This window comes from Vipera ursinii, assembly GCF_947247035.1.
Source record: "Vipera ursinii genome assembly, chromosome: 4".
In the NCBI taxonomy this organism is placed as follows: Eukaryota; Metazoa; Chordata; class Lepidosauria; order Squamata; family Viperidae; genus Vipera; species Vipera ursinii.
The window spans coordinates 93181303-93253391 of record NC_139514.1 but is presented as its reverse complement, the minus strand read 5'-3'; the positions used below and the strand labels follow the sequence as shown (position 1 = coordinate 93253391).

The window sequence follows — 72089 nt, the reverse complement described above, 5'->3', positions numbered from 1 at the left end:
TATTATTATTAAACAAGTTTCAGAGAAATCTTCATGTATTATTGTATTCAATAAGAAAAATGCCCAACCATTGTTGAAACTGAAATTACATTTCTTCTCTTGAAATGGGGACAGATTTTTGGTAGAAGAAGCATATTTAGTGTTACTGCATTTAACATAGCAAGATTTCTAAGTAGTCAGGCCTAGGTTTATGGCATTAGAGAAAATTTCATCCTTTCTTTTCAGACAGGTAATGTGGAATCTTCTTTAGAGGTGACAAACAGTAACTAGATATGTTGTTCTACCTTATTGGATTTTAGAAAAAAGGGCGACATGTTTCTTTAGAATTTTGTTTTATTTTTACTTTATTTAAGAAAATTTATATGGCCGCCCTACTCACTCTCAGTGATTCCTGCCAGCTTACAAAGATAAAAGCCAATATATAAATAATAAAAAGCAACCCCCACCCCTCTGGACACAACAGTTGCCTGGAGGCGGTCCGGGTTTGGATGGGGAGAAACAGGCTTTGTCTCAATCCTGCCAAGACTGAGTGGCTGTGCATACCGGCATCTCAGACTAACCAATCTTTTCCATCGTTAACTATGGGGGGGTAAGGTGTTACCCCCTGTTGATAGGGCCCGCAACTTGGGTGTCCTCCTGGATTCACGGCTCAGTTTGGAAGATCATATAGGAGCCGTGGCCAGGGGGGCTTTTGCCCAGGTTCGCTTGGTGCGCCAGTTACGGCCCTATCTGGACTGAGATGCCCTACGCGCAGTCACCCATGCACTCGTGACCTCCTGGCTAGACTACTGCAATGCTCTCTACATGGGGCTGCCCCTGAGGACCACTCGGAGGCTTCAGCTGGTGCAGAATGCAGCCGCGTGAGTTGTGATGGGAGTCTCCTGATACTCCCATGTAACACCTCTTCTCCGCGAGCTGCATTGGCTTCCAATTGCCCTCCGGGTGAGATTCAAGGTGCTGGTGATGACCTATAAAGCCCTAAATGGCATGGGCCCAGATTATCTGAGGGAGCACCTGCTGCCAGCATCAATTTCCCATCGTCCTGTGCTCTCCCACAGGGAGGGCCTCCTCAGGGTACCGCCGGTCAAGGATTGCCGATGGGTGATCCCCAGGGGGAGGGCGTTCTCTGTGGGCGCGCCTGCCCTATGGAATCAACTGCCAACGGAACTACGGACTGCCCCCGACCTTCGTTCATTTCACCGGGACCTAAAAACCTGGCTCTTTGAGCTATCTGGTCTGGACTGAGGGGTTTAATGTTTTTAAATTGTGATGTTATTTTTTGCAGCTAGACTTAATTTAATTTTTAATTTTATATTGTATTGTTTTTAAATTTTGCCTTGTAAACTGCCCTGAGTCCTTTGGGAGTAGGGCGGTATATAAACCGAATTAATAAATAATAATAAAATAAATCAAATAAGACACTTGATGGGCTCCATCTCGTTGTGGGATCCTGAAGCCCTTTTGCAAAACCAGGTCTTCAAGGCTTTGCGAAAGAATATCAAAGTGGTAGCCAATCTTACCTCTGTGGAGATGATGTTGCATAGGTAGGGAATCACCATGGAGAAGCCCTTGTTCTTGGTTCCACTAGATAGAACTCTGAGGACCTGCAGCATTCCCTGCCTCCCTGTTCTGTTGGGTCAGATACATGTGACCAGAAAAAGAGGGTCCTTCAAATAACCTGGTCCCAGTTGGGAGAATATATTCATTGTATTTTTGGAATATAACTATATTAGTTTGTTACAATAACCCTCCCCATAGCTTTTTGACTCTTTGAAGATTCATGATTAACCATAAGTTAACCATGAGTTAATTTTTTATGAACTACATCTGGCTTTTTACATAAAATAAGTTAACACTTTAGAAAAACTCTTTTATTTTGAAGCCACATAACTCATCGAATCTACAAGACTCACTGAGTATGGTGAAAGGAAATGATAAAAAATGGTAAATGAATAAAGAACGGATATAGTTTTAATTTAATTTAATTCAATTTAATTTAATTAATGGATAGTGTCGTCATACTCAGCTATCCATTCTAGCTGTCCTGATTTGAAATAAGTGAAATTCTAGGGTTCTTTTTAAATGATGTATCTTATGCATTCAGCAATGGAACACTAAAAGGCGACAAAGCTAGTCCTTGACTTACAACCATTTGTTTAATGACCATTCGAAGTTGCGATGACACTGAAAAAAGTGACTTAAGACCATTTTTCACACTTATATCCATTGCAGCATCCCTATGGTCGTGTGATTAAAATTCAAGCACTTGGCAACTATTTATGACTGTTGCAGTGTCCTTGGATCATGTGATCATATTTTGCAACCTTCTGAAAACAAAGCAAATGGGGAAGCCAGATTCACTTTACAACAGGGTTACTGACTTAACAACTGTAGTGATTCATTTAATGATTGTGGCAAGAAAGGTCATAAAATGGGGCTACATTTCCTTAGCAACTGTCTTGCTTAGCAATGGAAGTTTTGGGCTCAATTGTGGTCATAAGTCAAGGACTTGCCCAAGTGATTGATATATCAGCCAGAACCTTTAGACTTGTAAAGCATATTAAGCTTTTGCCCTGTCCTGCTTTCTCATTCTGGTTCTGTTATTTGAATTATACCTTTACATGCCACTCAAAAGTTGTGTAGCCCTCTGCCTGCAAAAAACAAAGATCATGCAATCTAGCCTTTTCACTATCAAGCAAAATTCCAATGTGTTTGGCTTAGATTTCAGTCTATTACCCTTCCAACCATTATTATGTTGAAGTAGTGATTAGGAATACTAAGTGGCTCACCAATATTACATGAGGAGAGGTAGAAGTAAAGCTGGTTGTCATTCACATATTGGTCAAATTTCAACCCATATTCCTAAAAATCCTCTTCTAAAGAAAACAAAGTATAAAGAAATCCTGAGAACAATCCCATAAAACACTAAAAAATCATTAGAAGTCTCTTCTGAAGTTAGCTATCTCACTGGAGGGAATATTTGAATTCAGGAATCCCATGATTCATAGTTGATATCCATGTTTAAATGGATTGGTATACCATATATATAAGGGACGCGGGGGCTCAGTGGGTTAGGACGCTGTTGTGACTCAGGGCCAGCCTGTGGGTCCGACAGCCGGGTCCGATGTATCGGATGACTCAGATGAGGGGGAGGAGGGAAACGAACCGGCTGATGATGGTTTGGAGACTTTGCAGAGCCCTCAGCCGGGGACCTCTTCTCAGCTGCGTGAGCCCGAGAGTGCGGAGGAAGATGACCCACAGCTGGCCCTGTTCAAGGACGCCCGACGCAGGAGGCAGTCGAGCAGGAACAAACAAAGAAAGGCTGTGGGACTCCTCGGGAGGAGGCACAGGGAGACCACGCCCTGAGCTCTCTATAAAAGGAGTGTTTGGGGAGGGGCTGGTTGCTGAAAGCAACTTTTCCGCTTGAGAAGACAAGCTCTAGTGTTTTTGTTAACTGCGTAATTAAATCTTGGCAGATGCCTTTTAGCCTTGGACGCTCTCCAGTCTCTTCTTTCTGAATAGGGGTTTGCCTTACTACAAGGCCAGAAGAGGGCTGGTTCAGAACAGTTTGCTTTCAGCCTCCCACCCCTTATTACTACGATGGAGCAGCTTCTTGCCGAGAATGCCCAGCTCACCCAGCAACTCACTTTGCTGGCAGCTCAGGTGGCTCAACTGCAAGCTCAGGTACATGCTGCACCCCCACCCAGGAGGAAATGTCAGATAGCTATGCCGGATAAATTTGCTGGTAATCCAGAACTGTTTCCTGCCTTCCTGGGACAATGCCAGCTTTTTATCAGCGTGAGAGCAGCTGATTTCCCCACTGACCGAGATAAGGTGGGGTTCGTGTTGAGCCTTCTGTCGGGGGATGCAGCTCGTTGGGGCACGCCTTTGCTGGCACAGCCTAGCCCTTTGTTGGATAACTTTGGGGGGTTTTGTGACCATATGCGCCTCATGTACGAGGACCCAATTAAGGCGCAGACCGCCACCCGACGCCTGAAAGCTTTGAGACAGGGTCAGCGCCCCCTACAGGCCTATATCAGTGATTTCCGGCTGCTTAGCCAGGATTCCGCCTGGAATGAGGCTGCGCTCGTGGATGCCTTCCAGGATGGCTTGTCGGAGGAGGTGTTGGATGAGCTGGCCCGCGTGGACATTCCCTCAGACCTGACTGGGCTGATCCATCTTTGTCTGCGGATCGATGCCCGGCTGCAGCAGCGAAAGAGTCGCTGTGCTACCCCACAGACCCCTGCCGCTCCTGTTGTGCGTGAGCCCCCAGTCCAGAGGGAGGAGCCAATGGAGCTGGGTGCCGCCAGGTCCCGTCTCTCGGTGACGGAAATGGACAGACGACGATCGGGGGGGTTGTGTTTTTACTGTGGGGACCCTGGACATTTGGCTGCTTCTTGCCCGAGGAAGCGTCAGCGGGCATCAGTGACCAGCCGGGGACCTCTTCTCAGCTGCGTGAGCCCGAGAGTGCGGAGGAAGATGACCCACAGCTGGCCCTGTTCAAGGACGCCCGACGCAGGAGGCAGTCGAGCAGGAACAAACAAAGAAAGGCTGTGGGACTCCTCGGGAGGAGGCACAGGGAGACCACGCCCTGAGCTCTCTATAAAAGGAGTGTTTGGGGAGGGGCTGGTTGCTGAAAGCAACTTTTCCGCTTGAGAAGACAAGCTCTAGTGTTTTTGTTAACTGCGTAATTAAATCTTGGCAGATGCCTTTTAGCCTTGGACGCTCTCCAGTCTCTTCTTTCTGAATAGGGGTTTGCCTTACTACAAGGCCAGAAGAGGGCTGGTTCAGAACAGACGCTGAGCTTGTCGATCAGATGGTCGGCAGTTTGGCGGGTCGAATCCCGAGTGCCGCATAACAGAGTGAGCGCCTGTTACTCGTCCCACCTTTTGCCAACCTAGCAGTTCGAAAGCACATAAAAATGCAAGTAGAAAATAGGGACCACTACGGTGGGAAGGTAACAGCGTTCCGTGCGCCTTTGGCGTCTAGTCATGCCGGCCACATGACCAAGGAGACGTCCTCGGACAAACGCTGGCTCTTTGGCTTTGAAACGGATATGAGCACCAGCCCCTAGAGTCAGAAACGACTAGCACGCATGTGCGGGGGAACTTTTACCTTTACCTTTATACCATATATGGATGTTAATACTTCATATTTTGGATAAGTGGACTGTAGTTTATTAAAAAAAATAAGTGATAATAAATTACTTAAATTTTAAGATGCAAATGCACTCTACCTGTCTCCAGTCTCTCTCTCTCTCTCTCTCTCTCTCTCTCTCCCTCTCTCTCTCTCTCTCTCTCTCTCTCTCTCTCTCTCTCTTTGTGTGTGTGTGTGTGTGTGTGTGTGTGTGTCAAAAGAATGGTGAACTTCAGAAATAAGATTTGAAATCTGGGACGTTTTACAATGAAGAAAAGTACATTCCAACTGAGTATTGAATACATTCCTGACAGTCTATTTCTGTGGAGGGAAAGTCTTGATACATAAGAGAGTGTCTGTTTTTCCATGAATTATTTTGTTTCACAGAAACTCAGCAATTATCAACAATTGCCTCTTTGGCATCTTTGAGTCAGAAAGTGGGGGAGATTCCTCTAAGAAAATGCTACCTTTTGGCATTATACTAAACTTTTCTGTCTGCTTTCTGGGTTAATTTTCTGTTTCAAACCATGAACTTGAATAAAGAAGGAGAAAAACTGAAGAGATGTCCACAACAGATCAGCTAAACTGTATATGTTTCACATCCCTATACCTATACCTGTTTCTGATTAGGAAGGAAGCCAAAATAAGGCTATAGATCTCTCCTGTTCCTTTGCTATTCTTGTTTCTATCCTTTGTTCTGGAGCAAACCTTCAATGATTATGGATTCTCTATAACCAGACACATTGAATTTTAAATAATTGGCTTCAAAATAATTGGTTCAACATATAGGAGCATAGGTGCAAATATTTATTTATTTGATTTCTGTCCCACCTTTATTACATTATAAGTAACTCAAAGTGGTGAACATACATAATATTCCTTCCTTTTCCTGTTTTTCCCCAAAACAACAACAACCCTGTGAGATACTTTGAGCTGAGAGAGAATGACTGGCCCAGTCACCCAGCCAACTTTCATGCGTTAAATGGGACTAGAACTCACAGTCTCCTGGTTTTTAGGCCAGCATCCAATCTTCACCAAACTGGCTCTCTACATTATTTCATACTTTACAGTATGTAACATTCTAATCTGAAGGAACCTGAAGAAGCATAAAATATTGGAGAAGAAGGATTTTATTATTCCTAAGAACTATGCCTATATGAAACACCATTTCTATCTGAAGCTGATTTTCTCTTTACAATTAGGTCAACTCTTCTCTGCATGAGGTGACCAGTATTCAGATCAAAAAGTGGTAGGTAAGCAAAAGAATGGCTGAAAAACCGTTCAATTGAGTTTTGATGTATATAAAATTAAATAGCCATACTTTCACTATTAGATTTTAGCTCATTGGTCATCTACTTTGTTCATTTATAGAAAATAATAGAAATAACAGGATTTTCCAAAACCCAGGACTTATCTTTATTTGGAATAAAACTTTAGACTCTTTAGGATTTAATTCCATAGAGCTGAGATTTCTAGATCCATCCCATTTGGAAGCCGCCAGGTGGAACAAATCTGTGTAACTACAAGAGTAACATTTTCCTTCTGGAAGATGCTATAGCATGGGTCCCCAACCCCTGGTCCATGGACTGGCACCTGTTCACGGCATCCCAGAAACCAGGCTGTGCAAACAAGGGAAGCCCCATCTGCTTGATGCAGGCAGCACCTGAAACGATGCCTCCTCCAGTCTGTGTAAAAACCTCTCTCCACGGAACTGGTTCCTGGTGCCCAAAAGATTGGGGGCCACTGTGCTATACAGCAGGTTTTTTACTAGATGCAAGTGAATGATGATCAGATATTCTTGAGTAATGTGGAAGAGCCTTTCTGGAAGAAAACCTTGAAAGCCTATAGGCCTTACCTGCATTATTTATTCAGAGCACAGGAGGTTGTACAGACTGCAGAATCTGTACTGACTACAATAAGTGTTTTCCAATATTTAAATATGCCACATTTCCAGTCTTGCCATTAAAATATTAAACCACATGGCTGTTTTGTTCAAATAATAAGTTCTTCCAAAGGGGCAACATAGAAAGTTAGCTTTGCACTATTTCTCTTTTACTCTCTGCAATAAAGAAGCAGTATGCAAACATGTTCCTACCAGCTGCAATAGAGATACTGGATGGAAATGTTTGTGTAAGTATGTTTTTGCTATTCAGAGCTCTGGCTGCTTTAAAATTGTACATTGGAGGGGAAATGATAAAATAAAAGTAAAGCAGTAAACCAGGATGAAATGTAGAGGGAAAAGAAATAGGTATTTAAATTGGAAGAGTAGCCTGTTGTATAAAAGGACTGTGTGTAATCACACATTGTCCTGATTGGTTTACTGTTCATCCAGGTTTTGATTTTATTACTGAAGAAACAGCGCTACATAAATAAACCCAGTGTTCTTGTCTAGCTGGCAAGTAACAATGTAAGAGAATGTTCTAGTACAGACATTTAATAAAGGTCATGGCATCTATCAAAAAAGTCAAAGTGAAAATAAATATTGTAAGAAGTATAAGTGAAATCTGTAGGATCTTCAGTTCATGCCATTCACATCAATATGTGGGGAGAAGGGAAAGTTGATTTGGGAAGAGGCTGGATCAAATCCTGGAGGGCCCATAAACTTTTTTAAAAAATTCCAATTTGGTGCCTCCAAAAGTATTAGAATACAACTCCCAAGAATTCTCACCAGTAGCTGTGTAGATAATCATTTGGCATGTTTTCTATATTTTTCAGAAAACTGATATCAAGTTATTATTTCTCTCTTGGATTTTTAGTAGCCAGTTTGTGGTCAGAGGAGACAATTATACATAGAATGTCCCACGTCGTTCCCTTTAGTGTTTTCAAGCTGTGGTTTGCAATCTGGAAGCAACTCATTAAAAAGTAAAGCCTTTTTCAACTTGAGCTTGACTTATCTTGGCACCAATACAGACATAGCTCATCAGTGAATCCTTCCAGAATACTTTTTTCAACTTTTCAGTCTATCTCACAGCCCTGGCATCCCCTGAATGTCACTATGAGGCCTAGTCCCACTTGACTGAACTGTATCAAGTCATCACTGAAGTGATACAAAAGCTGTCTGTATTATTATTATTTTGACACAAGAATGGTTGGATAACTCTAGTAGATGCTATAAATCACCAGCATAAAAATGGATCTACCAGATTCTTCCTGCTTACAAAACTTACATCTGCTCTCCTACACCTCCATGGTTGTATTCTCATCTTTACTTTGGTATCGAAGATTAAATTTCCTCCTTTCTCATCTGCACCTTACTTCCAGCATGCACAAACTACCTCTAAGCTAAAATTATCTGTCTTCTTCAGTACATTTTATGTCTACTCTTCAAATCAGCAGCCATTCCACTGAAAATGACCCATAGAAATAAATCTTCAAGAACTATAATGATAACCATACAAATAGTACAATAAAAATATGGGAGAAGTATCATGCGATTCATAAATGCACTGAACTTCATACAAGAATGTTTTTTGAAGAAGATAAAAATGATGATCAAGAAACAAGGGTTTAGTCAATAGTGGTTTCCTAATCCTTACATATTTCAAGATTTGATAGTACATAAAATTACAATAAAATCTTATGAAGGTTACTGAAGAATGAACCAAAACTCCTAACTGGTTTAAATATGTACAGATTAGCACTATAATGTGCAAACAAATGCAGAAGCTTGGAGGTCATAGGAGAGATTAAATTTGAAAATTTTACAATAGTGTTGCTAATAATTAGGTGTTTTTTTTCACAAATTTATAAAATACTGTAAAAATGATTTTAGGAATCAAAGTCACCAGATGTTCAGACTTTTCAATGAAAAAGGATTTATTGATGCAATGCATTTTTTGTTTTTAAAGTTTAAGGTAGCAGATTTTAGATGCTATAGCATTTACTGCAGCTGAATTTCAGGCTTTCCTGAGAGCAAATTTCATCAGGCATGCAATGTTGGCCCCATTTCATCCATCCAGTAATGGTCAAGCTGAATGCATGGTAAGGACCACAAAGGAGTCACTGAAGCACATAGTGACTGGGGACTGGCATCACAGATTAGCAGATTTTTTACTTTGCCAGCATTCCATGCCCTGCACTGCTACTGGGAAAAGCCCGGCAGAACTACATTGGGGAAGGCGGCTGATCACAAAACTGGACAGGTTGCATCCAGATAGAGTGGCAGCAGAAGCCTCTCGACCAAAACCCCTGAGGGGGCTGCAAGTGGGCGATGGGGTGTGGGCCAGAAACTATGGGCATGGGAATCTGTGGGTTCCTGGAAAAATTACTAAATCATCTGGCCCCCTCTCCTACGAAGTGGGGCTGGAGGGAGGGCAAGTTGTCAGACACCACATTGATCAACTCATAAATCGGTTTCCAGAACGGCCACTAAGCGAGGACTGCAACATAAGTTCCTCCCAAGGTCCCCAAACTGGCAGCCAAACTGGTCCATGCATAGACTCTGAAGACTCTCACAGCACAAGCAATATGGAGTTGGCCATAGAGGAGGGGAGTCCGGAAGTGCAACATGGGTCCCCTGATGGAGCAAGCCAATCTGACTTTCACAGCAGCTGTGCTAACCCTGCTGTGCTAACTCTGCTGAACAAACTGACTCTGGGGTGGGCCAACCTGGAGAGGCCAGCCAGAGAGCACCGAATCATTCTGACTCAGTTGCATTAAAGGACACTGGTCTACCCGGCCCGGCAGGTAAGCTGGTAGACAAGAAAGTGAATGGATCCCTCAGGCGTTCCACAAGGACACGCAAACCTTCTGCTTATTTAGCAGATTATGTGACAAAACAAGGGCTATAATGTTGTATGTACTTTGTGTTAATTATTGACTATGAGACTGTACCAAAAAATAATGGAGCTATAATGTTGTTAGGTGTGTTATTGTACTGTTAAGTGGATCCTATCACACTATTGTTAAATTTTGCAAACTGTATTGCTGTAATCACTTTTGTTGTTGCTATGATGTTGTTCATTCTAAGAGGGGAGGGGTGTAATGTATTGGACTTGATTGTAATACCATGTGGTAAGCTGGAGCTAGCTAATGGCTCCCAGCACCTCAGACACCCAATCTCCAGTGCTGCTATTGGCTGCCCCTAGGTGGCAATAGGTTGCTTTAAACCTATTGGCTGCTGCCTAGGGGCCAGGCTATAAATTGCTGCAGCTGCAGCCCAGTTCTCCAGTTCAGATCCTGCAAGCAAATAAACATGATCATTGCTGAACTCACTCGCCTCGTCTCCATTCCTGCACAATGAACCCAGTATACAATAGTTGCCATGTCGAACTTTTATAAAACGTTTTATAGATGGCATTTAGATCCTAAAAAGCTTGCAAGTATGTATCCGAATTATCAACCTAAATGTTGGAGGTGTGGTGGCGAAGATGCAACGTATTTTCATATATGGTGGACCTGCAAAAAGGTTAAGGCTTTTTGGATAAAAATTTGGTGGAATATGCAGAAGATCTTTAAGCAAAGGATAAAGTTTTGTCCGCAATTGTTTTTATTGGGCATAATTACAGATGCTACTGTTGTGGATATTAAGTTGATGTTGAACTTAATCACAGCAGCAAGAATGGACACTAAAAGTTTCTGACCTGGCGGAAATGGCAAAGATTTCGGCTTTCTTGAAAGATCATTCGCAAGAACGTTATATTATGGAGTGGAAAAAGTGGGTTGATTATATCCAGAACAAATATGGGACTAAAAAGTTTCATTTAGCATTTGAATAAGTCTTCTTTTCCTTTTTTTATTTTTTTCCTTTTTATATGTAATATTAGTATTGCTTGTAGTCATTTCATATGAGCTAGAGTGCGATAGAATTAATAGTTTATTGTTGTTAGCATATGGATGTTTATGATTGTTCTTTGTTTTTATACCTTGTACTTAGCTCTGGGAAGTCGGGGGGGAGGGGGGAATGGGGGGGAGGGATAGGGAGGGTTAGGTAGGGGTGGGTGGAGGGAGGGGGGGATTGTTAAAGATAAAATGTACTGTAAAACTTTTCAATAAAAAAAATAGTTGCCATGTCATAAAGTTCATAAATTTAATCTCATGACCGGTATGGGACAATTATTTTTAAATGATTCTATTTCATGCTGCAAAAAAATCAGTGCTTTATTGGAGGGAAATATTTCATGACTTTGAAAGCACATAGAAAGCACCTGGAAATTTAAGAGGTTTGAACTGTTAGTCTAATACAGCGGTCTCCAATCTTTTGGGCTTTGCAGACTGGCATTGGGGGGGGAGAGGGGATGGTTCCACATGCAGCTCCATTTATGCCTGCCACTCACACAAATGGAGCTGTATGCATGCACTTGCCCGCGCACTGCATGCACAAGTAGAACTGTACACACATGCATGCTCACCTGCTGCTTCTGATGCCTGGTTCTGAATAACTTGAGGCCTGGGAATTGGGGACCCTGGTCTAATAAATATGATTGCAAAGGCATGAATTTAAATTTCAGAACCAAATGCAGTTTTATGTACGGTTACGTGAAGCCACTGCATTCCAAAGGACTTATTTCTTTTTTATTATTATTAATTTATTTCTTTTATCAACAGGAATAAAATACAAAACAACAGGGGAAAAACACCCAACACTAATGAAAACAAAAAATGTTGTCTACAAAAAAAACACCAAATATCAAATAGATCTAACATTGAACATTCCGTCTGGATGCTGAACATTCCGTCTGGATGCTGAAAAGTAAATTAAAAAAGGTTCCCTTTACATAACAGATCTACAAATAGTTATAAGCTTTCCCATCCTTATTTAACAAAAATACTATATTAAAAAAAGAAATATTCCAGATGAGGAAGTCTCTATCTTATAATCAAATCGAGCCACAGAGGGGCTTATTTCTGAGTAGGCAATATAGAAGACTAATTTTAATAGTCTTCAAAGAGTCAGGTACACTAACAAAAGCTAAAAATAAATTCTTAACTGAAAGACAATGTCATGGAAAGAAAGAAGCCCTTAAACGTCTGGGAAAAATGCTTCAGAGGCAAACAATGCAGAAGATATTTATAGTGGCACACTCAGAATCTACTTTTATGTGCAATCGCTACAATAGCTATGATTATCGCAAGATCAGTGTACCTGATGCATCATTACATAAGGCTGATTGAATTAAAATGCTCATATATATGAAAGTGATCATTCATATGATCATTTATATGAGTATTGCCATCCTTTTGTGATAGAAAAAAGAATTCAAATATCACTCACACAGGAGTAGCTCCTTTGTTTAAAGATCCTTATATCTGAAACCTAATGGAGTAACATAGAATTACTGTGCCTATATTTTTGACAGTGAACTGAAATTAGAGCTATTTTTATCTTAGAGGGAGAGGTTCTCTGTCATTTCCAGTGAAACAAATTTCTGCTCCTTCTAGATAACATGATAGAGTGTCACAGACACATTTTCCATGCTAGTGGTCACCATATTACCATATTATGCAACAGTCATAAGATTTCTGAACATCACTGAAAATTCAGCAAGTTCTCATCAGTACATGTGAGGTTAACTCATCTCAGATAAAACAAACCTCTAGGAAACTCATAAGCCAAGCAGTCGGAGAAGCAATATCATTTCCTTATTTGACACCCATTTGTTGGTCATGATGTGTGCCTGTTTCAGAATTCATATTTGGGAAGGATTGCATTGGGTTTGCATACTGGCTCAGAGCAGATAACAAGAAATAATATCAATGTGTCACAGGAAAAATCCCTAAATATAAATATTTCTCTATCTACATACTGATTTTAAGATTGAATAATGGAAGTAAGGGCCTTTTGTTCATCCATTCATTGTCCACATAAAGTATTACACCTACTCCCATGTAATTAAATGTGCACTTACCTGTAAAATAACAGTGGTATGGACGGAATACAGACTGAGCTAGTCACTAACTTCTTCATGTAATTCTGCCTAGAATTAGACTGCCAACCATTGTACAGATATTCAAAAGATATTCTTTAAGAGGACATTTCAATTGGTGAGAAGAGAATAATTCCAGAATCTCCATAAAACTCTTGATTCAAGATTATTCCTCAACTCTTGACTCAAGAAATACTAATAATCGGACTCCAAAATAGCATTTCCACAAGATAATTTTAACATCAGACCTAAAACCAGAGAAAAATAATGGCTACAAAAACCTTCGTTTGGTGAAAAAGAAGCAATTTTTAAATAATTTAGAGGCAAATGTTTAATAACTACTTACCCTATGTCATGATGACAGAACACTAAAATTCAGTTTGTCCCTTTATTTCTGATATCATCAAGTATTATTGTAAAATATTAATGAAGTACCAATCCATTTCGATGAAATAGTTTGCTTGGAAATGAACAAAACTTAAAATGCATACTGGCATGTAATGGTTATCAAGGGAAGGGCAGTAACTGACAAAACAAATATGGTAAAAAGTATTATTTACCAACGTTTGTGAATTTATTTTGCTGTTGTTCAGTTTATATGGCTGTTCACGTCAGAGCAAGTATCAACAGCAGTATTTAGCATGATAATTTAGCATGCTTTAATACCATAATAAATAATTGCAATGCATTATTTATTTATTAAATTTATATTCAGGCCATCTCACTATGCAGTGATTTGTTGATTTGATGTTTATTATAAGTTAATAAACGCAGATAAAACAGTATTTGCATACCAGATTTAAATATTTGGGTCCAGACTGCTAGGCTAAACTCCAACATTGTGGATCTATTTTTTTTTGCTCCTACAAATATTTTAATGAACATATCATTTGGTTTTGTTATTGTTAGTTGTGTAAAGGCAGAGCTTTTGTTAATATTTGTTTTAATTGGTTTAATATTATGGCTTTATAAGATAGCCTTTTATTGCCACTTTTTACTTTGGGCACACCGGCACACATTAAAAATGAAATTCTGTTGCCTGCTCTCAAAAGTGTACACATACATAATACCCATATAAACATGCAATATACAACACATTTATATACCTTATACTTTACATATTGTTGTTGTTAGCTGCGAAGTTGTGTCCGACCTATCGCGACCCTATGGACAATGTTCCTCCAGGCCTTCCTGTCCTCTACCATCTTTTGGAGTCCATTTAAACTCACGCCTACTGCTTCAGTGACTCCATCCAGCCACCACATTCTCTGTCGTCCCCTTCTTCTATTGCCCTCAATCTTTCCCAGCATTAGGCTCTTCTCCAGTGAGTCCTTCCTTCTCATTAGGTGGCCAAAGTATTTGAGTTTTAGCTTCAGGATCTGGCCTTCTAAAGAGCAGTCAGGGTTGATCTCCTCTAGGACTGACCGGTTTGATCGCCTTGCAGTCCAAGGGACTCGCAGGAGTCTTCTCCAGCACCATAGTTCAAAGGCTTCAATTCTTTGGCGCTCAGCCTTTCTTATGGTCCAACTTTCACTGCCATACATTGCAAGTGGGAAGACCATAGCCTTGACTATACACAATTTTGTTGACAGGGTGATGTCTCTGCTTCTTAGTGTGCTGTCTAGATTTGCCATGGCTTTTCTCCTGAGGAGCAAGCGTCTTTTAATTTCTTGGCTACAGTCCCCATCTGCAGTGAACTTGGAGCCCAGGAAAATAAAATCTGTCACTACCTCCATTTCTTCCCCATCTATTTCCCAGGAATTGAGAGGGCCGGATGCCATGATCTTGGTTTTCTTAATGTTAAGTTTCAACCCAACTTTTGCACTCTCCTTCTTCACCCACAGCAAGAGGCTCTTTAGTTCTTCTTCACTTTCTGCCACTAGAGTGGTATCATCTGCAACTTGGGGGTCCTTCTAGATTCACAGCTCTCCTTAGTAGATCATATAGGAGCTGTGACTAGGGGGGCCTTCGCCCAGGTTCACCTGATGCACCAGTTGCGGCTCTATCTATACCGGGATGCCTTGCGTACAGTCACTCATGCACTCGTGACCTCTCGTTTGGACTACTGCAACGCTCTCTACATGGGGCTGCCCTTGAGGACCACTCGGAGGCTTCAACTGGTGCAGAATGCAGCCGCACGAGTTGTGCTGGGGGTCTCCCGATACTCCCATGTTACACCTCTGCTCCGTGAGCTGCATTGGCTGCCAGTTGCCCTCCGGGTGAGATTCAAGGTGCTGGTAATGACCTAAAAAGCCCTACATGGCATGGGTCCGGATTACTTACGGCAGCACCGATCAGAGAATGTCAATTGGTGGCCCCCAGGGGGAGGGCATTCTTTGTGGGCGCGCCAGACCTATGGAACCGCTTGCCGGTTAAGCTCCGGATGGCCCCCGATCTCTTGTTTGGCCATGTCCAGCTTTCCTTGATTCATGGATCTTACATTCCAGGTTCCTATGGAGAAAGAATCTTTACAGCATCAGACTTTCCTTTCACCACCGGACACATCCACAGCTGAGCATCCTTTCGGCTTTGGCCCAGTCACTTCATTCTTTCTGGAGCTACTAGTACTAGCCCTCTGCTCTTCCACAGTAGCATATTGGATGCCTTCTGACCTGAGGGTTCATCTTCCAGCGTCATATCGTTTTGCCTTTTGGTACTGTCCATAGGGTTTTCATGGCAAAGATACTGGAGTGGTTTGCCATTTCCTTCTCCAGTGGATCACATTTTGTTAGAACTCTCTGCTATGACCTTTCCGTCTTGCATGACCCTGCATGGCATAGCTCATAGCTTCATTGAATTATGCAAGCCCCTTCGCCACGACAAGGCAGTAATCCATGGACCTTATATATAAATAGATATAAATATTAATAACTGTCCATCTTGAATACATAGCTGAAAGAGGAAGCTTGAAAGTTCACAAGGTTAATACTATATGGAACAAAACTGTGTCTGAATCTGGATGTTCTGCTTCGGATACTATGAAGCCTCGTCCCAGAAGGTAACAAGGAAAGCAGGTTGTGAAGAGGATATATAGTGTCCCAGACAATCTTGCAGACCCTGCTCAAGCAACACTTATATGCTATGTCCTGGATGGAAGGGAGGTAACTGCCAATAATCTTTTCTGCCATCGTCACTACACTCTGCACCACCTTCCTGTCTGAAGCAGTGTCTCAGACCTCGTCCGGAGAGCAGGAAACTCAAGCAACCGAGACGAGTGCCGAGCACTCAGGAACAGTTTATTGTCAAGAAGCAAACAAACTCCAAAGGAAACAAAGCCAGCGTTGGCTGCTACCCACAGCCAACACTGTTAAATACACATTGCAGGTACACGCCCACGGCCCACCCGACCGCACCCATGTCTGCCCATCCCCTATTTAACAAACGTCCCTCCCAGAAACCTCCTTTCATGTCCTGCCCCGGCACCCGGCACCCTCCACCCCCCAGGTAAGTTTCCCTGCACCCCCCTACTCCCCCACCATCAGGATCCACCCACGCACCCCTCCCCAGACCCGGCACCTCCTGGCCCAGCTCCTCGGGCGTCGCCCCAACCCGCCACAGGTTCCTGCTCTGCGCCGCCGCCGATACTCCAGCCGTGCTGGCCCGGGCACAGGCCGCAACCCCTTGCCTCGCACACAACAGCTGATGGGGTCCAGTCCAAAGATCCGGGTCCGCCGGTGCCCCAGCAGCCAGTCCCACGGCTGGCACGGGCCCAGGGCTCCACGAGTCCACCGCTACCACCAGGAGGAAACGTCCAGGCTGTTGGGCGTGTGCGTGTGCCGCCGAGGCCCTCGCCGACCCGGCGTGCGCACGCGCGCAGCTCCCAGCTGCATCCCGTTGCCGCCGCTGCTGCCGTTCCGATGCAGCAGCGGCCCGTCTCCGGCTGAGAACGTCGGAGCGAGGTGTGGCACGGGTAGAGGCGTGGGCGCGAAGACGTGGTGCCGGTGAGTGTCGAGCCTGCGGGGCACGACACAGTGATGCTTTCAAACCAGACTGTGATGCAATATGACAGGATGCTCTCAATTGTCCCTCTATAGAAAGTGGTAATGATAGGGGAAGGAAGATGTGCTTTTCTCATGCGATGCAGAAAAATTCAGGCACTGCTGTGCCCGCTTCACCAGTGTCTCCCTGTTGAGCAACCAAGCCAGCCTATTCATTAGTGGCATACCCAGAAATTTGATGCTACTAACCATCTCCACAGGTGAATCATTAAGGAGTGTGGCTGTGCCTGTCTTTTCTGAAATTGACAATGATCTCTTTAGTTTACCCAACATTTAAAACTAGGCTATTTTTCTTACACCGGTTCACCAAATCCTCTACCTCCTTGCGGTAAGCACCCTCATTGTCATCTTGAATAAGGCCCACTAGAGATATACTGCACAAACTAAAAAATGAAGTGTCAATCCTTGGCCAATTCCTAGTTTGATTTGCTGCTTGTTTGCCATATAGCAACAACATAAGCACAAAATCAAAATAAAATTGCTATAATCACGAAGAGTATGATATCTATAAAATGTGCAAAATATTTCTATTTACTTCCTAAGGCTCTTGGTGATCAAGGCTGGATATGGCCTCAGAAAGTAGAGCTTCTTGCAATCATACTGCAAGAATATCAGTTTTTCCATCTTCCATCCACCAAGAAATAAGGTGTAAATGAGGTGTTTCCCACATTACAATACCTGCCCAATGAATTAGTAGATTGACAAATACTAGAAATAAATTATTCCAAGGTTAAAGAAGAAAAGATCACTATTTGTGGTCATCTATTCCCAAGTAAAGACAATCAAACATCAATTGTCTAGAATAGGGCTGCCAATTCTGGGCTGAAAAAAAAGCCTGGACAATCTCTAGGTGGCAACAAAGAATCATCTATTGTTCATCCTGCAAAAAGTAGGCTTTTTTGTAAACCAGCTTGCAAATAACCAATTTGCCCAAGGCAACATGAACACCAGAACTACTAAATCTGTGACTAAAATGCCAATTTTGTTTCCATATTCATCAATATTACATAGCCTAATAGTTGTACCTACAACAACTGGGGAACTTAAACCATGTTATGGTCCCATTATGGTATATGCTACCATTATTCAACAATATCCTACCAGTTAACATTGGGCAATTTAGGCAATAATAAAAAATAAATAGGCAAAATCTATAAACATAAATAGCCATAACTGAAAACTAGTGAAAATACATTTGACTCTTTCAAGACATTCTATGTTGACCCCAAGAATAATTGAGAAGATGTATACTAAGTCTGGTTTCAAGATGAAATAGTGGTATCAGATATTATTAAAAGATTTCATGGATTCATCAAAGATCAACATTTCCTATCTCATAATATCCATTCCTATACTGAACGTTTGTGGTTCTCTCATCATTCTCTCTCCTCTCTTACTTTTCTTCAAATAAAAATTATGCATTGCAATCATAAATGTATTTAAGGGGCTACAAGACTTGTTTTGCATTAATTTTACTGCTCATTTTATCAGAGACAGGACCGGACAATAGCAAGTTTATTGCTCATCAACAATTGCAACATCAGTATGTAGGTAGTCCTCAACCTATAACAATTGGAACCAGAATTTTCACTGCTAAGCAGTAGTTGTTAAGTGAGTCGTGCTCAATATTACAACTTTTTTTGCCATGGATGTGAAGCAAATCACTGCAGTTGTTAAGCGAATCCAGTTTCCCCCATTGAATTTGCTTGTCAGAAGCCAACTAAGGTTGCAAACAGCAATTAGATGACCCTGGCTGTGGGGTTGCTGCGATGGTCATAAGTGTGAGGATCAGTTGTCTTTTTTTTCAGTGCTGTTGCAACTTCCAACAGTCAGTAAACAAATAGTTGTAGATATTGAAGAGTACCTGTACTAAAATGAAAATATGAACTATGTTGTTTTTTTCTTGCAGATATTTCATTATCCAAACTAGCTAACAACACTGATAATGTTACCTAGTTTGGGCAAGGAAATGTCTGCAAGGAAACAACCAAGCTCAGAGAACAGCAAGGACCACTCCCACACTATATTTCTTATCCCAGTATCCTTATAGTGATTGTCTTCAAGAGGTACCCTAGCTTTCTAAATCATAGTATTTTGTAATGGCTCCTGCATTACAAATGTGAGATTTAATGTAGATGCCAGTCTTCAAATAATTTCAATGTAGAGCAGACAAAAAAATTCAGGAATAAGATCTGCAGCATCATACTTTGGGATGGGACAAACACATTTTCCCCTTTTCCTGTTCCACAATTGAAGTAAAACCAAAAACCTAGTATTTGAGATAGACACCTTTTTGAAAGTTGGGAAAGTTTATTGGTGTTTTTTTTTCCAGCTCTGAAAGTTTGGTCCTGCCCAGGTAAATTTTATTTGCACAGTTCCTGTATATAGCCCATAAAGAGATATCATGAATCAATACTTTGCTCACAAACAATGTTAGTTTAGGTCCCTAGATTTATATATAATGCATATGCAAGTAGGAATTTGCTCTTTCAAGTTCTTAACAAGCCACACTTAACATTCTTGGGAGAATGAAAGCAAAAGTTTTCTCAGGAAGAAAAGGATCTTGGAGAGTTCTTCACACCCCGCAATATTACATTAAAATTTTAACTTGGAAAAGAAAGGGAAAGCTTGGAAGAACATTTCCCACCCTCCACAAAAAGCCATTGAATCCATTATTTCCATAGGAAAAAAATATTTTATTTTTTTTAGAGAACAAATTCAGTTTGAAACAGATGTGGAATGTGAATTTTCAGATTTCAATTTCTCAAAGGGGCTAACTGCAACATAGGACAAAGCAGACTTCAAAACTAAGACAGTCTATGTGTGTTTTTTTAAAAAAAGAAAAAATATTTATAACTCAAGCATAATACTGTGTTACTTACAAACTGGACAAAGGAATTTTTAAATAAATATTCATGGTACACAGTTACAGCACAAATATGCAGCAATTTGGCAACCTTTTCAAATCTTATCTCTTTATCCTGGATACTGTGCAAAGGGGAATGACACGGCCTTTAAACAAGCTGTAGCTAAATACATAGCAAAAGTCAGATTTTATACAAAACATCTTGCTTAGACTTTATAAAAAAACAGTGTTGCTCTATATACACAGTCTGGTTAAGAAAAGATGTTTATTCTTGATTCCATGTGTATTTTTAATTGAATCTTTATTTAAAAATGTGAATAAGGCTACTGTAACACCCCAAATCCATATACAGTCAGTCTCAACTTATTTACAGCATCTTCACTCTTAAACAGGATGATGTAAATTTTCAAAAAGTTAGGGCTAACACAAGCAAGGCATTTACAGTAACTTTTCAAAGCTGAACCAAACACCAACCTCAAGGAATAGTTGGTAAGATTGTCATTATTCTGCACAAGACACAACACAGGTAGATGGGGCTCCCTTCTCCCAACCCGCTCCTGGGTTGCAGGGTGCTCTTCTTTATAGATTTATCCAATATCTCCCCTTCCCATGTTTAGTACATTGTGAGAAGGGAACTGGCTAAACAACCTCTTTCAGGTATTGTTTTTTTAAAAACTACCCCATCTATTTTTTCACTTCCCCTTCAAATCCTAAGAACTTACAAGAAAAACCTTGCATGGATGGGTTCTTAGAGGGAAAAGCTTTAGGAAAGACTGCTTCTGTGCTGTAGCTAGTTACCATAGTAACCTCCCACAGAACCATGCTACTTCTCGCTTTCCTCTCCCTCCCCTCCATCTCTCTCTTCGTGAACCAATGTCATTTTCAGGTTCAGGAAATACCAAAAGTAATCATTTCTATGACACGACTCTGTAGTGTAGTGTGGTGTGGTGGTTTTTCTTTTTCTTTTCTTTTTTTGCATGTGCTCTGTGAAAGTTGAGAACCTTAAAATGCTGTAGCTACAACTTCTTTTGAGTCCAGAAAGTGAAGTGTTGCTATGGTAACAGGACTATGTGATAAGACATCTATTTTGCATAGCACATAAAAAAAAGTAGATTTATGTCCCGCAGGGTGCAGAGGTTGGAGGAGAACAACAACTATGCTTCAAAGCAGGAACTTTATAGTAAACTTTCCTATTGGTATCCAGCTCAAAAAATACTCCATCTCATAAGGCAAGGCGGGAAAACACAGCACAAAAAAAGAAAAAGCCATATCAGAATATCTTGTTAAAATACACTGTTATACACTTATCTCATGATTTAGGGGCTTTGTTTCCTAGTCTACTGGTTATGTAAGACAGCTAAGAGGGCTTGATTATTTTTACATTTCTTCTCAATATTGTTCTTTTTGGAGTTAAAAAGATATATTTTCCCCCAGAAGTAGCCAGATTGATTTCATGGTCACAGAGGAATTTCACATCTTCTGTAAGGATTCTGTGCAATTTCAATATATAGATATATTAGTAATCTGAACAAAATCTGCTACCATACATCCCTTGGGTTCTATACACTTATTATAAATAAGTCACATTATACCTCCCCTTCTTGTAGCTGAATATGTTGCATCTTTGTGGATCACAAGTGGTTTACCATATGTGCTTTATTTCAGAAAGAGAAAAATCCCATGAATGGCAGTACAAGACTAACTCAAAATGCACTGCCAGAAATCAGAATATCAAAAGGCTTGATTGAAGGAAAAACAAGATCCTGACCAATTTTTATATAGATGTGAATGCTTTGTTTTAAGTGATGGAATTATAGCCCTCTCGACCATTAAGCTTGTGATTTGTCTATGTCAGATGTTGCTGTTTTCTTTTTCCCTATGATTAGATAAAATATGATAAGTAATAGCAGCTGTGTCTGCTTAAAAAAAATCATTTGAAGCAGACCAAGATTTTGCTACAGCTAATTCAAAGTTGTACATCTTATTGCTGGTAAAGTACCACAGCAGTCGTGCCCTAATATATCACCAGCAACTTTCCGTTGTCTTGTCCTCCAGGCACATTAATTTACTTGCACTACTTTGTGGGAGAACTATTTTCTCCTGCAAGTTACAATTTGAGAAAACCTTGGCATCCTTCAAGTACAGACCCTAATCAACTGCTTCTATTGCTGTGTGTTAACACTCTTCATTGAACTCCGGATATCAAAGTGCTGTGCTATTTAAATTGTCTAGCTTTGTCTAGTTGATATTCCAGAGACAGTAGCATTCTTTCAGCCCTTCCCTCTCTCTTCTGCCACATGTCACTTCTATTGTGGATTCGGCCGACAAGCTAGCTTTTGGCTGGAAGATCTCCCTTCAGCAAGCCCAAAGTCTCTCCCAAAGCATTATCCATTCAAGTAAGGCTGCTTTCACAAATAAGTGGAATATGGAATGGTAAAAATAATTTTTAGAAAAATCACTTCTCCAAAAGCAATGCATGATATGGAGTGCATAAATTTTCACATGAAGGATGACAGAATGCTGTTTGGTTGAAGTAAAATGTCACAGGGACTGACTAAAACAAACAAAAAAGTTTAAAATCTTACTTAAAAGCAGAGGTCTGTAAGACAAATCCATGAGCACCAAGAGAAGCACACACAAAGTCACAGGGCTGCATTTCAAGCTTGATGACTTAAGACTCTCTTCCTAGAATGCCTAAAACCATTAGTATCTGCGAGTTGCTCCATCGACCCTGGGGGTTTTTGTACGTGCCTGAATGCCTATAGCACATGGCTTAGAAGGTGATGAACAAACAGCAATTGCTATGGGAATCTTCTATGTGACTTCTTCCAGCTTCCAAGTAAATGCTTGTTCACCAAGACAGGAATTCTACAGACTTGAAAGCTGCCCCCTCAAAGCAGCTCTCTGTAATAGGGTGGAGCTTGCTGTTCCCTCCTCTGCATCTGGTCCACGAAACCACAAAGTGGCTCATCACAATCCCCAACCTCTGTGTCATGGATAGCATTTGACCAGACAGACAGAGAGTTTCAAAACAGGAACCACACTGAGTGTTCATCAGACCTTGTAATAAATGTTTGCTGGGCTTTGAGGGGGCATCTCTTGAACTATATACACAGGATGTCCATAGTCACCACTGACTTTCTCATAGTGAGGGCAAAAGACACTATCTGCAGTCCTCAGAGGGATGATAATGTCACTGGGTTCAGACCCGTTGTTGTTCCCACTGCGTTTTGGGGTTGCTAATGTACTAAGCGACAAAGTTGTCGTGTGCTGAGGCGAATGCTTCCTGTGTCTCCTTCGATACTTCAACAAAAGAACCACCAGTGTGATGATGATGAGGAGGAATATGATGGACCCTGAAGCTATCCCTGCAAATAAGGCCACCTCTGAACCAAGGATACTGGAATGTCCAGCTTTGCTCCCATCTGAGTTGGGACCTAGGAATAAGGTTGGAGGGAGAAAGGGAGAGAAAGAGAGAAAGAGAAGGGAGAAATCTAAGTTCAGAACAATCACTGTCCATCACCACTTTGTAGCCATATTTAATTGTCTTCTGAAAACCTGAATAGCTAGATGCAACCAGTCATTCGCATTACAAAGACATTCTGACCGTTGCTCCTATCATGTTGCTCCCAAATTACACTTTGTATCTATTTTCACCCATCAGAATTGAAGGACAGCAGTGATAAAACAGCCGTTGATGCATGTCATGTCTCCCCAGAAGTTGCCCACCTTCAGGCAGCTAGTAGAATAAAAGACTCATCTGTCACTATCTTTTACAAACACCAATTTGCATGAAACTATACTACTGTCTGTTTCTTCCTGTCTACATATGCATCCTTATTATGTAGCCCAGAATTTAAAACAATATGTAAATACTGATGAGTGGAATAGCTATCTGTAGGCTTCAGTGTTCTAATACTGACTGAAAGTACTGCTAGCTTCGTATCACTATTGGGATTTTATTCAAATCCAAGTCTTAGAACTGTCTTTAATAGCTTTTCAAACCCAATGTTACTCAACTGTTACACAGAGTATCATATTTTGCAGCGGGGCTTCTAGACCAGCCATGTCAAACTCACGACATTACGTGATGTCGCACAATGTATCAGGACAGTTTTGCTATTGCCGGCAATGGGGTGGGCATGGCTTCCATGTGATGCATCCAGCCCACGGGCCGGCAGTTTGACACCCTTGTTCTAGAGTAGTAATTTTCAAACTTGGCAACTTTAAGATGTGTGGACTTCAGCTCCCAGAATTCCCCAGGCCATGCTGGCTGGGTAATTATGGGACCTGAAGTCCACATACCTCCAAGTTGTCAAATTTAAAAGAACACTACTCCAGAAGGTTCCAGTATGTTTGTCATAGTTAGTAGGACTTGTTGCTTATAGAATTCAAATAGTAAAAGTTGTAAATCAAAAGCAAGCATAATATGTGCAGCAATCCTTATTGCAAGGATATTTAAGTTTTATTAATTAAATCAAATGCTCTCTCACTGGAAAAATCAGTGCTAATTTAGCTGCAACTGGATGCTTGATTTAAATGGGAATATTGCTGTGATGTTAAATTTAGGTGAAAAGCCATTGCACATTATATTTCTAATATAAAAGTATTGATGTTTTCTAGCTGCCAACTAAAAGCTCTATAAGCATGAGGGCAAATAAATTTGAAAAGAAGCTATGAAACAATGAGAATTTTAAAATAAACTAATATCTATGATTGAACAGTAATATCAGTTTGCTGTTCTTTCTGCTAACCTTCTCCAGTGTATTCTTTCTTGTTCAAATGAAGCAAAGAGAAGAAGCTGATGTTAAAGAGGTGGCTGGTAACACAATTAATGAAGCAAAAATGCCAACCACCATGGCATGCCAATACAAAGAGAGAGGCCTTTTGAACTTCATTTATCAGTTTCAGGAGATGGGATATCGCAACACAGAGTCACCATCATGCAAACTTTATGAATGTAGTAGTGGTTGGTTACTCTAGCAGAAGAGCAAGCTGCTGATGTCAACAGGGAGAACCTTTGTACAGCAACTATATGTTTACATGGGAAGCTGAAATCAGGACAATATCTCTATTGCTAGCCTCTCCAAGTAAAAGCAGGCTGGTAGTTTCAGGAAATGAAACTTTCATAAATGCTGCCAGGAGATGATGATGGTAATCCATAAGTGATTAAATATAAAAATATAAATATAAAAAGCATACCAAATAAGAGGGTTTAAGGGTGTTTAACTATGTCCTGGATTGCAACCAATGTTTTCCTTTAAAAAAAATTAAAATCCATTTCTTATAATTGCAAAATGTTTTAGAGCAAGATCTGTTTCTAAAGATCAATAGCAAATATGTACGAAACCAAATTCATATGAAATCAAACAGGAGAGAGAGAGAGAGATTACTTTTTTTTTTGCAGAAGTTTTATCTTTTTTGGATTGGTATATTCTTTTTTAAAATTGGCTGTTATATATTGAAATTGTTTAGTCTGATTAATGCTTTTGAGGTGCAAATGTGATGCATAGATTGTCCCTTGATCAGCAGCCAAAGCTCCATGGCCATGCAGGTGATAAGGACAAAGGAACATACCAGAATGATATAAAGGAAGCTCTGAAGCTAAGCATTTTCATTCCTCAACATACTCTGAATTTGTATGTGTGAGAGAGGGTTATATGCCAGTCTTGGAAGAGACATAGATAACTTCTTTCCAACAGATCAGTGGGGAGGAAGCATGTTTTTAAGAAGAGGAAAAAAGGAAAAAAAGCCATTCTGTCACTCTTGTTGTAGCTGTTGCAAGCTCTAAGGAGTTTAGGAAGTGGTAGCTCTTCTACCGTAGATAATCTCTCCCCCATCCCAGTCTCCATAGGATTGCACTTAGATAGCCCATAACAGACCCTCCTTCAGGATCTAGATGTTTTCCTGTTTACCTGCATGATCCTTTACAAAGGGACTTGTTGTGGAGCTTTTCCCGTTGGTACCAGCTTCCTGTTCCGGGCGTTTAGTTGGATCAGCATTTTTTGGGGACCCACCAGAATTGGGAACTGAAAGAACACAAATGATTCACTACAAACTAATAATAATGTGCTTTCTAAGCTGGTTATTAATTTTCATGAGGCATGAATGGCTTTGAACAGAAGGTCATTTATTTAGGACTACAAGGAGATAACGAGAATCTAATTTTCCTCTTTAAAGCAATTTTTTTAAAAAAAAAAAGCTATATAGTTATTTTAGAGTTTCGGATTGTGAAGATATCAGCAAAAATGAAGGGGATTCCTGAAATTGGCAAGAAAGCCTTTGCAAATGACATTTCAGCACAGCCAAGCAAATTGATTGACTACTAAATCAACCTCTAATTAGGAAGGACAATTCATTCTTTCCCTGTACAATAGGTTATCTGTAGATGAGAAAAAGACCACGAACAAAACCCTCATTTTTAGTGAGGTTTTGTTACAAGCAAAGCTGTGAAAACATTAGCTCCCTCTCCTTTTAAAACAATTTTGAGCTGTGAAACTGTACTTTTAATATATAGTCTACAAGCAAGAATAACTGGAGCACACACTATTCAAGGATGACTCGAAGATCTTAACGAAATTAACTCTTCTTATAAAATGTCAGTAACTTAGGTGCAGAAAATAGCATTTCACTTCAGAGTATAAGACAGTTTCACCCACTTTGCAAACCAGGGCCACTGAATTGGGGAGCGAGAGCTGTTTGCAATTGCTGAATAAATAGTAATAAAGATAATCACTACCTTGTTCAACCTTCATAAGGATCTTCATGGCTTTCGTCTGGCATACACCTCCCTCCTGGTTATCCAAGCCTTCAAGAGATCCATTGGATGTTGCTGATTGGAAAAAGAAAAAAAATCAAATGAAAGTTTTCAGGATGCCAACAGGTATATAGCCACCTAAAACAGAAAACAGATGTCACTTGTCCAAATTTACTTCTGCTGTTCAGGTTTATCCAGAAAAAGCTGGAAAATACTGGCAATTAAGAGAATAAACAAACATCCAATACAGTCTGTTTTTAGTTTCTAAGTCATCCAAAGAGCCTTTTTCCATAGCTGTCAACTGACTTATGCCGGTGTTTAATCTCCACCTCCACTCCCTTGAAAAAAATGGGTTAGTTCAGAAAAAAGTCTGCCAAGTTCAGCAAAACAAGGAAGTTTAGCTTTTAATTTTTTTATTGAACTAAAATTCCACAGATTAAACAAATCAATTATTTTTAAATTGTGAAAAATTGTGAATACCTTTGATTTAGTTTGTAATAGTTCATTTATACATTCCAGTGCTTTATATACTAACAAAGTAAGACATGATGTGAATTGAAGCCTAACTTCTATTTACCTTTTGTATCTTCAATGAGGCAGGCAAGCTCTGCCTCCTTCTACTTGAAAAATTAATAAAAAGGGCATCATTGATAAAACATTTTTAATAAAAAAGATATAACAATTCAAATAATCATTTTACCTCATTTCTAATTCCTTAGCTACCTTATCTTACTTTACATTTATCTACATTTATCTAGTAATATATACCAACCCTAATTGAAAAGTGATTACTTTCTCCTTAAAAACAGAATCACATTGCTTGGCAAAAGTCTCACTGAAGCAATTGTATTTCAGGTTACCACTCTCTTTACACAGCTCAAAAGCATGGTCTAAAAAGGTTGAGTATGCAGTTCAGTTGAGAGCCAAAAACAAGGAAAGTGTCAGTACTAGTCCCTCAGAAAATTGCCAGTAGAGTAGAACAGGTGAAAATGTCTGCCATGTTATTGATTAGAAGACCATAAGGGGCAGGAAGGAATCGGTAGGTTACAATCTCATCCACAATGTTTAGTACAGAAATCATCCAGAAATAAGTCTTGCAGATTGTCCACCTTGATTTACAAAACTAAAGTTGCTAATTTATTGCGTCCAAGCCAAATGGCTGATCTTCATTTCTAAAGGAATCATCCCTACACAGAGCAGGGAGGAGGGGGGGAGAGAGGGGGATCTTTATCCTTTCACAGCACATATGATACATCTGGCCACTTACTCAAAATATGAAAGAAAAGGAATAAGAGAAGACCATGAAAATACTTGTAGGATTTCCCATGGAGAAAAAGTAATTAAATGAGACTTCTGGCACTAAGCAGAATCTCTCTTTCATCTAATTTAGATAGGGCCCCATAAGTCTTCTTTTTCTTTAAGTCTTTTAGTTATCCCACATTTTTCCTGGGGCATTTCTTTTCTTAAAAAATGTACCTTTTATCTATCTATCTATCTATCTATCTATCTATCTATCTATCTATCTATCTATCTCAAAAAAATAAAGGGAACACTTAAACAACACAATGTACTGTATTTAATAGTAGGATGTAGGATAGTAGGATGTCTTATCTTGTGTTCCCTTTATTTATATATATATAAATAAATATCCTGTTTTCTTCATATGCTCAGAGTCTTTCACTAGGTCTGATATTTTTCTTTCTCTAATCTTCTCACTAGCTGCAAAAACTATGAACTTTTTCTCTGCCTTTGATCTACTTCTTGCTTTTGTTCTACTTCTCCCTCCTTGTGGGTGTAACATAATTCCTCCCTACATGAACTTCCCTTTCTTGCAGCTCCTTCTCCTATTTTTCTGGATTCTGGAGAGCATTTTGTCTTTTGGTGTTACAGACTAACAAAATTTCACCTCTTCATTTTCTAACTTCGGCTGTACATTTTTAAAGTGAGTAATTCGGGAGAAAACAGATCTGATGTGTTACATCTGCACTGCTAGAAAATAATGGAGATGTATAGTTTTGTTTTGCTGAGATCTTTTTCTTCCCCCAGAGAAAAGAAAATCAATACCAAGAACCAGTTTTGAACATAAATCAAATGCATCTTTTGTTGTGTTTTTATGACCTTTTGGTTTTTGCCTTTGTGCCCATACAATTTACAGAAATAATAAAATTAAACTCTAGCAGACAGCATAGTTAATAAAGTGTGACTTAATGCCAAGATGCAGAAATTTACCTTTTTTAACTTACCTTTCTCTGATTAAAATGTGTCATGCTGATTTTCAAAAAGAAAAGGTGTGGTTTGGTTAGCTTAACTAAATGCAACACTAATCAACTAAACAATCCAGAGCTTTAGTCTCAAAACAGAACAAAAAACCCCTTCAAAACTAGTATTGCCAAAGAAATACATACTATTATGTGGTTGCTTTCCTTAAGGAACTGAACCTGCCTAGGCTTGAAGCTGGTTTTGCAAAAATGCTCATGTTACATTTATAATTTAGTGTAGTCTGAAGGAGTTATGAATATTTTGGTAAATGATTTTGTAATAAAACGTATCAGAATTCTTTACTGTGGGAGCTAGTGACTCCTTTCAGAGCCCATTTTTATATATCCAAATAACCAAGTGAGTATCTTCTTGCACTGGCTAATGTGCATGCATGTGATATGTTGTTTATAGCAAAAGAATGTTGATGTTTAGTTAATTCTGCTAGAACATTTGCATATTAGAACACGCAAGTTCTCACCAGGCTAATATATTCCTCAACTTTTATCCTTCCTTTAAATATATTTCAAATACATGTATAGATCCAAAAACACAAACCAAGGCTCAGCTCCCACGCAACTACAAGTCAATGTGGTAGCCTTGAGTGATTGTTCTTTTCCTCCTTAGTTCCTGTTTTGAAGGCTGAGGAGAGAAATGAGCCAGCAAAACCATACAAGAGCTCTATTTCTGTCATGCTCCTGACACTACCCACATTCAAACTGTTACCATCATCCACCACATAAAAGATGCAATGGATTGTTGCGGACGGACCATGTAATCAGAACACAGCAAAAGTGTACCATAATAAAAAATAGGCAGCTAGCTTACCAGCAACTTGCTAGGAAATCAATCAGTTGTGCATGCTTGCAAATTAAAGGAAAAATCTCTAGATTGCCACATTAGCTAAATTTACTTTTCTGTTATGTCCAAAACCATTTGCAATTTACAGCTCAGCAGTAAGATTTTCTATAACCATACTTAAACCACAATAAAAGAGTTTAGATATGCTGCTCCCATTTTTTAAAAAGAATACTGCCTGAACTTCAGTCAAAATTGCTATGCAAAGAAACATAAAAACTGCCTCTATATAAATGCCTATGGAAATTCTCAGTCATCCAGGAGCTGAAGAAGCTTCTTGGATAAGAAACGAAACGTCTTCAAAGAAAAACATGGAAGTTCAGTTGCCTCGTGATAAAGCATCTTCGGGACTCAATATTGACTCAATATTTACACATATTAATTTCTGCATGTTTAAACAGGTTTTCTAGTTTTCTATCTTTTAACCTAGTATTACATAGTACTCAACAAAGTGAGAGAGCTTAATATTTTCCAGGCTATTTTAGCATTTAGAATACAACCTAGAAATTAATATTTCATTAGTAGTATGCTACAAAGCAGAAAGAATTTTTCTCATATTTGAGATAGAAATAAATTAGTAATGTTAGATAATTTATAAACTGCAAAATATCAACCATATATTTCTGCTATAGAAGCACATGTTAGCTTAATCAAATGTAAACTTGTTTCCATTACAGAGATATTATTTATATGATCCCACTTATTTTGTAAATGTAAAGAATTTTTAAAAAGCATGGCTACAGCAATAAAAATTAAGAGCTGTGCAAAGCATTTGAAATGGGTATGTCCCAAAGAAAAGGGGTGAAGGGAAGCATGTTCAAATCAACACAACACATCCTTAAGAAGGTCCAGCATTACAACTTTGAAGGGCTTTCCCACAAGTATTCATGTGTTCAAATGCACACTGCTTTCCTGCCAGTCTTCACATGCACAAACAATAGTTCTGCTGGTATTGCCAGTGAAACAAAGAGACTGGGCACATGGATACAAGTACAGCGGAGACAAGGCTTTCAGAGGACCTAGCTGCTTTAATGCTTTCAGGAATAATGTTTTAGTCAAGCCCACTTTATTCTGCAAAGTGCCCCTTTTCAACCTTTAAACAGTCAATATAAAGATGTTTCCTAGATTTTGTGTGGTGTGGGTATGCGGGTGCACATCTTTGAGTCAATGCATGCTCCTGGCAATGGCCTGGATAAGCCCTTTTAGTTTCTTGGCAAAATTTCAAGCAGGATTTGTCATTGCCTTCTTCTTTTCTAGGGCTGAGAGTGCATAACTGGCCCATGGTCCCCCAGTCACAACTGGCCTAAGAGGGAATTAGAATTCAGAGTTTCTAGCTTGGTGCTTTTAACCACTATACCAATCCTAGAATTACTTAGAACAGCTGCATTTTGATCTTCAGCAGGCAATCTTATATTAAAATGGGAGTCTTTCAATCAAGATTTGATTTGTTATATATCTTCAGAAATCTGTGAAATCCTTATTTATAGAAATGTATCTCACTCCAAATGAAGAGGGGAAAAATAGAGTGATATATACAAAGAATATCTGTGGTATTATTTTTATACAGTCCCTGTGGTTTGGAGATAATATTAAATTTTAATACTTCTTCATTTGACTGTTATTACTGCCTCCCTAGAAGGCTAAGCCACTGCCTAAGTCTTGGCTGCTTTCAACCTGTCAAGTTAGTGACATTGCTCTAATCAGATGGAGAATTACCGTAAGCTTCTGGATTTATGCTTAGATGCAGCCTTTCATTCACAAAGAGATTAAAAACAAAGGCAAGACATACAAAACACAAAATCAAAACTGATTCTTAATTCAAAACAGGGTGCATTTTTTTTAAAGCAAGCAGATATGAGTGAATATAACTGCAGATGGTAACAGTCATTTACCAATTGGATTCTAGTGTCCACTCCAAATGTATCCGCATTTTTAAGCAGAGTAATATAATCCCCCTTTGGGCTACAATTTAACCAATAACTTAATTAAGAGGAAATAAGATGAATGATGCATTTGATTCATACTACCTTGTGAATAGTCTTGGAAGAATCTATATATAATAAAGATACGTGGAAGAAATATAAAATATTCAGAAATAGTAATTGCTATATTTTGGAAAGTAAAAGAGGTATGTAAAGATGCAGCTTTAAACATTTCCAACTAGTTCAGTACATTTTCCATTATAAAATATGGGAACGGAACTTCCATTTTTATTGTACTGCTATATTGCTGGGTAAAGTTAATGGAAGCAGAAGTAACAGAAAATGTTTAATGGAATTGCATGTAATGCCAAAGACTGACTTCATCAGTCAAAATTGTCAATTACCGGTACATTTTTTTTGTTACAGAAATTAATTGATTGTTTTTTATCAGCTAGAGATACCAGGCTTTCTTCCTCCATATTCTTCCCCCATCCCCAACCAACTAAAAACATATATAGATCCATGTATGAAAAGATGCTCCACATCCAGACATCAAATGAGAGAAATTCAAGAGGAAACATAGGCTGATAGCATCTTTGGAATTTGACTCTCTGCAGAAATCTACTAAAGGATTAGTTATCTGGGTATTTGCTGAAGGATTTACAGTAGGTACATTTTCTATACTCAGAATGTGAGTTTGTAAATATACAGTAGAGCATCACACATTACTAAATGTTATAGTTGATCTTCTAAAGGGAATTAAATGTTGAAATTTCCTTCTGCTTGGAGAAGCAAAACAAACACATCACGTTTTCAAAAGTGTTAGGGACAGTCAAAAGGATTTTGTTTACATCTAGTTTCTATGAAGTCACTTTTCTTTCCTAAATTCTGAAACACTAGTACTGAAGTCATTCAGATATCATGTTAGACTACAATTCAGAAAAAAGGCATACAACTTGTACTTCCAGACTTGCCTATAGTCTTTGAAATCCTCACATAAAAGCCACAAGAAAATTGTAAGAAAAAAATTATTTAAAAACAATTTTTTGCCATTCTAAACATCATTCAATAAAGCACTGCAGAGTGATTGCAACAATATTTCTTTCTAATGATATGTAGAGGAATTTTGTCCTCACAGGTTTTTTTTATGTGGCCCTCAATGTATTACTAAAAGGGACAGGTGCATTGCACAGCCTGAAAATAATTGTGCTCCCTGCTTTAGAAAAGATGTGAAAAAGGCCGCTGTCCCTTGAGTCTCCCACTCCTCTTTCCTCCACCCTGATTACAGTTAATGAAAAAGAAACTAGAAAGTTTGGAGTTTGTTTAAACCAATTAAGTTTACCAGGGCAAGAAGTGGCTAGGGAAATAAGACTGATACTGTAGATTATGGTCCTTCTTTTATTCCTGTTAACTGAGAACAGATGTGGAAATCACTGTGCAACAATGAGACACTGCATTCTTGAAGCCCTTTAAAATACAACTCTCATCAGCCCAACCAGTATGCCAACTATCAGAGATAGATCTAGAATGGCAGATATAATCCAGATCTAACCCATCTTAATCTCTCATCAGTAAAGACAAAGCTCCAAAATAAACATTATTTTTGTACAATTGTTCAATCTCTGAAGCATTTTAAAATTTATCCAAGCTATACACCGCTACCTTTATTGCCAATAGTGTTCTGCAGTTTCTGTTGATTTCCTAATTAAAATGAAAATACAGCTTGAGTAAGAAGGGCTGGTAAAAAAATAATTTTGAAAGTGGAACTATTTGACAAGCCTTCTTCTAGTTCTCCAGGTACTGAGAGCATCAAATTGGAGAAATCACTACAGCTGATGCTTCTGGCATTCTGTTGCACAAAACAAAATTGGAATAACTCAATTCTACATGAACACGTGAAAATAGGAAGGGATGTGAAAAGCATCTTTAAGCTCCATATAAGGTGATATGATTTCTTATACATAATGATAAACCATGATAAATAAAAGTGAAGAGCTCAGAGACTGGAACAAGGTCAAATATCTCCTTCTGGGTGACCAAGCAGAATGTATTCTGTTTACTGTCCTCTTTTTTATATATTCTATTTATTTATGTATTTATTCGTAAGTCACCTTTATTATTTTACTAAATAATTCAAGGTGGCAAATATATCCAATACACCTTCCTCCTATTTACCTCACAACAACAATCCTATGAGGCAAGTTAAGTGACTGGCCAAAAGTCACCCAGCTGGCTTTCAGGGCTAAAGTGAGACTAGAACTCACAGTTCTCTTGGGATTAAAAAGTAATATGAAGCTCTTTCAAAATTATAACATATAACTACGTATTGAAGTTATATTTCAGAAATTCATATTGTTGGGTTTTCAGACACCTTTCTTCAAATACAAGTCTTAAAAAACTTAAGCAAAACTGGTAAAAATTATTTTATCTCCCATAACAACAGTAAGAGTAATTTTCAATATAAAATGAATGGTTCTATTATGAATTTGTCAGATTTTCAAGTCTTTAAAAGAATCTTTTTAAAAATGTGTTTCCCATAGAATTGGGTACGTATGCTGTAGTTATTGTCAGTTGCTTCTGCTTTCATTAAATGCCTACTTTAGTAAAGCATCAAGTAATTACTTCTTATACATATGTTATCTAATTTTACAAGACAGTTTCAAAAATACCCAGATTTACACTGGTAGAAAAAACGACAAATCAAGGTGCTTGTTTTAGTAGCAGCTAGAAATTGCACATAAGCAGCTGTCTGTGGTGATCTAAGCACAGAGCTTTAATTAAAAGTATTACGCTGCTTTTATACCAATCCCCTGATCTCGGTCCTCAAGAGCTTGAAAGCTATAGAAGAATCTCTCAGACAGAGTTTAAAGCCCACAGAGGCTCTCAGTGACTGTGCTAGCTGAATTATGATAGACTTTGTTCGTAATACAGTTTTCCATTTAAATTTAATTATTGATGTAAGCAGTTTTCTAATGCTAGAATGTGACATAGATAAAAACACAGGTCCTACCGATCACAAATTCATACTCTGTGTGTGTGTCTGTGTGTGTGTGTATACGTGTGTGTGTGTGTGTGTGTGTGTGTGTGTGTAAGGAGATTATGTTGCTGAATATCCTTCACATTTAGAATTAGAGCAAAAACTCCCTTTGGAAAAACACAAGGAATCTATAGCATACATCTTACTATAACCCCATTCAGTTTTCTATCATCACCATATCTATTCATAGATTACTTATCTATTTATTTTAAACAACCTTATACTTGTTTTTTTTTTACTTTTGCTTACCATTTATTTTGTACACTAGAATCAGAACTAGAATACAAAAATTATATATCAAGAGAAAATGATTCATAATTACTCACTAGGCAGGAGATCAGCACAACACCTTCTTTTCAGAGGCATTCATAGGAAGAAATAAAAAAATCAAGATAGTAGCTACAACTGCATAACTGAAGATCTGTTCCTTTTATACATGCCAACTTTTAATACTTCTTCTTTTCACAGATGCCCTTGCTCTATTATTTTATTTATTTTATTTTATTTTAATTCCATTTATATCCCGCCCTTCTCCGAAGACTCAGGGCGGCTTACAAGCTTAGCAGTAGCCTTCATTCTATGTATATGCCTGCTTATTAGGGCTTTCACACACACCCCCAAGCGGCATTATTACAAAGTCAGCTTAATTGCCCCCAACAATCTGGGTCCTCATATTATCAGCTTTACATGGTATTATTTCATTTCATTGTATTCATTTATACAATCTTAATACCAGTCCAATCAAAGTGACCAGTTGCAATGACCATGGGATGACAGGGGAAGAGCTGCAGCCAGGAGAACATTTAGATAACAGCTTTGGGAACAATGCCACAATGTTATCAAAGGCTACTAAGAGATCGAAACCAATCAAAAACTTCACCCAGTCCTAACAAAAGTAATTCACCAAGCAACTGATGCTTTTTTAAAATCCTATGTGTAGGCCTAAAATCGTGAACTAGAAAGGATCTAGATAATCTACTGCTTCTAGAATCTTTTGTAGCTGTAGTTGTTGAGAAATAACATCCATTGTTTTCCTCAATGGTTTTTCTCTCAAAGGGAAGCATAGATACTGCTCAATTACGTATATCTGCTGAATTTTGTTACAATTGCAGCTTCAAGCCATCTTCAAAGGTACCCCACTACCACCAACACAGCTTGTCCAGTATGTCCAAATTTACAGAGAAGAATTAAAAGTGAAATTCTCCAGTTCAGCTACAGCATTCATTGTATGCATTGCCACCTCCTATAAACTAAATATTAGCATTTCTATTTATAACTAAATAATATCACTCATTTAGTTGGGTGTGTCCATATGGCATTAATTTGAAAGTGAGTAATCCATAGCCATTCATGATCCAGAGAGATGCCTGACCAATAGTAAATATTTTGCCACACAATGAGTAACATAATTTGTTTTGCTGGTATCAATTGCTTGGGAGAAGGGGAAGCTACATTCAAGCTTTATTTCCTTCTTTAAAAAACGTGCTGAGTACAAAACACACAGAGGCTAGTTTTGGAGAATGTTTTTGTAAATGGTGCTTCAAAAGATGTTAAACTGATACACATGGAACATTTGCTTTAGTTTAGTTTCTATTGTGCATAAGATTTGTTTATTTGTATCCCACCTTTATTATTTTTAAAAATAACTCAAGGCAGGAGACATATCCAGCACACCTTCCTTCTCCTATTTTCCCCACAACTCTGTGAGGTGAGTTGGGCCGAGAGAGTGACTAAACCAAAGTCACCCAGTTGGCTTTCATGGCTAAGGTGGAATCTGAACTATCAGTCTCTGGATTTCTAGCCACGTGCTTTAACCACTAGACTGAACTGGCTCTCAGTCTACATAGCAAAATTTCTTTTAAAAGACATAAGAAAAATCAATGCAGAATACAGTTGAGTCCTTAGTGTTCTAGCACACATGTAGGCATTCTCATTTCACAAATACATAGTAGTCTTACTAGTTCTTACCTTCCTCTCCACAGGAATGGCATTGCAATTGTTTTCTGTCACGTAGAGCACAAATGACAAAGTTTACCTAAGATTCAGCCCTAAAAGCATTACAACTGCAATCTGCTCTCAACATTAGAACAGGTATGATTTTCAAGCTCCACAAATGTCTCAAAGCAAAAGAAATGCTTACAAATATTGAGAGATGAAAAAGTGTTTAAGTTGCTTAACTATAAAAATTCAAAACCTGAATTTATGAAAAGCAACAATCTCTTCAGGAGTCTTAGGATTCAGACAGGTTGCAAATACTGCAATCAATAAACTAATCAATGTTTATTTTGCCCAGTCATTTCATTTTCTGTTCTAGTTACTCTACGGCCCTCCTGTAAGTGTAATTAGCAAACGTCTTACAGCTTTAAATGCAAATAAGAAGCATATATATATTAATTCTAAAAGAGAGTAAAGCAAGGCCATGCAAATTGTGTATATTTTTAGTTTTAGTCATCTCCATTTTAATGCTGATTTTTCTATTTTTAATCTATTTATATATATATTGTATATATAATAAATAAAAATAAAATCACAATATAGACCACTCAAAATCATGTTTTGAGAAATGGACGGCTATATAAATTTGAGTAACAAATAATACCAAAAACATTTGTTCTTACTTTTTAATAGGAATGCAGCCCTGTTTCAAGAAGGTACAAAATTGTTATAATAGTTCGTTGTGCAGGTCACTATAAGGGTAGCCTGTATTTCATTTATACCACCTGTAGCAGAGAATAGCAGCAAGCGGAGGAAAACAATTTTAAAAAGGGTTTTGTGGTATAGATGCAAGACAAGAAATATGTTATGGCACACTAGTGAGGTCACCAGTAGCAGGCAGAAAAGTGCCCACAATTCAGGAAACCTCAGTCAATTCAACAAGTTCAAACACAAGCACTACTAAGAAGATCAAGAGTTACGTGTCCTCAGCAAGTATTTTCTTGAATTATGTGAAAGATGACCTCACTTCTGAAAAGAGGCTCAAAGCTTCGACATTTATACACTTCTGCAACAGGTATACTTAAGAACTTCAGTGAAATGAGCCTTTTTTCTGTAATTCCCATGTTGTTATGAATGATGAAACCAGGGACATTATGCTCACATATGATTAATGCTTATATTGTGCTATCAGGGCATACGGCATCTAGAATACCTGCAAACTTGAATTTTTTCAACAGACAATCGGACAAAATGGCAAACATAAGCATACAAGTAGAAAAAACGGGTGCAAAGAAGAAAGCCTTTTTGTCATTAAAATTTCATATATACCAGGGGTGTCAAACTCAATTTCATGGAGGGCCGCATCAGCATTGCAGCTGCCCTCAGGGGGCCGGGTGGGCGTGGCCTACTGGGTGGGCATGGCCTACTGGGTGGGCATGGCTAGAGTGCGTATGGCCTACTGGGTGGGCGTGGCCAGCTCTGCATCGTTCGCATCAAGGGTGCCTATGGGGGCCTGGGCAGGAGTGGGACAGATCTGAGGGTCTCTGGCAGAAGGAGGGTCTCTGGGCCAGGGCCAAGGCAGTGGGGGCCGTTCCCTCACTGTTTCCAGGATGGCTTCGCGGGCCGCATGAAACCACTTCGCGGGCCGGATCTGGCCCCCGGGCCTTGTGTTTGACATGTCTGATATATACTATATATACACTTATACAGTATGTGTGTGTGTATGCAATTCTTATGTAAGCAATATAGTACAGTGTGTGTGTGTGTGTATTTTCACTGAAGCCACACTACCAGAGGTAAGCTATTTTTTTTCCTGCCCAAATTTTCTATTCTGGGGGAAACTTCCTTCGATGTTAACAGATCTCCCCAATGTTCCTACAGTTTATTATTTAATCTGCTGTTGGAAAAAAAGCTAAAATAAAAAGTTCCAATTTCAAGCAGAAATATATAGCTAACTCCTTGTGCAGTCTGCTGTCACTAATTGCCGGCAATGATATTAATGACCCAGTAATTGCAGTAAGAGTGGCACTGAAGTGGAAAACATCATCTCAAGGCAGAGTTCATCTTTAGGTGGTAGGCCATCACCACTGACTGATTTAATGCCTAGTGACATTTCAGAATATAACACTACAGACAAGAAATGTGCCACTCACGCTCTAATGGCTTAAATGGACATGACGTTATTTGCTGTGACTGCAGAGTCCAGCAGTAGCCTCAACCCTCACCAAAGTGACACAGGGTTTGTCCCACAAATGAACCATGTTCCTTTCAGGAGAGATAATGTCTACTCTAACAATCGAGTGCCACTTTCCACATTTTGGCTCCAATAAAAAAATAACTTTGTCTCCTTCTTTTAACTTCAGCACAAAGTTTGTTTCATTGTACAATGGAAAAAAGCTTTTTCATCTTCTGACCACAGTTTACTGTAAAAATAATTTAACATTTAAAAATCAGCAAATCAGATTGATTAAGATTGACTTTTTAAATTTGAACAATATTAAAGAAACATATTATAATATTGCTTTGAATATTTGCTGCTTTCCTCACTTTAACAAAAGAATTTCCAACAAAATGTATTTCATACAGTGCAAACAATATAGGTCAACTGTACATTAATATCCTGAAATGGAAATGAAAATGAAAGCCTTGTACTTTCTGAAACATCTTTGCATGAATGGAGATCCAGGGTTTAAAGCATCTACATTTTTGGCAAAGCTTGCCCAGCATTTCTAAAGCTATCCCCAGGCACAGATAACACTATCACTCAAATGTTTTATACAGCTCTAATTTAATAAACAAAAAGGGTCATTTTGCAATAGTTCTCAATTTGTGACTGGGCTGGAATTAGGAATGAAATTTCTGTAGTAAGTCACGTCAGACTAGATTTCAGGACCATTTTTATGGTGGGCATTACGGTGAATCCACTGTAGTTAAGCATAGTCGCAGTTGTGCATTCTTCTGAATGCACATTTTACCAGCAAAAAAAGGTCGCAAATTGTGATTACATGACTACAGGATGCTGCAACTGGTCTAAATGAGAGCTGGTTGCCAAGCACCCAATTTACAATCACTCGACCATGGATTGTGAATACTTTATATTGATTTTAATCAACAAGCAAATAAACACATCTTATGTGTACATTCCAAATTAAATTTTCAAATGTGGTAGGCAGTAATTTTGCTGTGAAAGCTGATATAGCTGGTAATCTAAAGCACAATACAATACATTCTGAAAATACACACAGGTGATCTTGCACCAATGTAAGAGCAATGTGGGGATAAAAACAGTTTCCAAAACCGAAGCTTACATACTATATTTTGAATCACTTTCTATGAAAATATTTTTCAAAATTAGATTGTGAGGTGCTGCAATCAGTATTCAACTCACTATTAGGAGAGAATATAAAGCTTGTATTCAAGGTATGCGAAGCAACTGCCACTAGAAAAACTAATTGTGATACTGGTTGTACGGCTAAACATTTACCATTGTGCTGGTCTCTGGATCACTGACATCTATGATAAATTGTATTATTAACACTGGAGCTGAAACTATTTGGACACACTTAAATGGTGTATCATTTAGTTTACCAAGATGCCAACATTTACTTTATAGCAAGTGGTAATGCATACAATGAATGTTGTAGTTTAATTGAAAATTTTCACTTCTAAATGCAAATTTGAGGCATTTCTAAGCTCTCCTCCCTTCTAATTAAAACTGGGATTTTGCATTTTTATCATGATGTATAAATAAAGGAGAACAACATCATGACATGTTTGAAAAATCCTAAATAAAAGACTTGGTTGGATCCTTCCCTTCCTTCCTTCCCTCCCTCCCTCCCTCCCTCCCTCCCTCCCTCCTTCCTTCCTTCCTTTCTTTTTCACAATGCTTTCTTTTCTATTAAAGTTATGTATAAAATTGGAAGTGGTAATCTGTACCATCCTTACAATAAGTTTTATGGTTCTGTTATTCCACCTCTAAAGTTAAATATTTTATGTATCTTTTGCTTATCATATCTATCCAGAAAAAAATAAACACACTTGCAAACTGCATTATGTTACTCATTTAAATTTATTCTGACTTTTTAAAACAGACCTACTTTTCTACAGGATGCAAATGACTTCCTATGATTTAATGAGAACTCTTCAAATCCCACTGCAGGAGGAAAAGAGCCTGAGGGCACTAATTTTGCATAGTTTTACACTAGTAGTTAACTTTACACCGGGGAGTAGTTCAGGAGTAGTTCTATTTAAGTCATAGAGATGCTTTAAATATATAAAATCAAACCTCTGCATGTAAGCCTTTGTAACCAGTGGTTTAAGTTATTTATTATGTTTAAAGTCGGTCTGGTCTAATGGGTTTGGGGTATTTTATTTAGTATTTTTAATTATTTATTGTAATGGGCTAGCTCTATTTAATCTTATTTTTAACTTTTGTATATTGTATTTTTATTGCCCTGTACACCGCCCTGAGTCCTTCAGGAGAAGGGCAGTATAGAAATTAAACAAAATAAATAAATAAAGTATATTAGTTTATTTTAATACTAATCTGCATAATGAATACATAAAGGATCCTTAAGCAGAAAAAGGAGTTTCTCCTTTATAGAATTTTATTGTCAAAACTTTCATGTGTTTGTGTGTTCATGCATGCATGCAAACCAGTCATGGCATGAAATATTAAACCAGTTAACAATATTCAACTGATTATAAAACAGTAAAAGCATTTCTAAGCAACTCTGAAATACTTCATTTTCATTTGTAAGTAGTGTTTTCTAGCTTCCTGTGTACTGTAATATCTGCCATACATTGGGGAAAAGACTGGCTCACCAGCTCCCGCCTACTAACAAGTACAGTCATCTTTTTCTCTCTCATTTGCTACCCATGAGAATAAGAATGGTGCTTACATATTCCCTTCTGGAATATCTTTATGTCTAACTATAAATGAGATCAACTGATGGCACTGCCTATGTAATGGCACATATATGAATGAAGGCATTCTATAATAGTCACATTAGTACATTTACAAGACCCTGGTGAATTGAAAAATGCACTCCCCACAGATTCTACATCCATTAGTTCTATCCACAATGTTCACTCACATTCACACACACACACACACACACACACACACAGAGGAGAGAAAGAGAAAACCCTTTAAAATCTTTACTTTCCCCCCTTCAGTAATTTTATGTTGATAACGTGTATTCAAATAGAACTGAATTAGCTGAATTAAGAATGATTCTCCAAAGATTCAGTGACTGAGTTTTCTGTATCATATTACTCTAGGAGGAGTCGAAAGTAATTTCTTTTTTTAACATTAATAATTCAAAATTTTATTAGTTTAACCAAATATAATATCAAATACAAAAATACAAAAAAATGAAAAAATAAGAGAGGAAAAAATAAGAGGTGAAGAGAAACGTGTAGGCAAAGGGAAAAAAAGAAAGAAAAGGCATTGACTTATGATTCCTTTTGCTGAAGTAGAATAAAATAGTAGCATAAAACTTCAGTGTTTTACTTTTATATAATCATATAAACTAGCTATTTCTATAACAACAAACTTATATACTGGCAAAATGCAAAATTTTCATTTTTTTCCATCTCAAGCACAAAGTCCAAAAGCGGTTTCCAAGTAGCAACAAAGTTAATTGTGTTCTTTTCTTTAATCAGAGATGTCAATTTGTCCATTTCTGCTAACTCAACTTTTGCAGCCATTCATTCATTGTGGGAATCAAAGTGTCCTTCCATTTTTGTACATAAAATAATCTTGCTGCCGTTAACATATATAACATCCAAGTCCCATTTTTTTCTAAATCTTTTTCATTAAACCGAAAAGTTGAAAGTAATTTCTGTATGTGTAATATAATTTAAGGCAAAAGAGAGAATGCAAAGATCATATTTTGCCTATAGTTGTGCAACATAATATTTTTTATAAGTATTTACATATTACAATAAAAGTTCATGTCCTCAAAATCCAGTGTTTATTATTTTAAAAGCTATTGCTTTAAAAAAATTGAACAATGGCAGCCTATAAAAACAAGAACATCATAAATAGCTATTGTTAGGGAATGGAAGTGTTCCTATTCAAAACCTTTTGCTAATACTGTTGTTTATAAATATGTAGTAGAATTTTTTAAAATTATTCTGTTGAATATAATTTTTCTGTGGGAGATTATATTTTTAAAGTCAGGGACAGGCTGAACTACTTTTCTTTACTTTCATTCACCCTTAAAGTGAAACAGATGGAGTTTTATCAATTTAAGGCACATCTGGGAATATCAACCAGAAAATCCAACAGAGTAACAACTTCTGTAAAACAGTCAAGAGTGAAACTACATGGAAACATCCAGATAAGAAGGAAATATTATTGTGCTGATTTATATTAATTTGAGAAATATATTTTTATAACCTATAAAATTACTTGCATGCATATTTATTGACAGGAAAATTCTCTGGATAAAAGTGGAGTTGAATTATAATCAAACTCCACTAGTTGTTAGGAAAGGGACCCTGATCCAAGCCATTCCCAGCTTGGTTCCTCCCCGCCTCAAGTCTCAATAAGGCAATTCCTGTTTCTTCAGTTTACCTATCTTCCCTTCATCTCCACTCTTTTGGCCACCCTGCACAGCAGTACTGCACAGTGGCAAAACCAATGGCACTGGAGCTTAAATAGAGGCCTGTGCCTTCAGCAATATCAGCCAGCTGCTGCCAACCCTGGACTGCAACTTCAGTGCCATTGCTGGTGGGACCACCACTGCCGAGGAACGCCACCTCAAGGCCTGGGCTGCAGCCAGCCATCCCAGTGCAAAGCCCCTAAAACCCTGCACTCTGCAGGCCCTGCTACCCCCAGAAACTATTGGCCCCATGTATACGCCTTCTTCCTTCACATGTACCATTCTCCTGATACTTTGGAAGGCAAAAATTTGGAGAATAGTCGATTTGAAGAAAGGTGGACACCCCTTCTCTCAAGGTTTCAGATGCCCTCAGAAGCCTTCCAAATCAAAATGGTGCACGTGGCCTCTGGAAAGAGGTCTGGTGCAGCCAGGAAGAAGACAGCATTTGAACAGTTGCTGAACAAATAATTGTTAAGCAAGGATCATCTGTAATTGAATGTAGCTCGCTATTCTCATTTGTGCTTGAAAGTTACCATATCTATTTATATATGTGTGTATGTGTATGTACATGTGTTTGTTTGCCACCCATTTTACCATCTGGGTGGCTTACAATAATATTGTGAGCCACTTACTGAAAGGTGAACAGTTTCAAAGTTACTTACCACTTCTACCAGTAGGTTAAAAGTTGTCAATTTTTTAGAATCTTGACTGGTTAAAAAAAGTAAAAAGTAAAATTGAACACAAGGAGAAAGTCACTCCTTTCCTGACCTTAGCTTATGGTCAGTTCAGGAACCAAGATTAAATCCTATATTTGTTTTCTAGTGCCAAAAGGTTGGTGACAAAAATGGATTACAAGAGCCTTCATGAAAGAATTATTAACTGGAGAAAGTGTATCTTATCAAATGTTATTATTGAGATATACTTTCAATAGTTATTAATATCTGGATATGGTTCCCTATAAAGCTACTTGGAAGGAATCAAATTGGTTTCCCAATAAAAATACACAGAGCTGCAGATTGAGTTAACTGTGCCTCAGGAGACTTTGTTACAGTAATCAAGACAGACTCAACTGCTGTAAGTCTACTATTGTACCGATTTCTACTTAGCAAAGTTGCAAAGGGTAGGAATGCAGTCTCTTCTTTGCACTTTTACTCTTATTCACTCTGTGATTTACCCTCTGTCTCTTCTTTTCTGTTCTGTGCTATATCATCTTTCTTCAAGAATGACCACGAGGTAAGAAAGATAGAAGTTGGCTACTTTTCTTCAGACTTTTTCTTAACTTTGTTCACATGCAGGTATTTGACTCTTGCCTCTGAATTCAGGCTTTTGATATGATTTATAGGCAAATTTAAAAACTACTTTTATTTAAAAAATTGTGTGAAACAAAGAATCAACCTACGACCAGATTTTTATGAAATAAAATAGATTTTTGAGGGGGGGGGTGCAGGGAATTGTACACTGACCTGTGATCAGAAATTAGATCTTGAAGACACCATTCACCATAAGATCCTATCATTTTTTCCCCTCTAAGCTATTATAGTAAGTCTGATACCACTTCCAAGGCACCAGGCTGAAAGATGATAATTCTTTAAATCCCAAAGAATGCTATAATCCTCCCGGAAATGTAATTATTATATTGTATTACCATAATCAAATAATTATACAAAAATGAAGAAAATGAGTTCTATTTATGGATTTACTTAGAATATTACTGACACAGATATGACAAAGCTGACAGTTTTCCATAAGTTCCATTTGTCCATAACTCTCATCATAATTAAAATGGTACCATTTATGTCACAGTTGACCTACTATTGAGAATTAATCCCCAAAACATTAAACAACTAATATATTTCATAACAGCTATTTGAGCACAGAGGGACCTGTTATACTGTACATTTTCATATGAAGTACTGGCTACTATGTCTAGTTTGTTCTGTAATTTTTATTCTAGCAATACAAAATATATTGATTCACTTCTTTCTCAGAGGTCCTAGGCACTGAGAAGTCTTGCATTTAAAATTACGACAGCCATATTTTAAAACAGATCATACCTGCACCAAATTACATTTTCAATATTCTATTTTTTTTCTGAACAATACACATTTGAATCTCATTGATATTTACTGTACATATGACGAATGTATTAATTTTATTACTACTTATTTTAGTCCCATTCTGTTCTTTACCATTTTTAAACGAATGTACATAAAAAGAATTTGTTGCACTTTGTTTTTCAGGGATGATTCAAAAGACAATGTTTTTTTTTAAAAAAAATAGTATTTTTAATACTATGCTATAAATACTATGCCTGTGTACATAGGAATGACCTAATAAAATCATTTCCTTTATTTCCAACTACCTGGATTACAGGTAGTTCTCAAACTAGGATAATTGGAACCAGAATTTCCATTTCTAAGCAATGCGGTTGTTAAGTGACTCAAACCTGATTTTACGATGTTACGATCTTTTTTGCCACAATTGTTAACTGAAACACTGAAGTTGTTAAGAGAATCACATGCCTGTTAAGTGAATCTGGCTTCGCCCTATTGACTTTGCTAATGGGAAGCTGTCTGGAAAGGTCATGAATCATAAATACGTGCCAGTTACCAAGCACCTAACTTTTGACTATGTCACCTTGGGGATGCTGCAACTTTTGTAAATGTGAGGACCAGTCGTAAGTAACTTTTTTCAACGCTGTTATAACTTTGAACAGTCACTAAGCAAACGAGGTCTACCTTAATCTATGGGTAATTAACTTGTAATAAAGAAACTGTATCACTCATGTATGGCTGGGACACAGCAATGATCTGTCGCCAGAAGAACAACTGCGTCTATTGCGCTGATGGTCTCTTGAGAAGTAGGAGTGTCCAACTTCTTATTTTCATTCAACTTTAAAGCACCCATCCCACAAGATAAGGCAGCTAAGCTTTCTCCAACCCATCCTTTCACCTCTTTCCTGGCATCACTTCTATGCCAGCTAATCATACTCCATTTTGATAGTAGAAAACAAAAGTGTTCATGCAAGTACAAATAAATTTTATTCCAATGATATTTTATGTTTTCTGTTCAAAGTTATTACCTCACTTTGTGATCACTTTTCTTGTATGTTATGTGTGCATAGGAAACACACTGAACTCTTTTAACTGAAAGTTAAAGTGTCATTCTATTACAAACCAGGATTGTTATTTATCACTGAATGAACATTGACTGAATATTATTATATGTCATTACATCTCAAAAATCCAATGTCTTAATATTGCAAATGGGATTCAGGGAAAATGTGTTAGATCAGAAAGATGACCTATATGGGATTCAAGCCCTTTAATTTCTAGCATAACTGAGTTTTCTTCTTCTTTATACTGTTTAAAACTATATTAAGATACCCAGGTATTCATAAATTACATTGCTAACATTGCCAGTTCAGTCTGCCCCAGTTGTCTGAAAACCTGGAAATAAAACAAGATCTAAAAACAGTAGGAAAGAAGTTAATAATAAGCTGCCATGAAAATACTTTGAAAGAAAACAATATAAATCCTTTAAGCTTCTTACTTGATTGAATACAATGAATAAATTAAGAAACAGCAAGATGAAAAAGGAAAGGAAACAAAGTTATTGTTCACTTACATATGATGTAATAATCTTTGTTTCTCTGAAATTCTAGACCCCAGAGATTAGGGCTAAACTCTTGAAACTTGATGGTAAACTTAACATCTTGATCAGGCTTGGCACAGTTGAGCAGAGGAGTGTTGTCCTTTTTAACAGTACAGCTATCTGCTTGGTCTTTTTCAACCATATAGACTTTGTAGTATTCATACTGACCACCAATCTTAGAGTCCACCTTTGGGCATATAATATCCAGTTTATCTCCAATCTTTGGATACAGTACTAATCCTTGTCCAGGATGGAATCTAAAAGAAAAAAAAACAGATAAAAGTCATTCATTAGATAAAGAGAACTAAGTATTATGCCCATAAAAAGAAACCTACAAACCAAAGATAGCAAATAATAAAAAAAATAATAATTGTAAGGCAATCCAGGCTACAAAAGTAACAATAAGAGAAACCCAGTTTTAGTTTTCTTTACTACGGACAGTGGAAATCCAAAATGATTTAAGTGACCCATCACAAAGTTCTATTGCTTTTAATGTATCTACCTTAAGAATTCAAATTAAGTTTCATTCAACAATATAATAATTAAAGAGACATTTTCTCCTCAAGCTTGTTCTAAGCCAGGGGTGTCAAACTGCTGGCCCGCGGGCCGGTTGCATCATGCAGAGGCCACGCCCACCCCAGCTCCAGCAATGCAAAAAAAGTCGTGATACGTCGCGACACATCACGTGAAGCGGCGGGTTTGACACCCATGTTCTAAGAAATGGATGAAACAGGACCATCTTATCTAATATCCAATATCCAGTATTGGATAGAACTATTTGGAGCCTCTGTTCATTATACAGTAAACAATTTCCACTGAGGTAAAGGCATCATCTCTCTCCTAGTCTGCCATATGGAGAACAAACAGCAGCTGCCGCTTCTAGGCACCGGATATATATCTGACCATCTTTTATTACACCATTTTATTAGGAAGGTTTCGGCTCTTCTTTTTGAAACGTAAATCAAAGAGTAAAGCTTCGATTTTGTTAAAACTGCACCAATAACTTGTTACGGTAAATGTTCCTGGCTTGTACCAACCAGACACATGAAATGTTTCAAATTATTTAAAACTGGCTATTCACTATTCAAGCAACTCAGTTTACCTTAATGTAGAGCCCTAACAAAGGTTAAGATTTAAAATGACAATAACTTTTGAAGTATTGGTTTAACTCCAAATAAGTGTGCTCTTTTTAAGCAAAAAAGGCCACTGCAATCTTTACGTTCTGCCTAAGATGCATGAGTACCCTATTAATATTTTTAGAGCTGCGGGTGCAGAATCTCCCAATAATAATAATAATAATATTCTCTAATATTAATATTAAACAACTCCTAATCTAAACTTCTCATGGCAGTTATCTTACTGTAAGAGAAAACATTGCTGAAGAAATTGGCTTCTTAATGAATAGTTATTTCCAGCAGTTTATAGCATGCAGATTTTATAGACTATAATAACTCAGATTATTGCAAAGATTTGTCATAATTTTAGCTTGGCCATTAATCAGAAAGATGAAAATCTGAAAGTTTGTATTTATATACAGTTAAAGCTGCTACATACTATTTACATAAATCCTTCAGCAAAGGAGGCAAACTATGAACAGTAGTTCATCAGCCCACAACCAATTGAATTCCCCACCTGTTTTGATAAAGGCACATGAGGTGGCAGTGTTCAAAGCTAATTAAAACAGATACAAAGTTTTTAGACTTGATCAAAAACTTCCTAAAGCCCATACGTGGTGCCAAACTTTTCAAGGACATATCCTCTTTTTAAAAGTGCAGTGTGACGTTTTATAGCAGGTATAAGCTAAGTACCTCTATAGCAGTTGCAGCATCTATATCTGGCAGCTAAAGCATGAAATAAAAAGGGCCCCACAATTGACTTACTAATCACTCCCACTGCACATTTTTATTCAAGTAAGAAATCATATAAATTAAGCAGAGGAGCCCAAATAAGTATAAGATGAATATAAATGTGAGGCAAACAGAGAATATATTGCTTTATACAGAATCAGATGGGAGTTTTTGAACAAAATGGATTTAATCTTCCTTTACCTGTTTTTATTTGCCTTACTTGTAGCTGCTACAATAGAAAATATGGAACTGCATATGGTTAGGATTCCAGCCAACAGACACAGACTGATGGCACCTTTCACCTAAATATATCCAGCTTTTATACTATTCTACTTCAGCACTGGAACAAACAATTTGAATACAAAATACAGAAACTCCAGAAAGAGATCTATGGCTTTATTTTTACTTTGCTGAAATATCCTGTTTTTCTTGGAAAAAAAATCAAGAGTTTAGGCATTTTTAATTTGAAAACTGTATGAATAAATACTATATCAGTATTTACATTCTAAAACCTATCAGATACTAGAAAAAATGAGCCGTTAGGCTAAAAGTGTGACCATCAAGGAACCACATCATGGTTTCTTTGACCAGTGGATGGAATCCCATTCCTCCTTATGTTCACTGGATGTCTACATCATTGCTTCCCAACCTCTGTCACTGAAATTACACATATGTTAAAGTTCCAAGGCCAAATACTGACATCAACGGGGAGGGGGGATATCCCTCCAAATATTATTCTACTTTGTAGATCTGTCTGATTTGATCATATATATATATATATATATATATATATATATATATATATATATATATATATATATATATATATATATATATATATATATATATATATATATATATATATAATTTGTATCCCATTTTTATTATTTTTACAAATAACGAACACATCTAACACCTTTTCCTCCTCCTATTTTCCCCACAATAACAATCCTGCAAGGTAGGTTGGGCTGAGAAAGTGACTGGTCCAAAGTCACCCAGCTGGCTTTCATGGCTAAGGGGGACTTCAACTCATGGTGTCCTGCTTTCTAGTCTGGTGCCTCGACCACAAAACCAATCACACAAGTAATACAGTCTGTCATTCTTAACAACCTTTTACATTACCGTACTTCTTGATACAGCTAGTTTTACTATCTTTCTTTGTCATCTTGTTGAATATTCAAAATCTTCAAATTATCACCATTTTATTAACAATGGTTTGAATTAATGATGGCCACAAAAAAAGTGAGTTAAGACTTAAATTGGGACTTACAACTATCACCCTACCCCTGTGGTCACTTGATTGTAATTCTGCCGCTTAGGAACCAGCTTGCATTTACAACTGGCTGTAGTGTCCCACAGTCATGTGAAAATTTGCAGTGCTGTAGTTGCATGATTTGAGTTATGAACATCATAAAAATGGTCACAAACTCAAATCAGGTCACAAGATGACTCAAGTTATGACAGCAATGACCTACTCCAGAAATCCTGATTTCACTTGCAGTAATAAATCAAGACTACCTGTATAGAATACTTCTAAGTACTACCATATTTCTATGGAATTTTATTTTTATAAAAGCAGAACTTAATTAAAAAGTTTTAAATTATTCAATTTCAGCAGAATGAAATTATTTCTTCTGAAAATAAAAGTATCATAACAATCATGTGTTCATTTGTTAGACTACAACTTTAAAAAAATATGCTGAAGATCTCTCGGGTGGGAAACATGTAAACCAGAACTAGACTGCTAACAATGAGCTTCCCTGGACTATGTTACATTTTCAAATTATATCCACACAGCTGCTATTCACAACAGGGTTTATCAATAGAGAAGCACAGTTGACACAAGACTGGATTGGTCTGCTATTCCAGGAGTATGTCGTTATTGAGGATTCCAACAAGACAACAGTTTCTAGACAAGCTTAACTGACTTTCATTTTGTAACACTGTGATTCTTAATCCTTTTTTATACACTACATTCTCTTCAAGTGAAATTATACAGACGGACATGCAGGCTTCTCAAACATTCCCATTTCCTGTGTACACTTGTTTTCTTGGTTTAGAAATGTTACAAATTGCAGGAATATTTATAGAGCCCCAAACAATACCCTCATCTTTTGGGCCTTAGTTGAATACATCTGGAAATTTGATAGCATGTTATAGGTTCTCTCACAAAATGTCTGCCATGGGGAAAGGCTGGTTCGTTCACAAAATGTCATCTGGGAAAAATAGCATCTGAAGAAATAGTCTCAAAAAACACACTATCTCCTCTAGGTTTCCTCCATGGACCTTAATGAGACCTCTGCTTCCCATTTTTGTCTTCTTATCAAACCCTTTCTAAACAAACCCCTTCTAAACAAACCATCTACCATTTATATTCTCTAAGATTATACAACATTCTTGCAAATACAAGTATCCTTGAGTTATGACCGTAACTGAGCCCAAAATTTCTGTTGCTAAGGGAGACAATTGTTAAGTGATTTTTGCCCCATTTTACCACCTTTCTTGCCACAGTTGTTAAATGATTCATTGTAATTACATTAGTAACACGGCTGTAAGTGAATCTGGCTTCCCCTTTGGCTTTGCTTGTCAGAAGTTCGCAAAAGGGGATCGCATGACCTCTGGACTCTGCAACCATCCTAAATATGAATCAGTTACCAAGCATTTGAATTTTGATCATGTCACCATGGGGATACTACAACAGTCATAAGTGTGAAAAACAGTCATGTCAATTTTTCAGTGCCAAGTAATTTCAAATGGTCACTAAATGAACTGTTATAAATTGAGAATTACCTGTAACAGTGACACAAATGTTTTACACTGCAAAATGTCAGCTCTCTATCTTCTTCAGGTTAAATTACTACTTAAAAATGTATAAACAGTTCCCAAGGGAGAATTTACTGCAGAACAGAACAACAGAATTGGAAGGGACCTTGGAGGTCTTCTAGTCCAACCCCTTGCCAAGGCAGAAATCCTTATTGCATCCCGGAGAAAAGGCTGTTCAACATTTTCTTGAAGACTTCCAGTGATGATTGTCTGCAACCATACAGCTCTTCAGAAAAGAACACAATGAAACTCCTTAACCCACAAAGCAAACAAGGTTGGGAATCTGTGTCAAAAATGCCCTTTCTTCTGGACCTGCCTGGGATGCCAGCAGCCCTGGACACCTTCCCCTCACCAAAGGTCAGGGTGTACACCTGGTGACACAAAGCAATGCCAAGGACAGAAAATGGCTACTGGATCTTCCTCCTTCAGGAGGTCCAAGACTGGTGTCCTTTAGAAAGGCAGAAGGTAAGTAGGATCAGCAACAACGCCACAACAATGATTTTTATTCCACTTTTATCACTTTATAAGTAACTCGATGTGGCAAACATATGTACGGTAATACTTCTTCCTCCTATTTTCCCCACCACAACAACAATCTGAGAAGAGTGGGATGGGCTGAGACAGAGTGACTGGCCCAAAGTCATCCTGCCAGCTTTTATGCCTAAAGCAGGACTAGAACTCACAATCTCCTAGTTTTTAGTCTTGTGCCTTAACCACTAGATGAATATATTTGATCTCCATTAGGGAGGGAGGGATGTCAGATTACAGATTGTAGACCTAGAATAATAAATAAAATGTAAAAAAAAAAGAAACCACTCTACTCCATATATATTCAAACCAGGATTCAAAACATTTCATAACTATGGCATAAGTACATAAGGAAAAAGTTAATCCATTTACTGATTCATGTTTGGTTACACAAGGAAGCAGCTGGTATGTGGAAGATTTGTTATCTACCAAGTGAAAAATGTTTGGGAGGAGAGAGAAGGGGGGTATTTAAGTTTATTATATGTCCAATATGAAATTAGCAATGGTAATTCCGGTTATTCTGCTAATATGTCTAGCTATGAAACTTGCTACCTACACTGAACTCTTATGTGAGAAACTCCAGTATGCAAGAAAAAGCTTAATTCCACTGAAATACTATTTAACCCAGCCTTCAAAAAGGCATCAATAATAAAATTAGAGTTGTGTCTTTAAGAAATGGATTGTGAATGGCTATGGAACTACTAGGAGAGAATGAAGATACACAGATACAGGGAAATTAGATGCTTACTCCCAGCTACTTCTGAATGAATCATGACTGCACCTCTTGGCAAAAGTCCAACTGTTGACCCCATAACCTCATTCCACATTTACTTGTCCAGATCTCAATTCTCAGCCTCAAAGTTCTCTCTCTTTCCCTTTTAAGTATGCCCTGTTTTCAGAGGAATAGGCTGTTAATAGAAAAGGCAAGGAAGCCGTTACTGAATTAGGTTCTTTGAAAAAGCACTTTAAGAATGTGCTTTAAGGAAGAATCTGAGCATTTCTAAGAAAAATGTGGGGAAAATTGCATGCTGGGCTGGGCAACACAGAAAAGAAAATCACAATTCAGTTGAATGTTTATCATCAAAACGATGGTTTTTACACTTTTTACATGCACAAAACACATAGGAATTTTTAAGACCGCTAAATGCAGGAGAAGAGTTGCCCAAAATAACAAATTAATCAGTAATTGAAATAACAAATCAAGAGTAAAATGAGAATCCACATTTTTTAAAAACAAAAAACAAAAGGCTCTTCGCAAAGATAGGATTTTCTGAGTAGCACTTTACTGCCCCCTTTTGCACTTTAGCATTAGAACAGGTCTGAGCATGAATGTCCTTCTGTGAAGAATCCCCGTGAAAGAGCAGGTAACTAGCGCAGAAGATTTACAGAACTCCTAAGCTGCATTTTACAGCCTTTACATTGCTGAATATGTTAGCAACTAGGATGACAAAGCAAGTTAAACAAAGAGCTTAGGAATCAGGATATGCAAGGTTAAACCAAACATTCTATTTTTCTGTAGGCAAATCCACACTCGATAGGAATCTTTTCTGCTATTTTACATCCTTTTTGAGATGTAGGAATGAAAAATACACTGCCATTTAAATTGGTTTGCTATGGTTACAAGGAAAGAGAGCAGGAACCAAAGGCCACTATAGGATAGCTGCAGCAAGGTCCCAAATGTTAAAAATTATTTTTCAAGCCGTGCCTTTCATACAATGTCATGCAAAAATAAAATAGCGCAAACTAATTCAAATGCCCTCCTACCTAGTTCAGCTGTTCTAAATTACAATCACACAGTCATTTTATTAAGTATGATGATACTGTATCCCTGCATACCTGTGTTTCTTCTTTTTTTCTTTTCCAAGCCCCTCCAAAAAACACTTCCTTTGTGGCTCACTGTTTATAAACATACAGTCCTGATAATGAGAAGGAAGACACATTCTCTCTTCATAGAATCCATGAATAAACCCTGTATGTGCTAGGCAACTTTATATTTAAACTTAATCCATTTCCCTGTCATCTTAAAATTACTAAACAAGTCACAATAATATTACATTCCACTGCTCTTAACAACGTGCAACTGAACCTTCATTGTGATGAAAGATAAAATTTAGTTTTCATTTCTGCTGCCACAAAATGGAAGAGTCTGATGCTGTATTAAAGAGGCAAGCATGTGTGTTCAAACTATACAGCACTAACATTATTTCTGTGTTACAACAAGGTGATCATTTTTTCAACTATTGTTATAACATGATTACGGTTATAATAGTTATAACTATTGTTATAACATACTACTTGATATGGAAACTTGTTGAATTGTGTAGTAGGATGCTGGTAAACGTTCTTTGTTTTAAAGGATGTAAAAGAAAAAAAAATGGAATTTGAAAGAAGATAGCAAAAACCAGCTAGTTCGCTTCATTAATGGGTGTGGCAACATAAGCAAAGCTAGCAAAACCAACCCAGAAATAATTTTCCATTGCTGGTTTATCAAAGATTCTTACTCTTAAATTCCTTTGTTAGTCAGAATGTAAGATGGCAGTTTAAAGTTTGAGGCTCCTCTTAATTATATTTGTGGCTTTTTTTACTCCAAGTTCAAAAAGAGTGGTGACAATCATGTCATTGGCTGGAATGTCAGACAACTGCACCTTATAATACAGGAAATTCTAGTTTCATTATTCTTTGATGGAAATTTGCCTGAGTAAGAAAATCACATGCCGGACGCTGAAACTTTAAAAAACATGCTGTTTTCAAGCTGGGATGTAATACACTAGTTATTTCTTCACCCTGGCAATACCTATATATAAAGCTAGCCCTATTCAAACAACTCATTCTTCTTTTGGAACTGAACTTGCACTCACCACCTTGCCCTCCAAAGAGGATAAGTCCAACATCTATATACCATCAAGAAAAACACCAAGTTATAAATAAGGTACTTTAAGTGCCAATTTTACATTGTTTAATGAGAAATAAAATCACTATACATGATTTGAATAGAAGTAAACAATTTATAAACTATGTTATGTAGTTTAGATGTGCCCTTGTTTTACATATAATACTAAACCATAATGTACGTGTGTTTGTTTCTTTTTAATTTGTACAATGCATTTGTACAATGCATGGTTTTTTCTTACTGGAGATACATGCACAGATCACACTACACCCCAAAACAAGCCAACCAACTGTATGGGATATTGTTACTTCCGAAATAGATATTTCCAATATCTATTTAGGTCAATCTATTGCCATATAGAGTTCGTCTCCAAACAGTCAAAATTCCTGATTCAGCTCTAATTACTAAATTCGTTATATGCTCAGTGATTTGTATTAAAAAATACAATCACTTAGAAGTAAAAAGTATTTAAAAGCCCGCAAAATACATAATGCCACAAAATTTATAAATGTTAAAATATAAAGATGCCACGATGTACAACAAACTGATTTAGGGTTAAAATCAGAAAACAACCAAATAGTTGTGTTGGACAGTAACACAACTAACTACACTGCTGAATCAAAGTGAAAACTTGTGTATGGCTATTTCATGCATTCAGTGTAAAGTTTATTTGAAATTATGTGTATACTTAACAGGACACAGCACTTATGTGCCACCTATAAAGCATACCTATATTGAACAATTATATTAAATATTTAAGGAGGTAATTCTGCTCAGATATCAATTTCACCACCACAGATGTATAATACTTCATGTATGGTTATCAAATTAAACTGAGCTATAATCCTATATTTCCTGAAGAAAACCTCTCCAAATCCAGTGGGACTTCTGTATAGACATGCTCAGGGCTGCACCATTATTTAGGGCATTCTTATTTCACCAAAGCTAGGTTTCTAAAAGATTTCATGAAGTGTCACCAAGTCTTCTTCATCTAGGTATATTTTAGCAAAAGCCTAAGTTGTAATAATGTGTGTTATTAGCACCACATTACTAAAAGCAGATTACCACAAAGGTTTTATTAAAATCTATTTCTTTAATCACTGCATATAACGTATGCTTTAAGAAAAACATGACAGTGACACTAATTTTGCAGATCCTAAAGAAACAGAAATTATGGTTACATCTGTGTTTTAACCAATCTCTCTTGCAGAACTTTGGGTCCTCACCAGGAACCTGATTTTTTCCAGGCTCATTTCACCAATGAAATCTAGAATTCTCTTGAGGAGAAAAAAAAAACCATCAGAAACAGCACCAAAGAATAAGCAGTGCAGAACAGTTAAACCAGACTGCTCCTGGAATATAACTGAAAATTAATTAAGCATGAGGAAAACAAATGGAGAGGGGACCAAAATGAAAAAGATGGAATCTCCTTCCTCCCCACCCCATGCTCTTAACTCTAAATGACACTTTTACCCAGTCAAGTACTTTTTGGGCACCACTATGGCAAACATAGGTGGCCTTATTGGATAACTCATCTGAGAGTCAGCAAGGCAACAATGTGAAGATACATACAGTATATGCATTACTTTCCAGCTAGATTTTTTAAATCCAACTTCACACATGAAAAACTCAGACAAGCATAAAGAATTTTAAAATTTAAAAGTGAAAAGTACCAGCTACCTAGAAAATGGACTGGACTTGAGATAAGTGTTTTTGGGGGAGGTCAATATGAGTCGAGGATTGCTTCAAACACCATAGTACTCTGTGAGAATAAGACAGCCAGCCACTTCCAGGATGGGTTGCTTACATGAAGGTCTATATACGAAGTGGCCCAGAATGGCAGGTGAAGCCAATTTAAATATAGGATGCAACAATCAGTGGTGGGATTCATATATGTGAACAGCCGGTTCTCTGTGTGGATTCCACTTCTGGAAGTTTATTCTGGGCCTGGGCAACAAAAAATTAGCTACCGGTTCTGCCGAAGTGGTGCAAACCGGCTGAATCCCACCATTGGCAACGATACTCTTCACTGCGCCAGGCAGTGAGAAGTTGGCTATAAGGGGGACATGGCAGACCTGCCTCTTCTGAGTTTTTCTTTTTTTCTTTTCTTTTTGCTCAGTATCTTAATGTTCCTGCCATTTTTCATAATTAAAAAAAGAATGTGCTGCTGGAGGAAATGGGATAGCTGGCTCAAATCAGTATTGGGGAAAAGTGATAGGAAAGCCACAAGCAGTATGCATAATCTCATCTAAAATGATAATGGCATTACAATAGTCCCAGAGCCATAGGACTCACTTGCCTCATTTTTCATGCTTGAGGTTTTGCTAGATCTCTGTTATTTAAAAAGTGCCAAAATACACTTTCATCTGTAACATGAGGTGTATACAATGGCTAGAGTCTGACAGAATTTCCACAAAATGGTGGATGATTTTATTTGTCATATTTATATAGTTGGCCATCTTTCTAACTCATAAGGAACATACATAAAAATTGATGTTCTATCAATATTTGCTACAATTCAGAATATGAAAATTATAAGCATTAAAATTAGTTAGCTATTTCATTCCAAGCGAAGTCTTCCACAGGATTTTTATTATTACAGTAATGAACGGCAAGGTGTTACTCACTGATTCTAAATAATGTAAAAACTGGCTTATGCTTGTCTGTTGCTTCTGCTTTAATCAAGTATTTTATAAGCATTCAAAGAGTCAATATTTATGGTTCATTCTTTCTGTGAAGCTTTATGAACCAAACATAGAAGACCATGTACATGTTTTATGTCATTTATTTGTATATTGTTTTATAATGCAAATAAACTGTAGTATTTTCTCTTCTGTAATTATCCAAAATGTCTACAGTATCTAAAATACAGAAAATGATTGGGTAAGATTGGCTATTTTGGATCCAACTTTTTTAAAAAAATGTTCCAATTATTTTAATGAAAATAGACTTAAGGACCAACTACATCTCTTTTGGAAAATGATAAAACAATGTATTAACAATGGTGCTTCTTTTTACGGAGTAGATAACATGTAGTGCTTTCACACATCAGGCAAATCAACTACGTATGTACATTTAAAAGCCCAGAGTGCTCCAAAAGTGAAATGCCATGATGTAGTCCCTGACAAATTCCCATATCAATTGTAGAAGGCTTTCTCAGTGAATTTGTCAAAACACCTTTCTTTTAAGCTGTTAGAACTCCCACAGACACTTGGCTGGCCCCTGCAGGAACAGAATTTTGAGCTAAAAAGATATTTGGCTAGATTCTGAGAGCTCTGATGTTCTAGAAAGATCATCAATCAAAGGAGGAATGGGAAAGGGACTCTTTTAACAGGATTAGTTTCATTGGAATCAAAATAAGATAACATTTATTGTCATTTTTTAATGTGAGCACACTGGCCCACATTAAAAATGAAATTCTTGCCTGCTCCGAAAAGAAAGTATGTACCTACCCATATACATACACAACACACATATGCACATGCTATATACTACACACATAGCATACCTAATGTAGGAACTTACCGTACCTTATAAGATAGCAGATAGTGCATCAATTCAATCCCATCCATGTTAATCTTTTGCCACTTATTGGACTGGACTTCGAACTTTCTTTGGCCTTAACTTTCAAACAGGGATATGTAATAGTTCAGATCCAGTTTATCCAAAAATATTTGGATTGTAGAACAGTAGTATACATTTGGACCAAGTCTATTCTCAATGGAGGAAGTTCAGGGAATGGCTTTTGAGAAATCACTATCTCCCTGCCCAGTCTATCCCAGAGTTTAGCCATGGAGGAAATCCCACTATGTGCACAAGAAGTTAAGATATAACTTCTAAAAATTACAAATAAATTATATGCAGTACTGAATGTAGTAAGAAACTCATAGCTGTGAAAAGTTGGATTTCTTATAATCTAAGTGAACAAGATTTCTACTAACGTCAGAAGGTAAATCAAGATATGAGTTTATAGGAATAAAACACAATCACAATAATATTCAATATCATAAGAAGGAGTTTGACCTCTATACAAGAAGTTATTCCTTGCATTTACCAGCTGCCTTAGTCTGTGTGTCAAGAAAGAAATCAGCACAACTTATCTATGGGCTAACGGCTTCTTCACTGCATTGTGAAAATTCCTTGGAAAGAGATAATAGAGTCCTCCAGCTGCAAACTTCAATGCAAGTTCTCATCAGAACAAAGATGTACAAGTAAGAGCAATGTTAAGAGGTACATGTATAGATGATTTCTAGAACGAACGTCGTGAAAAAACATACTTGACAACCTCTGCATAGAGAAACACTATAAATAATTGCCTCTTCTTGATGTATCACAATGTACATAGCATTATCTGCAACATTTCAGAAATGAGACATGACAGGTAGGTTCGAAAGCTAAACGTTGGATAATGGTTAGCAAACAAATGACATAGGCTTTTGCATTATTTCTTTAATCACTTTAACCCTTGTTCCAACAGAAAGCATAAGGCCAGAGTAATTCAGCTGCTTCTTTTGTCATATGCCTTCCATAAATATGCACCAGTCTGCATTTGAAAGGCTGAAGGAGGCTGCAAGCTTGCTGGACATTTATCATGCCCTGTTCGCTGTGAACAAGCAAATACTTTAGTTGAATAGCCCATTAGCAATCATTGTCAAATGCAGAATGTAAGGTGCTTGGATGTGACCAGCCTTTAAAGCAGTGAAGGGCCTCCCCTGAGCTTTGTATATTATCAGTAGCCTAAAGGGATCTTTCGCTATAAACTTCTGAAGGTTATTGGGAAATACTACAAAATTCTCAATGCTCATTATTACATATCAGCTTGGGATAATTAGACTATTTAGATTTGGGGAAAGAGTAATGGGTCAAAAAAGTTTCAAAAATGTTTTACACAGGAAAACATGTGATTCAGTAATTTTTAACCAGTCAGCCTTCTCCAAATATGCCAAAACTTAAAATACAAAATGGACAGATTGCAACAAGCCTTCTATGATCCCTTAATCCATGCTTTGTTCTATTAAAACATTCCCTTTTCTTGCATGTGATTTACAAACTTTCATTTTTTAATCATAAATATCATAAAAAGTTTCACGGGAGCTTCATATAAATTTAGCCATTTAGTTTAAATCATATGACTATAAAGCTTTTTAATGAACTTCTCTTATTTCTAAGAATGGAGGGCACAAAACAGAATATTTACTTTTGCTTCTCCTGTGGAGTGCAAGACTGAAAACGCTGCCAGAAAGATAACTAAAAGCCTTCTCTTAAAAATAAAAATAAAAAATCACATAACCTCCACTGTACCCATCTCCTACTTTCTTGTTCCTTGCCAGCATGTCCCTACTTGAATCCCAAACAGATTAAGTAAATAAATGTGAAGTCTGCTAAGCCTACAGAAGATATGTCATTTCTAAAGCTGGAATTAAAAAGGAAAAAAAAATGCAGTTGAACCATTCCAGGGTTACAAAGTTTTAATCAATCCAAATCTCAGCAATAAAAAAGGCAGTAAATGAAATCCACCTTTACCATATTAGGCACCATCAATGAACAAGAACTGAGCAGCCTTTCTCTGCTGCTCATCCAGTCTGGCCATAAGAAGTCCTTTATACTTCCTAATCCCACCCCCCACCCCCAACCCCAAGTTTTTCTTTTTTTTTTCTTTTTTTTCTTTCTTTTTTTTTTGCAATTCTCACATAATACCTTGCAGCCCTGAAGCAAGGTCCTTAGTTTCTACATCCCTTTCACCGACATGTCATTTCCAACATCAAGCTAATCTATATGTTGCCATGGTATCCCCCTTTATCTGCCTTTACATCTTATGAGCGGCATGGATTTACCACATTATTTTTTTATCTGAAAGACAGAAAATGGTGGTTTTATTGCCATACAATCAGATTACCGCTGCTAGTTTCTCTATGCCTTTTTACCATACTTCAATCAAAAGGGATCACTTTCTTTATACTCTGCCCTTGATTTACATTACATCTGTAAGGGCCTAGTCTGGGTTGTAATCCCCTTATTAACTAGGAGCGGGGTTGATTTGCCTAAAAATAAAAGCAAATTGTGTCCGACCTTTTCATTTTGTTTTTGATTCGGAACTACAAAATGGATTATCAAAGAAATCCTCAGAGTTCACACGGCTACTATACTACTGAATTCAAAATGAGAATTAAACAAGTTAAACAAGGAGAGCGATGTCAGGGGTTTACATTTTCTACCATGGCTGAAGGACTGAATAGCAGTACTTCTTTGTATACTTTGCCTACAGAGAAAAACAATGAATCTGCACTTTTTTTTGTTTTGTTCCCAAGCAGTTCTGACATAGTCCCTAGCCATCACCCTTCCTGCCTACTTTACACTAACCAAATTCAGAGGGAGGCAGGGAAGCTAGGATATGGTCTTAGACCCATGCTTCAATACCCCAAACCCTTGGGTTTTAATCAAAATACTTTAATTAGATAACTCCCCTTAAGCAAGATCTACTTTATTACATAGAAAAGTCAGACACTACATAGAAGGATGTTCATTGGTGGAAAAACATTTTGTTTACTTCATAAAAAAGAAAGACCAGATTCAGAAGAGAAATGTTTTGATAAGAATATTTTTATCTTAAAACCAGACTGAGGGGGGGGGAGGGAGGGAAGTTTAATAAACTTCTTACATGGTACAATATACTGCCCCTAAATGAATTTCTTTTTGGTTACATTTTCCCCATTAAAAATCATGAGCACAGATTATATTATATAAAGAAAAGAGGGGAAAACTTCCTAAGTCAACTTGACTCTCAGTCACTGCATTGTCTAAAGCAATTACTGAATTAAGATGCCATATGCTAATTTTTTAAAAAAAACTGAAGTAGGAGTTGCTTCCCTTCAGAACGTTTACAGGTAAGAAGCTTTGGGATGTGTGTGTGTATGGGTGTGTTTGTGTATGTACACATACTATATTTCCAACTGAACATGTGCATAAATGGCAATAATAATGTATATGTAGGCAAAAACTGAATGACAAATATAGCCTTTTGCTATAGGTAAGCATGATCTAATTTTTTTTTAAGCTTGAGTTACTCATTGCATCTTGTGTCCTTCAAAGATATTGGAATGCCACTCCCATACTATCAGCCAACATGACTCAGTCTTATGGGAATTGCAGTCCAAATATCTGGAGGTCACTACAATCAGTAAATCTCTTTAAGCATATGGACATTTCTCAAATGGACTTAATCATAGCTAGGACTACACTTCTTTAAACCAAAATTGGCAATGTGGTTTTAAGTGAAATCTGAAAATTATTTTTAATTTCATTATATAAAATTAACTTTCTGTGAGATCAGATAAGCTTTGTATAGATACGGTCTTTCATTAGACCATATATATTTGGGGAGATAATATCCTTTGAGTGATAAAGGTTTCATTTGCACCATCTATAACTCATAGAAAATAATTTTGACATATATACAGTGATTTCCAGGTATCCCTATATAAATTATATTTCATAGACACAATAATAGTTAAGATTAAGAAGCAAGGCTCTGGATTCCTAAATATCATTAAGGTTTACCAGACATATTGCAAGATGTGGTCTCGCCTTGCTCCAATAGCTTTTGTATCCTTCTGAAACAAGACTGTCTGTTACAAGTAGTTTATCATCCTGGCAAAATGCAAGAAATGGTGATGTGAAGGCACTCACAATTCACCCCTATGATTCCCCCACTTTCCTCCTTCTCTGTATTAAAACAGACAAGATTAAACCAAAGTAAATTGCAGAGCACAGTTCAAGGAGCTATTCATTCAGCAGTGAATGTGCATTTGTTTGCCTACCAGAAAACAAGAATAAGAATTTCACAAACAAACAATGAGAGGCAGGCTGGTTTACGCTACTGAAGAGACAGCTTAAATAGGCCCATCAATTGTAGGCCATTTTATCAGTCTCTGACAGGCTGATGTTTATTCAGGCTAACTGCTACAGATTTTATGTGTAATAGGTTATCGGGATACTGTTTGGCTATTTGTTTACTTTTCCTTAGTCAAATTACATCTCGTTAAGGAGAAGAGTTCCACCATTGGCAGAATGTTTGGCTGACACAACTTCTCTATGCAAGAAAGGACAAATTTAAGTAACCTCATTGGTAAGTAAATGTGTCTGCCCTTCACTCTGAAACTCACCTAATAAAACTTCAGTCTGGGATTTATATGTAATTGGGAAATCACCCTACTGGCTACAAAGATTTTTTAAAAGTCAAGATATGCAAGGCAATGTATTTTTGTTGGCAGGAAGAAATTTCTTCATTCTGTCACTAGAGCTATATAGGAGCTTATCTTGTCTTTGTATCTAGTTTTCTAAATGATTGAGAAGACCACAGAAATCGCCTACAAAGAAAATCTGACAGCAAAGCACAACATATGTGGTATCCCTTACTTTAAAAAAAAAGAAAAGCATAGGGCATTTTTATGACAAAGGCATTAAACCACAGCTGGAACATTAATATGAAAGTCTCGACTGACAGCCTCTTTATTTTAACCACTGTTAAATATGCTTGTTACCAAAATAAATCACAGAACTGGAATTTGGGAAATCAGGTTGTGAGAAAATGCTGGTTCACCTTCTCTGGCAATACCTCACATTCAGTAGGACCTGGTCTTGACAAAGTCTCCATCGAATCACTTCCAGGGTAACAGATTTCTAAGTTATTATAAGCTTTCACCCTGAGCTAAAAGGGCTTAATATCAATTATACAATTATGTCTTCAAACTATGAAAAAGCATTACAATGCAATTGTATGCATGGTTACTCAGAAATAAAACCCATTCTGCTGTAAACACATGAAAACTGTGTTTATGACTGCAACTTTATATTCATCATTGGATCCAGGGACTTCTAAGTAGCATGTCAGTGGAAGCAAGGGAAGAAGAAGAAAAATCTCTCTATAAATGTCTTTCCTTTCTTTTAAGGAATAAAATGCTACCCCTTAGGGCTCAGAACAGAAAAGCACTCAGATATACAATATGTTGATTAAAAGTGACAATCGGACTCATTTCACACAGGGTAGGGTTACTAATGCATTTATCCAAAGTGCAGGCCATTTACAGATGCTACCTCAGAAAGGTGAACAAGCTTGAATAATTAATACCAATATATTTCAATCCTATCATTGAGCGCTACTTATTCGAAATACTCCATTTAAGTGGTAAAGAGAGTGCTGCTAATTAAATTATAAGTTAACTTGCTGTTGATAATATTTCTATCAAGTAAAATCGAATAATCAGTTTGATGACAAGGCCCCTCTATTATAAATGGTCAAGTAAATCATTTGATAGTGAAAATGAACCCTTGCTTAAGGAGAAGGGGGAAATAGCACGTAGGCAAGCAAGCCCTGGAAACTGAAGGGAGAAGTACTACAGCACAGCTAAGTGGGCTTTTTATGCACTGGAAGAGTGACCTCTGTAGGAAAAATGCAATCACTAAAGGTGGGAGAATATGCTCCTTTTTTGCCTAGGACTAATCTTAACACTATTATATACAAGGATAACTTCTCCACTTCAACATGCAGTTACACACATATGCACAAGAACTTCATATAAACTCTACTAATCCTTTGAGGCAGATTTCTTTTCTGGTTTAAACTGAGTTTAATTAAAATATTTTCTAAGTTGCAGAGAGAACGCTAAAATAAGCTCTTGGCTTCTCTCTCCAGTAGTAATGAGAGTGTACATCTATCTCAGGAAAGGAAGAAAGTATTACTGAACCGGGACAAGCATTTCATGATCCTACAAAGGATAGGGCAGTTTTCCACATTCTTCATTTAATCAGACTTAACTGAATATTTAATTAACTATATTATCAGGGCCGCTTTGGACAAAAAAACAACTTTGGGGAAAAGAGAGGAATGGCCAGAATCAATAGCAGGGTGGGAGAAAAGTGATGGACATCAGAATATGTTTAATTTTTGAACATAATATCTTAACTAAACTTCTTTTATTTTTAGACTTCGAAGTGTGAAGAATGTGAAGACACATTCAAATGTGTGTTATTTTAGCTGAAAGTAGCATACCCAACTTATGAACTATTTCACACTTGTGAGAAAGACTGTTCCAATCCAGCTGGATTATTTTACAGAGAAGTGTAGTTTGTTCATGCCCAGCAAGCTTAGGTGGTTATGCAGAGAAGCGGATCTCACTCAACATTTTCAAATAAACCACTTTGCTGAGAAATCATGGAGATTAATGTGGCTTTTTTAAAAAAAATGTTTTCTCAAGAAGAGAATTTAATTTCCTCCACCTTTCTTTTAGAAACAAAACACAGAAATTTAACTCAAATAATGGTTTCTTAGACTGCAAAAGTTAACCAGGCTTAGTTATTTGCAGGAAGAAATATCTAATTCTTTGTCCCCCTATATTCTAAGAATAAACTCCTTAGATAAGCACATTATTACAGTATTATACTTCATCATTATATCATTTGGTAGAAAATTCGGAACTCTCTGAACGCCAGAAGTTTATCCCAGAAGCTTTATGGGGGAGGGGAGATGTCTAAATCCACTAGACTTAAGATAGAAACTCCCACCACATGCCACTTTCTAATTATTTGCATCAACTCTTTCCAACCTTTTCTGGGGTGCCTTTTGTCTGTGTTCTGCTTGGATCTCTCAAGACTAGTAGTGGGAAAACATTCGGCTAGGCAAACGTCTTCCCCAACACCCTGGCCTGGTTTTTGCTGACAAAATTAGAATGAGACTTGATTAAACCTGGGAGCCTTTACCTGGGTCTACAAAGAAGCTGGTCTCTTCAATCCCTTCCCACTCTTTCACACAGGTCCCTTCCTCAACAGGCTGCAATCCTGGAAAAAGGATGACAAGTCTGCCTACGAAGGACCTACATTTCTGGCAATCCCACAAGCCAGGCCTGCTACTAACACTCTGCATGGCCAGAAAGCTTCGGACCTCAGCCCGTCATTTGTCGCCCTCCTCGCCCAACAAATTATTCCGACCCCGGTGCCTTTCGCTGGGCTCCATTCTTTTCAAGGAAAGCCTCGAGACCAGCAGGCGGGTCGCGCGGTCAAGAGACGTGCCGCGTTTCGCTTCTAAAGCAGCGGAATGTCGCTCCCACCGATGCAGCGAAGCGTGCAAAATAAAGATCGCGGCACGATATTTCGAGACAGCCACCCCACCCCCTTCCCGCAACTCGAGAGGCTCAGCCGCCGAAGGGCCCACCGAGGAGAGGAAGATCGAGGACCCAACTGCGGCTCCTTCCCCCATTTTGTTCCAGTCGGCAGTCCCGTTTCCCCGGCCTCTCCGATGGAGGGCTGGCCAGATCTGCGACCCCTTTGCACTCCCCGCAGCTCGCTCGGATGGCAGCGTTGCGGCCTGCCTAAAGGGCCTGGCCGCGTTAGAGAGCGAGGTTGCCCTCGCCTTACCCGCCTTCGCCCGGGCTGCGGAGGAAGCGAGCCTCCGCGGGTACTTACTTGGAGTTGGAGGAGTTCCAGTAGATGGGCTCCAGCACCAGAGAGCTGGCCAGCGCCGTCCGGCACAAAAGCACCCAGATCCCCCAGCAGCACCTCCCGAGCGGGGATCCCTCCCGGCGCGCTACCATGGTCGGGGGCGCCGCCGGCGGCTCCTGCCCCAAAGGTTCGCCAACTCCGCGGCGCCCGGGAGAACGGGGACGTCCACAATCCCCCACACGAAGGAGCCACAACCAGAGGCAAATCCCGGGCAGCCAACGAGCTCGCCCGCCTGGCTTAAGTCGTCGAGCGCACGGCCGTCGGCATGGAATCGCAATCCCGAGCTAGAAGAAGGTAGGCGAGATGCAAGCGGCCCCGGGAACACGACGACGAAAAGCACCGCCCGCCGCTCAGTTCTACTGCCGCCGCCGCCGCCGCCGCTGCGCTCGGCTGCTCCCACCTCGCCGCCGGCGGCCACCAGGCTCAGTGCGAAGGAAAAACCGAGCGAGGACGCCCAATTTAATTCCCCGGCGGCGCACGCAGTTTTCTTCGCCCCTTCTATAAATCCACCCGGAGAAAGCGAGGTAGCCGGTGCCGTCCGGCGGCAGATCCGCGGGATTCCATCGCCCTCCCGGCCGCCGGAAAGAGGCTGCTTATTCCTGGCGTCCAAAGGCTTTTCGTCCCCTCTTCCGCGGGGCGAGCCCGGCAAAGGCAGAGATGCCTCCGGCGGGCTCCCAGCACCCGCACCGCCGACGACGACGACGACACGGCAAGGAAGCTAAGACGGAACGAAAGGCCAGGCAGGCAGGCGGCCCTCGACTTTACATTCGCCGTCGCCGGGGCCACACGGAGCGGCCGTTTCCCTTCCCTTCCCCCGCTGCCGCCCTCTTTGCTCCTCTGGTTCAAGGCTCTCTCGACCGCGTCTTGCCGGCTGCCGGGCTTCCTGCCGCGGTCTCCTCTTAGACTCCAAACGAGAGAGTGAAGCTCCGAGTCGCCGCTCTCGCGCCCTGCCTCCTCATTATAAACCCAGCCACCCCCCTTCTCCAGCAACTCTTGCGCTGGTTGGGTGGCGCCTCTGTCACTTACGCCCAGAAGCGGAGCCCACCTTCGAAAGGGGCGGGGCCGGCGAGGGGAAAAAGGGGGGGAGGGAGGGAGGGACAGGTAACGCGCCCTGTCCTCCAGCCCGAGCCACCTCCGCCTGGGTTCCGCTCTGGGGGCCGGTAAGGCCAGCGCTGCTCCCCAGCTAGGCGCAGGTGTGTTTCTTAAGGAATTGGACGCAAGGAGCGTCTCGTTCCCCGCCCAGCCTGCTAGCACGAAAGGGAAGAACGCCCTTCGGAACACCCCAACTTTGCGGCCGCCTTCGCCTTCTTCCTCCTGCCTGAAAAAGCAGGTGGCCTCTGACCGCCGAGCCCGCGACTCTTTAGGTTCGAGTTACAGACGACAGACAGATCGTAGCCCGGGAAAGTTCCTGGCGGACTCAACTGCCGGCAATAAGGAGCGCGCCGGGAGGAGGGGTCCATTTGAACCCTCTGCCCTGTGGCTCGCTTGCGACGCCAGGCTCGCCCGCTGCAATCCTGCTGCTCGCCCAAATCCTTTACTACCGGAGGGTATTCTGACTTTCGAGCTGAAGGCGCAGTTCTCCCGCGCAGCGCCTCTATGTCTCTTTTGCGCCCGCTCGTGGGGTCGCTTTGCAGAAAGCCTTCCAAGCCCTGGCACTGGGGGCTTTATGGGCGGCGCGGTTGGGTTCGGTTGCCGGGCCCAAACGGGCCAAGAATTCATTGGAAGGGAGGCCCGCGCTTAAGTTTGGAGCCGAGTCCTGAAATTAAAAGGACGCGCTAGCCCGGCAGGTCTCGCTTTAGACAAACCAATCGCTGCGTTCTTAGCCTGCAACCGGCTGCTGTGTGTAATATCATAGAGCTACAGCGCCCACTAGCGGACGCTATGAAAACCGCTTCTTATTTTACCTTCGTTTTGGCGATCCTCGGAAAACTTCGCCTTGAAGTCAAACCGGACTTTTGTTGTTTTTGTTGTTGAAATCATCGTCGTTGTTAACTGGGCTTTTTAAGAGATTGAATCTGTTTAGGAATTAGAGGTGAAATGTGCTGCTTTCGATCTGAACTGTCTAATCGGCAGATAGCCAAAGTAAACGAACGCAAATTAAAATCTGGCTAAAACTAGATATAGCCCATATGTTATGAATTATAAACGTTTTAATTGAAGGTTTGAGTAGTGGAAAGGTAGGAATTCGAAATTACCTAAAATGATGTGGATTTCAAGAAAGATAGTCATAAAAATAATTTTGCGGCGATATTAGAAGAATGTGTGATACCGCAAATATACGATCAGGCATTAGAGCTTTATTTGAAAAATACCTATTTAAAAATAAATGCAATGAGGTAAAAAAGGAATTAATTCTTTAGGACTAAGAAGCAGAAAACACTTTTAAATATTGGCTTAACCACAAGGAAAAAAGCAGCTAGAAAATAAATGTCAAATCTACATTCTAAGTTTATTCTCCTTCCATCACTAAAACTTAATGTTCTTGCGCTTAAATAAAATGATACCAGGAAATCATCACAATCAGAAGAAATCTGGGTTTAAATTTCTGGGATTTTTTACTCGTTTATTTAGAGGAGGAATTTTTTTTTAACCGAGTGAAAGTCCCGCTTGCAAAACCGAGTGACTCCGATTTCGCAGCTCCAGGCTTGGCATCCCGTAGTCACCGAAATGGGGTGGCTATAATCTGCTCATTCCTGGGACACTCGCACAAAATTGACACTCGCACAAAATTGACCCGCACAAAATTGCCCGTCCGGGGCATCGACTGATTCGATGCCCCGGAGCAGCCCAAATAGTTTCTCCGGGGGGGGGAAACAATCCTCTGTGCCCCCCCTCCCGGAATTCAGTGCTGCAACACCAAGACCCATATGCGAAGAGAAGCAGAAGAAGCGGGAAGGTGTGGGGAAGGGAGACAACCTTCGTATTACTTCGGTAAGTCCAAGTTACCTTTTCCAAAAAGAAGTGGCCCTCGGTCCCAGAGGCTCGGAGCCCCATCCGAGAAGAAAGTCGGGCAACTCGCCCTTCTGAGACAGGCGCCTCTGGAGCCCTGCGAGAACCTCGAGCGGCTTCAGCTTGAGCGGCTTCGCCAGCTGGGAGAAGAGAACATCTGGAAATAACCACATTGAGGATATTTGGCGGGGGGGGGAGGAAACGAACAAAGTGAAGCCAACCACTTTAGCCCCAAGGAGAACTTCCCCAGAATATTTGGAAGAATTTTTTTAAAAAATGCTTTTAAAGGATTTCAACTTTTTCTGATGTTTATTCATTCAGGAAGACGGTGCCTGGAAATTCGGTGTTCCTCCCCTGTCCCGATCTATTGGATCCGATCTAATTTGCTGAACTGGACAACCGATATGGAGGTGGCTCCAGGAGTCCTTTGGCCCTTGTGGAGCAGCGGTGCGACAAGGCCCAGGAGCTCTGCTCAGGATTGGCAGGGGGTGGGGGTGGGGGGAGGGCAGGTGTGTACTCAGCGATCCGGGATGGGGGTGGCGGTTCTTGAAAGACTCGCTCCGCAGCTGCTTGGACGTCTCGAGGTGGCTTCTCCCGAGGAACCGGGCTGAGGATCGGTTTTGGGCTCAACCCGTTCAGGGAGCCCCGGCCGACAGTTGCAGAAAGGGACGGCCCGACGTTCCCAGGTAGGGCGGCCTAGAAGATACCTAGGAGAAGCCTGGCCGCTGAATGGCTTGTGAGAGAAAGTTTGAGAAGGACGAAATCACTTCCTTGGCCACTTCACTTTTTTTTTTCGGACGTTCCCTCTTCCTCAGCGACAGCACAAATGAACTTTAAGGTTTGCACATTTCAAGGCACCTCGGTAATAAACACGGGAAACGGAAGATTAGAGTTACCAGCTCTGCGCTGCCAAAAATCCGGTCGACCACTAGATGGCAGCAGAAACGTACAGGCATCTCTAACCTTTTCTTCCTGGGGTGGGGGGGGGAAAGGGTTGGGGGGGATCGTTCGGATTTGTACAGCCCCAGTCTAGTAACCCTAAGCAACTGTTTTTTGTTGTTTTTTTTTAAAGATCCTGACGACAATCTCTCGAGCAGATTTTTGCAGGACCAAGTCTGGCTCATCACTAGGGCTTATTGCCCAAGAAATGGGCGACGGCGAGGATTGCCTAAAGCTCTGTCCTGGCGGTGGGAAGCGAGAGGGGCCTACCGCTGCGGTTGCCTAAACCGGGAACGGGTGATTGATTCTCCATTCCCTTCGGGATAAGGAGGCCCGGGCTACCGGCAAGAATTACTCTGATTTGTCTAGCCTGGAAGCGAGCGAAGGGATCGAGCCCGCCACGCGAGGCCAGCGGGGGGGGGGGGGGTGGGAGGGGGAGAGGAAGAGGATCGACAAAGGATTCTTGAAATGGAGAGGTGCGAAGCCTCCAAATTTGGACTTTAATTTCGCTTCTACGTCGGGGAAGCTTCGTGCCCGCTCTCTTAACCCTCGTCTACCTCGCCACGGTTTTACGGTGCAACACAAAGATCTGACGAAATCCAGCCGATTTGAGGAGTATAAAAAGAGGAAGACGGTTTGAACAAATTGACTTGTGAGTGGCAACCAGCTTTTTCTTCTTTGCAAAACTACTCCCTCTGGGAACAAAGGGGAAATTAGCTCAGGGCAGGTCGCCCTTTTAAAGGAGAGAAGGTCTTTTCCTAAGGGAAAAGCACTGTTTTGGGGAGGGTGCTTCCTCCTCCCCGTTTGGATATATTCAACCTTCTGGATCTTTGAAAGTCTCTTGTGGTTTAAATTGGAAATAAAATCTCTGCCTTGGTGACGATAAGACCGTTTGTGTCTGGATAATAGGTAAACAGGCCTTGGATTGCAGACTGGGATGATTTACTTTGACTTCCAAGGGATGGTCCCCAGGATCTAGCTTCCAGGAATTCTTGCTGGCACTGGGCTCTTAACCAAAAAGTCTTGGCCGAACCTAAAATGGAATTACTCTAGGAATCCAGTTGCGTTTGAACTGGCTCCAGAGATGCAAAGAATTCCATCTTTTCATCAGACAGTTTCAGTTTTGCCAGGATGAACTTAAAAGCATGGAGTTAAACCCTGACTAAAAGAATCATTCCTCTTGACTTTAGTTCAAGCAAGGCACAAGAAAAAGCCTTCCAAATTGAACTTGAAGCTTCGTCACCATTTCCTCAGCTGCTGAGAATAGTCACATGCAATACTTCGAATCAGAATCACTCAGGATGCCACACCAGAATCTGGTAACTGTAACCCTTTCTTCTTCTAGTTACACACAGCTTGTTCCATATGCTCAGCCTTTTGGGGGGGGGGAACAGCAGTTGACACCATATTAAACAAAAAAAGTCTAAATTGAGTAATAAAAATGTTACAATTTCCAAATTTGACATTTTGGGCCTAGCAGCAAGACCAATATTCAAAATTTTTGTTACATGTATAAACAGGATGAGATGTGGATAAATTCTGAGCACCTTGCTTTAGTGCAAAACTGAAGTTGTCCCTTGCATGTGGAAGAAAACGTAAGAGATTTAGTGAATCTGCAATAAAAATGGGAATCAGAATGACTTAAGTTTCAGAGATTTGGCAATCTAACTGAAAGTTAAATCAACACCATCTTTCCTGGTAGCAGGAAAGCTTTAGAAGCCAGCA

The 72089-nt window shown here is 38.9% G+C and overlaps 1 protein-coding gene across 2 annotated transcripts; it reads right to left on the bottom strand.

The window, feature by feature from the left end:
• Window positions 1-19726: 19726 nt before the first annotated feature.
• On the bottom strand, window positions 19727-67468 carry EFNB2 (ephrin B2). Of its 2 annotated transcripts, XM_083363140.1 has the most exons (5): window positions 66441-67468; window positions 46869-47152; window positions 26605-26697; window positions 25781-25894; window positions 19727-23302 (listed from the first exon to the last, which is right to left on the bottom strand). In XM_083363140.1, the coding sequence occupies exons 1-5, from the start codon at window positions 66566-66568 to the stop codon at window positions 22920-22922; spliced, it is 1002 nt and encodes a 333-aa protein (XP_083219266.1). In that variant the 5' UTR covers window positions 66569-67468; the 3' UTR covers window positions 19727-22919. The 2 variants fall into 2 exon arrangements, with proteins under 2 accessions (XP_083219266.1, XP_083219267.1); XM_083363141.1 differs by lacking the exon at window positions 25781-25894.
• Window positions 67469-72089: the final 4621 nt, after the last annotated feature.

Bases quoted from the DNA above. Each gene is read 5' to 3' on its own strand.
- EFNB2 (XM_083363140.1), bottom strand. From the start codon at position 66,568: ATGGTAGCGCGCCGGGAGGGATCCCCGCTCGGGAGGTGCTGCTGGGGG. The intron at 47,153-66,440 runs GTAAGTACCCGC...TTTTTCTTTTAG, and splicing joins TGGAACTCCTCCAACTCCAA to ATTCCATCCTGGACAAGGAT. The intron at 25,895-26,604 runs GTAGTGATTATC...GTGTTCTTTCAG, and splicing joins CCTTATGAAGGTTGAACAAG to TTCCCAATTCTGGTGGGTCC.